This window comes from Natator depressus, chromosome 6, assembly GCF_965152275.1.
Source record: "Natator depressus isolate rNatDep1 chromosome 6, rNatDep2.hap1, whole genome shotgun sequence".
NCBI classification, from domain to species: Eukaryota; Metazoa; Chordata; order Testudines; family Cheloniidae; genus Natator; species Natator depressus.
This window is the reverse complement of record NC_134239.1, coordinates 17,958,102-18,030,190: the sequence shown is the minus strand read 5'-3', so window position 1 is coordinate 18,030,190 and position 72,089 is coordinate 17,958,102. Positions and strand designations below refer to the sequence as shown.

Genomic DNA, 72,089 nt, shown 5'->3' with positions numbered 1-72,089 from the left:
GATCCCTCTGCCCAGCAGCCCTTCTTATAGGACCTACCCTAGCTCTAATTGGCTGCCTTCAGCCTTCTTCTGATTGGCTCTTGGAGCAGCCCTCTCCCAGGGCTGTTTTTAACCCCTTTTATTCCAGTGCAGGGCAACCGCTCCATCACACTTTGCTTTGCTTAACATCTATACATTTTTCTCTCAAAGGAGTCACATGTTCCAGAACCATGCCCTGTGGGCATTTATTATTATTTTTTACCTAATTAGTGTTTCAGGAGGAGACTTTGGGGTCGTGCCAGACAAGGGTCATTCCAAGTTTACCCATTCATTAATCATTCACTTTGGTTCCTCATGTGATGTTTCTCCAGCAGGGGGCTACAATGCCCCAGGTTAGGTCATGCCAAACTTGATGTTCTACACGTTATTTGCTCTTCAAGTTGGCATATTTGCTAACCCAAAGATCAATATCGATCATCAACACAGAGTAGCCAGTACTTTCCCAAAATTAACTGCTGCTAAGAGAAATCCTGTCCCATCTGCTTCGGCAGTTCAGTCATGTCAAGCCAAGACAAGCCATGTTCACAACACTTATTCAGTACAGCCACACCAATTTTGCCCCATTGCAACAGAAGCCAGCTGTGCCCATGGAGTTTCTTCATATTTTCTTTGTTGTCTAATGAGCAAGAGACACAACACTAATCATAATAAATATTTTTATATTTGTAACAAACAAGTTTTTATAAATTTAGCCATTTTTCCTGTGTTTAATTTGTCTAAGAACAAACCAGGGTTCCTATAGACATAATTTGCAACTGCCCATATAATTTCCATGAAAACATTACAGCTGGATTTGCAACAAATTCACAGAATAATGATTTTACATTAGTATTGTATGTATACTAACAAAGAAAATCCAAAAGAGAAATGGGAGTACAATATCTAGCAGAGCTGAACCCTAAAATGAAACTTCAGTTCTGGGAGTGGCATAGCTTCATGCCTTCATAATGGCATAGCAGATGTAGGGATGTGTCAGTTGCAGTGATCCGAGAAGTGTTTAGTCACTTAGGGACAGTCAAAACCCAGCTCCTTATTCAAGCACCATTTATAAAATGGAAGGTTGGGGGTGTGTGTGACATATGGAGGGCTTATGGTTTTAGGTTTTAACTGATAAACACATACAAAGACACCCCCAGTACAAAAAAATGAAATTGGTGTTTATCCAATGAACATCAGACAAAACACCGGATATGGTTGCTTGTATTTAGGGGTTTGTGTACACAGAGCAGTAATGCGGACTACAGGTGTGCAATTTCTAAAGCGCACCAAGATGTTGTGCATTAATTGGTCTGTGTAGACCCTGCTGGTGGACACTAAAAGTTTGAAACACTACTATGTTAGAATGCACGAGGGAACATAACAAAGAGATTACTCATTACAGTAAATCCGACTGTATAATACTGTATAATGTATATTACTTATTACTGTATATACTAAAAAATACCTGGAACCCACTAATTTTTGAACATCCATGTAAGACTCAAAAATTGCTAAAAAATACCCCCCTACACACTGAAATTAATAAACCCTGAAAAAAGCAGCCCTAGACATAGGTGAGCATATTGGTCAGGAATAAAGCTTTGGACGGGGAAATGACATACCCCAGCTACTTCAGAACCGTCTAATGGTTGTAGAGACATGTTACTTGGGATGACCTGAGAAATATTTTGTCATAACCAGTCAAAACCCAGTTTTTTATTTAAATTATTAATCACCAATATCAATTATTATAAGATTCATTCACATCTATTATGGTGAAATCTCTGAAAAATTAATTTGCCATTGAATATTTAGGAAATTTTGGTCTTTGAATAAGCGAACCACAAATAAGGAGCAGAGAATAAGGAACCAATTTCAGCCTTGTCAAAGACAGCGATAGTGTGGTGAGATTGAAAGACAGAGACTGGGATCAAGAGAGGGGAAAAAGGGAAAAGAAATCCAGCAGGGATAAATTAGGGGATGGATGATTTTGTGACTAATGCACAGGCCTGTGAACCTGGGCTCTGGGGGACTATTCTTGGCTCTGTCATTGGTTCTCTGTGAAATGGAGACAGTAATACAGATCTGCCTCACAGCAAGGGGAAATCATGAAAAAAACCATAAAACAGTAACATTAGTTAGTCGTAGATGGTTTAGGAGCTACCTATCTATGACATACCCCCACCCCTCTCTCTCCCCATGCCATAGCACCTCAGCTGAGATCAGCAGAGATGCTAAAGCCCTGCTAGTATAAACAAGGGGCTGCTAGCAGGGCATTCTCTGTAAGGGCCTCACAACTTTGTAATTTGCACCTCCCTTGGTTCAAAATAACCCAAATTTGACGTCCTTCAGGGTACATAGCAAAGTTTAGCTTTTCCCTAAGGCAGCTGAAAAGGGAAACTGCGAGGGTAGAGAATTACTGGGTCGGGTTTGGGTTTATAATTTGCCTGGCTTGCTAGTGGTGGCTTACATTGAATTGTACTCCTGCACAGTACACGTTGTGTTATATCATTATGTCAAGGCCTGAAAGAGCAAGAGAACCACTGAGGAGGTTTTGTTTGGAAGGTACATGGCTGTGGATGGGAAGAGTCAGGCAATGGGAGGACCTAGAGTGGATTACGTCTGGTCTGTGGGTGAAACCAAGGGAGCCTATTGGTAGATGAGAGAAGAGATATCCTTAATAGAGGCCATAGGCCTGCTATCTTCTAAGGGCACCACAAGACAGTGGGTAGCAAGCAACTTCTCCTGCCCCCGAAATCCCACCACATAATGGGGATAAGCAGGACTTCATGGAGATGGTCACGGGGCCAAGTGAGAGCCTCTGTAGGTTGGGTTAAGTGTTCAGATTCTTAGATGCTAAACCTTTTAAGGTTTCCCAGTTACACATTTTAGATGTCGTTTTGGAAAATGGAGACTGGTATTATATGAATTTACTATGTGCTTCATGCTATATAGGGTATTGAAGGCTGTGTGCTTCTATATAAATTGCTGCAATATTGATTATGGTATTTTGTGCATTTTATTCCTCTTTTAGTATTAGAAGCAGGGCAATATTTTTTTTAAAGGAGAAAAAGAAATTATATTTAGAATTACAGGGAGCAGGGGATATCTGATAAGTATAAAGCCCTCCATCCATATTCCTACTGGCCATAAATCCTAAATTCTTTTGCAAATTTTATAAATTAGAGTTGTGCATAAGTACCACATGGTACTGTCTCTTTAAGCAGAAAACAATGATGGAGCTGTTTAATTGGTTCTACTTTCCCAACTTCTAGGCTAAATTAGAGCCAAGAGAAATGGTGACGGAGTGGATGTTACAGAATATTTTATTCTTCACTAACTGTTCTTCACACATGGATTCCTACCTCAAGGGATGATTTTGCTCCATATCATTCTTGCTATGGAGTCATCCAGGATCTGTGTCAGGGGACACTTCCATTGTTGCTATTAAAACAGTGATGATCACGTATGGTCCCACTCTGAAATTAGTGTGCGGATGGATCTGAATATACCGAATGCTTTATTTTTCTTTGAAGGATCATTAGTGCTGGGCTCTCTACAGTTGCTAATAACACCTGCCTGCCTAGAATCCTCCATCTTGAGTGAGTCACACATTTTCCTTCCATCTCACGCTCTGCATACACAGCAGAATGTCGCACATTAACTCATTTGTAGGACAGCTGCCACCAACCTCCATTTCCCACCCCCAATGCTACTCCGAGGCCCCTGTAGTACTTCCTCTTATGGCTGCCTGCAGCAGCCCCTTCCCCAGCACGTTGCTTCCTCCTCTTCCTGATTTACAAGTACTCCATCTCTTCTCATAACACACACGCTCCAGGCCAGTGCTGTCGGTACTCCAGGCACTAGGCCCTCCAGGCTCAAGCCCTCCATGGGTTCCCATAAACACTCAGGCTTTCTGTCAAGGTTCCTTCCGCACTCTGAACTCTAGGCTACAGATGTGGGGACCTGCATGAAAACCTCCTAAGCTTACTTTTACCAGCTTAGATTAAAACTTCCCCAAGGTACAAATTATTTTACCCTTGGATTTCCACTGCCACCACCAAACTTTATCTGGGTTCCTGAAAAAATGGAGTTTGGACCCATCTTTCCCCCCAAAATCCTCCTAACTCTTGCACCCCACTTCCTGGGGAAGGTTTGGTAAAAATCCTCACCAATTTGCATAGGTGACCACAGACCCAAACCCTTGGATCTTAGAACAATGAAAAAAGCATTCAGTTTCCTTGCAAGAAGACTTTTAATAGAAGTAAAAAGAAAAGAATCACCTCTGTAAAATCAGGATGGTGAATACCTTACAGAGTAATTAGATTCAAAACATAGGGAATCCCTCTAGGCAAAACCTTAAGTTACAAAAAAGACACACAGACAGGAATATTCATTCTATTCAGCACAGCTATTTTCTCAGCCATTTAAAGAAATCATAATCTAACACATACCTAGCTAGATTACTTACTAAGTTCTAAGACTCCATTCCTGTTCTGTTTCCAGCAAAAGCATCATACAGACAGACACAGACCCTCTGTTTTTCTCCCTCCTCCCAGCTTTTGAAAGTATCTTGTCTCCTCATTGGTCATTTTGGTCAGGTGCCAGTGAGGTTACCTTTAGCTTCTTAACCCTTTGCAGGTGAGAGGATTTTTCCTCTGGCCAGGAGGTATTTTAAAGGGGTTTTACCCTTCCCTTTATATTTATGACACTTTCACAGCCCCCTTACGAGAGGGGCAATTCTTCACCACACAACTTCCACAAACCTTAACACTTTCTGTCAGGAGTTCCCCAAGACCTACACACATTGATTGCAGGAGTACCTTGTGCCCTGGCATGAGGGCAAAGTTCTTCAGCCCTCGGTTGCACCTCTAGTTGGTGCCTAAGCCCTTCTTCTGCTTCAAGCTCCAGCTGTGGGACCACAAGTTATGGAGCACCTGCCCATCCTCAGACTCCGGACTGTTATGCTTTACGTGGCCCAGGGCTACTTCAAACTTCTCCCACAGACTTCTCCTGCTGGGCCGCCTCAGACAGCTGCAGCCAATCACAATCCCAGCTTCTCCCTTAGAACAGGGTGTCACTGTGCCTCAGTGGGTCACAACTGAAAATACCAAATTCAGGACAAACTGCTTCGAAATAAGACAGATACACCACAAAACTGGTGGTTATTCTTCCATAAGATATACCAAACCAGCAACAAAAGTAAATTTCTGTTGCACCACACTGGCTAACAAGAAGTCAGAAAAGCAGTCTCCTTTGGGATTCCAGTCCTTGTATCACTGCCAAAATCACTAGACTTAATGGTGAGTGTTTATTTAAAATAAATTTAATCAAACAAAAGGGTTCTTTTCTTTTGATCCCAAAGGACCAGCCACATACCCAGGTTAATATACAACTCAGATCTTACCCACTAATCATGCTGTTGCCAATCATTTAGTATCTAAAGGTTTGTTTATAAAAAGGAAAGAAACATGAGAGTTAAAATTGGTTAAAGGAATCAAATACATACAATAATTGCAAAGTTCTTGGATCAGGCTTGTAGCAGTGATGGGATAAACTGCTGTCTTAAGTCAAGTCTCTGGTTGCTTCCAAATCATTGGAAGGTCATAGAATCATAGAATATCAGGGTTGGAAGGGACCTCAGCAAATGGTACAACAGGGACCATAACAGTTAAGAAAAGCGGTGAGAAAACCAAACCACACATGGATTTGGAGATTTTCAGTCCAGAAAGGACCATTACTTCATCTTGTCTGATCTCCTGTATAGCCCAGGCCATTGAATTTCACCCAGTTTCCGCTGTATTGAGACCAAAGCTTGCATTTGATTAAAGTAGATCTTTCAGAATGGCACTGTGATAGATAGGGATGGGGGTAGCACCCTTATGTAACTCCCCAGCCATTCAGTTAGCTGTAGAATCCTCCTTAGCAGCTGCACCCTAACTACCTTACCTCTAAAGGGTTAAGGGGAAAGTTTAAAATGAGTTGGCACCTGACCAGGAGAACCAATAGGGAAGCTGGACCCTTTCCAATTGGGGAAAAAATTGCTGGGTGTGGGCGTCTTTGTTCTCTGGGCTGGAGAGACAAGGCAGCAACAGGCTGCAAGCTTTGAGCCAGGTATGGAAAATCATCAGCGTCATACCTAGGAACTACTCATTTGGAACCCTAGATATGTAAGTAGCACAGGAAATGTTAGAAAGACACAATAAGGGATTTTTTTCTTTTGTTTTGGTTGGTGGATTCCCCTATGCTAACCCCATGCTTTTGTTTTGTTTTTGTTTGCTTGTAACCATTAAGATGGACCCCAAGAAAGTTATTTTTGGTGTTTAATCCCTAACAGTCTGAGTTTTCAGATGTGTTTTCTTTCTTTTGCCAATAAAATTTACCTTTTTTAAGAACCTGATTGGATTTCTGTGTCTTAAGAGGTTTGTGCATATGTTTTTAGTTAGCAGGTGGCAACAGCTGATTTCTTTTTTTTTTTCCTTTCTCAGCTCTTCCCTAGGGCGGGGGGTGAATGGGCTTGAGGGTACCCAACAGGAAGGAATTTCCCAAGTGGGCCTTCCTGGGCTCTTGAAGGGGTTCTACACTTAGGTGGTGGCAACATTTACCAATACAAGGTCAGAGAAAAGCTGTAACCTTGGAAGTTTAATACAAGCCTGGAGTGACAAGTACTAATTTTGAAAGTTCTTGCTGGCCCCCACATTCTGCACTCTAAGGGTATGTCTACACTACGAAATTAGGTCGAATTTATAGAAGTCGGTTTTTTAGAAATCATTTTTAGATAGTCGATTTGTGTGTGTCCCCACACAAAATGCTCTAAGTGCATTAAGTGCATCAACTCGGCGGAGTGCTTCCACAGTACCGAGGCAAGCGTCGACTTCTGGAGTGTTGCACTGTGGGTAGCTATCCCACAGTTCCCGCAGTCTCCGCTGTCCATTGGAATTCTGGGTTGAGATCCCAATGCCTGATGGGACTAAAACATTGTCGCGGGTGGTTCTGGGTACATATCGTCAGGCCCCCGTTCCCTCCCTCCCTCCGGGAAAGCAACAGCAGACAATCGTTTCGCGCCTTTTTCCTTGAGTTACCTGTGCAGACGCCATACCATGGCAAGCATGGAGCCTGCTCAGCTAACCGTCACCATATGTCTCCTGGGTGCTGGCAGATGCGGTAGTGCATTGCTACACAGCAGCAGTTTATTGCCTTTTGGCAGCAGACAGTGCAGTATGACTGGTAGCCGTCGTCAACGTAGTCCTGGATGCTCTTTTAACCGGGCTCCTGGGCAAACATGAGAGTGACTCAGTCAGGTCATTTCCCTTGTTTCATTTCATGGCGATTGAGTCCTACCGGCAGTGCACTGTCTTTTAATCTGAAGCTAGCAGAAGACGATGGCCAGTAGTCATACTCCACCATCTTCTGCCGAGCACCCAGGAAATGACGATGGCTAGTGGTCGTACTGCACAGTCTGCTGCCAGCAAGATGTATAAAGATAGATGAAGTGGCTCAAAACAAGAAATAGACCAGATTTGTTTTGTATTCATTTTCTCCTCCCTCCCTTCCTCTGTGAAATCAACGGCCTGCTAAACGCAGTTTTGAGTTCTATCCTTGAGGTTTTGAGTTCTATCCTTGAGGGGATCATTCAGTTTCTCACAAAGCCACCCCCTTTGTTGATTTTAATTCCCTGTAAGCCAACCCTGTAAGCCATGTCGTCAGTCGCCCCTCCCTCCATCAGAACAACGGCAGACAATCGTTCCGCGCCTTTTTTCTGTGCGGACGCCATACCATGGCAAGCATGGAGCCTGCTCAGATCACTTTGGCAATTAGGAGCACATTAAACACCACACGCATTATCCAGCAATATATGCAGCACCAGAACCTGGCAAAGCGATACCGGGCGAGTAGGCGACGTCAACACGGTGACGAGAGTGATGAGGACATGGACACAGACTTCTCTCAAAGCATGGGCCCTGCCAATGCATGCATCATGGTGCTAATGGGGCAGGTTCATGCGGTGGAATGCTGATTCTGGGCCCGGGAAACAAGCACAGACTGGTGGGACCGCATAGTGTTGCAGGTCTGGGACGATTCCAAGTGGCTGCGAAACTTTCGCATGCGTAAGGGCACTTTCATGGAACTTTGTGACTTGCTTTCCCCTGCCCTGAAGCGCATGAATACCAAGATGAGAGCAGCCCTCACAGTCGAGAAGCGAGTGGCAATGGCCCTGTGGAAGCTTGCAACGCCAGACAGCTACCGGTCAGTCGGGAATCAATTTGGAGTGGGCAAATCTACTGTGGGGGCTGCTGTGATGCAAGTAGCCAACGCAATCAAAGATCTGCTGATATCAAGGGTAGTGACCCTGGGAAATGTGCAGATCATAGTGGATGGCTTTGCTGCAATGGGATTCCCTAACTGTGGTGGGGCCATAGACAGAACCCGTATCCCTATCTTGGCACCAGAGCACCAAGCCGCCGAGTACATAAACCACAAGGGGTACTTTTCAATAGTGCTGCAAGCTCTGGTGGATCACAAGGGACATTTCACCAAAATCAATGTGGGATGGCCGGGAAAGGTACATGACGCTCTCATCTTCAGGAACTCTGGTCTGTTTCAAAAGCTGCAGGAAGGGACTTTATTCCCAGACCAGAAAATAACCGTTGGGGATGTTGAAATGCCTATAGTTACCCTTGGGGACCCAGCCTACCCCTTAATGCCATGGCTCATGAAGCCATACACAGGCAGCCTGGACAGTAGTCAGGAGCTGTTCAACTACAGGCTGAGCAAGTGCAGAATGGTGGTAGAATGTGCATTTGGACATTTAAAAGCGTGCTGGCGCAGTTTACTGACTCGGTTAGACCTCGGCGAAACCAATATTCCCACTGTTATTACTGCTTGCTGTGTGCTCCACAATATCTGTGAGAGTAAGGGGGAGACGTTTATGGTCGGGTGGGAGTTTGAGGCAAATCTCCTGGCTGCTGGTTATGCACAGCCAGACACCAGGGCGGTTAGAAGAGCACAGGAGGGCGCGGTGCGCATCAGAGAAGCTTTGAAAATCAGTTTCATGACTGGCCGGGCTACAGTGTGAAAGTTCTGTTTGTTTCTCCTTGATGAAACCCCCCGCCCCTTGGTTCACTCTACTTCCCTGTAAGCTAACCACCGTCCCCACCTCCCTTCGATCACCACTTGCAGAGGCAATAAAGTCATTGTTGCTTCACATTCATGCATTCTTTATTCATTCATCACACAAATAGGGGGATAACTACCAAGGTAGCCCAGGAGGGGTGGTGGAGGAGGGAAGGACAAGGCCACACAGCACTTTAAAAGTTTACAACTTTAAAACTTATTGAATGCCAGCCTTCTGTTGCTTGGGCAATCCTCTGTTGTGGAGTGGCTGGGTGGCCGGAGGCCCCCCCACCGCGTTCTTGGGCGTCTGGGTGAGGAGGCTATGAAACTTGGGGAGGAGGGCGGTTGATTACACAGGGGCTGTAGCGGCAGTCTGTGCTCCTGCTGCCTTTCCTGCAGCTCAACCATACACTGGAGAGCATTAGTTTGATCCTCCAGCAGCCTCAGCATTGAATTCTGCCTCCTCTCATCACGCTGCCACCACCTTTCAGCTTCAGCCCTCTCTTCAGCCCACCACTTAGTCTCTTCAGCCGGCCATCTTTCCTCCTGGTCATATTGTGCTTTCCTGCACTCTGACATTGTCTGCCTCCATGCATTCGTCTGTGCTCTGTCAGTGTGGGAGGACAGCATGACCTCAGAGAACATTTCATCACGAGTGCGTTTTTTTCACCTTCTAATCTTCGCTAGCCTCTGGGAAGGAGAAGATCCTGTGATCACTGAAACACATGCAGCTGGTGGAGAAAAAAAAAGGGACAGTGGTATTTAAAAAGACACATTTTATAGAACAATGGGTACACTCTTTCACAGTAAACCTTGCTGTTAACATTACATACATAGCACATGTGCTTTCGTTAAAAGGTCGCATTTTGCCTCCCCACAGCGTGTGGCTAGCCCCTCCCCCATCCCCCCTCCCCGTGGCTAACAGCGGGGAACATTTCTGTTCAGCCACAGGCAAACAGCCCAGCAGAAACGGGCACCTCTGAGTGTCCCCTTAAGAAAAGCACCCTATTTCAACCAGGTGACCATGAATGATATCACTCTCCTGAGGATAACACAGAGAGATAAAGAACGGATGTTGTTTGAACGCCAGCAAACATACAATGCAATGCTTTGTTGTACAATGATTCCCAAGGATGTGCTACTGGCCTGGAGTGGTAAAGTGTTCTACCATGGAGGACGCAATAAGGCTGCCCTCCCCAGAAACCTTTTGCAAAGGTTTCTGGGGAGGGCAGCCTTATGAGCCACGAATGCCAGGGCAAATTAATCATTAAACATGCTTGCTTTTAAACCATGTATAGTATTTTGAAAGGTACACTCACCAGAGGTCCCTTCTCCGCCTGGCGGGTCCAGGAGGCAGCCTTGGGTGGGTTCGGGGGGTACTGGCTCCAGGTCCAGGGTGAGAAACAGATCCTGGCTGTTGGGAAAACCAGTTTCTCCGCTTGCTTGCTGTGAGCTATCTAAAACATCATCATCATCATCATCTTCCTCGTCCCCAAAACCTGCTTCCGTGTTGCCTCCATCTCCATTGAAGGAGTCAAACAACACGGCTGGGGTAGTGGTGGCTGAACCCCCTAAAATGGCATGCAGCTCATCATAGAAGCGGCATGTTTGGGGCTCTGACCCGGAGCGGCCGTTCGCCTCTCTGGTTTTCTGGTAGGCTTGCCTCAGCTCCTTAAGTTTCACGCGGCACTGCTTCGGGTCCCTGTTATGGCCTCTGTCCTTCATGCCCTGGGAGATTTTGACAAATGTTTTGGCATTTCAAAAACTGGAACGGAGTTCTGATAGCACGGATTCCTCTCCCCATACAGCGATCAGATCCCGTACCTCCCGTTCGGTCCATGCTGGAGCTCTTTTGCGATTCTGGGACTCCATCATGGTCACCTCTGCTGATGAGCTCTGCATGGCCACCTCTGCTGATGAGCTCTGCATGGTCACCTGCAGCTTGCCACGGTGGCCAAACAGGAAATTGAAATTCAAAAGTTCACAGGCCTTTTCCTGTGTACCTGGCCAGTGCATCTGAGTTGAGAGCGCTGTCCAGATCGGTCACAATGGAGCAGTCTGGGATAGCTCCCAGAGGCCAATACCGTCTAAGTGTGTCCACAGTACCCCAGATTCGACCCGGCAAGGACAATTTAAGCGCTAATCCTCTTGTCGGGGGTGGAGTACAGAAATCAATTTTAAGAGCCCTTTAAGTTGAAAAAAAGGGCTTCGTCGTGTGGATGGGTGCAGGGTTAAATTGATTTAAGGCTGCTAAATTCGACCTCAACGCCTAGTGTAGACCAGGGCTAAGTGCCAGAGTGGGAAATCAGCCTATGACAAGCACAGAGTCTTGAAGACTGTAAGAGATGGAGAATCCATCATTTCCCTGTAAAGCAGGCATAGATGGCCATCTCAGGATTGCCCTGGCCAGGTGGGTTTCCCAGAATAGGGCTCTAGACCACCCCCTCCCCTGCCCCGATATAGGACATGTGGCCAGGAAAAGAAGGCACAGCTGGAGCGTTGTTGTGCTCCGATAATCCCCTGGTTAGAAGTTGGACATACACATGGCATACAGCTGTCTTTCACACCCCTTTGAGTACTATGACAAGTGGAACTCAGATGGACACAAGAATATGGGTCAGCTGTAGAGCATGACTAAACCAAACATAACCATTCTCTAAAAATAACCTAAGAATATAAGAGCGGCCATACTGGGTCAGACCAAAGGCCCATCTAGCCCAATATCCTGTCTTCCAACAGGTTTCAGAGTAGTAGGTGCCCTGGAGGGAATGAACAGAACAGGTCATCATCTAGTGATCCACCCCTATCACCCATTCCCAGCTTCTGGCAAACAGAAAAGAACACTCCAAAGGAGAGGGTTTGTTTAGGCTGGTCTAGGAGAACACAACTAGGAGTAATGGACTGAAATTAAGTAGGAAAATATAGGCTGCCATAGTTCCCTCTAAAGTGTGTGCATCTGCATGGCTGAACCTGGGCATAAGGGAATGAAAGGCTGCCAACCTAATTAGTGGAGTCGAACAACCGTGCCTCCACTAATTAGGTGCTTCCTTGACGCTGGAGAGAGGATGTGGAAGGTGAGGTGGTGGGGGGAATAGAAGGTGGGTGGGGAAACTAAGTTTGGGCTCTCCCAGGACTCCCAGCCCCAGCTGGGCTGCGTGCAGCAGCTGGGGAGAGATGTGACTTTCTCAAGCAGCCACCTGTCTGCAGCCCTAGATGGGCTGCCTTGGAGGGGAGAGTGATTCTCTGTCTCTCCAAGCTCCAGCTGTGCTGTGGGGGCTGTGAACACCCTTTCCTGCTAGTCCTGGCCCCTGCCCTGCTGAAAGTGGCTGGCAGCTGAGCTCACTAACTCATGGCTTCTAGATCACTCAGGTGCTCTTCATTAGCCTGAGCAGTACCTGCCATCCAGGCTCCTGTTGGTGCAGCTGGGATGGGGTTGGGAAAGCAAATCCAATTCCTGCAGGCAGAAGGTAGCTGTGAGAGGGGGGCTGGGCTCCCTCAGACGTCATTCTGTTAGCTAGAAATGGAGCTGCCTCTGCCTACTGAGTACCCCTTGCACAATCATAGAATATCAGGGTTGGAAGGGTTGGAATAGAATAGAATATCAGGGTTGGAATATCAGTCGACCTCAAGAGGTCATCTAGTCCAACCCCCTGCTCAAAGCAGGACCAATCCCCAACTAAATCATCCCAGCCAGGGCTTTGCCAAGCCTGACCTTAAAAACTTCTAAGGAAGGAGATTCCACCACCTCCCTAGGTAACGCACTCCAGTGCTTCACCACCCTCCTAGTGAAAAAGTTTTTCCTAATATCCAACCTAAACCTCCCCCACTGCCACTTGAGACCATTACTCGTCGTTCTGTCATCTGCTACCACTGAGAACAGTCTAGAGCCATCCTCTTTGGAACCCCCTTTCAGGTAGTTGAATGCTGAGGAATGAGCTGACTTGGGGGAGGAACTGGGGGCAGAGGCCCAGTCATAAGGGCTGGCAGTCACAGGCTGGTTGCAGCCTCTTTCCTGTGCCCGCGGTGTGGGCAGGGCCATCCTTAGGCAAATGTAGCATGCGCAGCTGCATAGGGCAACACCAAATTTGGCGCACCAGTTAGTGGCAGTACCCTATGCTGCGTATGCTTAAGGCCACCACCGGCTGCGGGCAGCTCTGGCAGCCCCATTCCCTGGCCCCCCACCCCTGTCTCCACCTCCTGGCCCCGGCATCCCCAATTCCCCGGCCCCCAACCCCCTGCTCCGCCTCCCGGCCTGCAGTTCTGACAGGCTGCACTGCTCCCCCTTCCACCTGCTCCTCCTCCCGGCCCACAGCTCCAGCCAGCTGCGCCATTCTCCCTTCTGCCTGCTCCACCACCCCCCAGCCTCCCTGCCCTCCACAGCTCCTGCCACTGTACCCCTGAGGGCAGCCCGGGGTTGTGGGTGCGGGTGGTCGGACTGTGTAGGGCACCGAAAATCATGAGGACAGCCCTGGGTGCGGGGCTTACTTTGGGTCTAAGTGTTTGTACTTTCATTTTTATTTGGAGATGCTGGGCAGGAGGGAAAATAATTAAATGTCCCAGTGTCTGTCTCCCTCTGAGCTGTAATGAGGGACAGTTCTGGGCACCAAGGTACTGACAGAGGAGGGGGCGCTTGTAGAACAGTGACAGAAGCCATCCAGGGGCTGTAGTACGAGGGAAAAGCTAAATCCATATCACTTAGCTGAATGATGCCTAGGGAAAGCGTATGACAGTCCAAGTCACACCACTGAGTGGGATGGCTGTATATAGCAAAGCACTGGGGGAGAGTAACTGGATGAACGTAGAAAGGGAGGGGAGCATTTAGGCAGAGCAGGAAAAGGTTTATGAGCATGAAAAAGGGCGAGTGAAAGATTATTCCACATTGACTGATCTCCTGGTGGGTGGTGGCCTGGGAAAGAGGAGAGTTCGACTCTGTCTCTCCCAGTCCTAGCTGGGCTGTGGGGGTTGGGAGAGACTCTGCTGGAGAAAAAAAACCACAGTTACTGCTTACTGGAGTTAGTTTTTTAAAAAGAATCCAAATAAATCATCTCTTCTCCTCCCCAAATCTGTCATTAAAAATCACATTTAATAACTTTTTATAACCACAAAAATGGCAGTGTATTATTTATGCCTAGCTTTTGAATTGGGTGGCATTTCAGAATTGCTTAATTGGTACATAGATTAATTAGTTTAGTTCCTAAAATGAAGGCTACCTCCAACAGCTGCTTAAAATGTTTGGATTTAGCTTTGTCTGGGAACATGTATTATAGCTTTAAAGTTTGATTTTGAAGGGCCAAAATCCATTAACGTGTATGTAAAAACGTAGCCATAGTCTCTGTCTAAGAACTTTTCACACAGGCCCAAATTCCACAGCTTGGTCTGAGGCCTGGGGCCTAGCTAACAATGAACAATATATGGCTAAGAAAAACAGGAGACAACCTCACTTTTCAGAGTAACAGCCGTGTTAGTCTGTATTCGCAAAAAGAAAGGAAGACTTGTGGCACCTTAGAGACTAACCAATTTATTTGAGCATGAGCTTTCGTGAGCTACAGCTCACTTCATCGGATGCATACTGTGGAAATTACCACTATACATACAGACACCATAAACAATAGCTCCTCCCACCCCACTCTCCTGCTGGTAATAGTTTATCTAAAGTGATCATCAAGATGGGCCATTTCCAGCACAAATCCAGGTTTTCTCACTCTCTGCCCCCCCTCAGACAAACTTACTCTCTTGCTGGTAATAGCCCATCCAAAGTGACCACTCGCATCACAACGTGTATTATAATCAAGGTGGGCCATTTCCTGCAGGAATCCAGGTTCTCTCACCCCCTCACCCCCCTCCAAAAACCACACACACAAACTCACTCTCCTGCTGGTAATAGCCTATCCAAAATGACCACGCACCTTACAACATGCATGAAAATCAAGGTGGGCCATTTCCAGCACAAATACAGGTTTTCTCACCTCCCCACCCCCATACACACAAAGACTCACTCTCCTGCTGGTGATCACTCTCCTTACAACGTGCATGAAAATCAAGGTGGGCCATTTCCAGCACAAATCCACTAGATAAGCAAAGTCAGCAAAACTCCAGATGGGGAGTAGTAATTGGGTGTTATTATCATGAGTTACAGACACACAAAGCACTAAGAAGAGCCTCAAAGTCTACTCCCGGTGCAGGAAGGAGATAGTGAACACCATCCCCAAATGCCTACCACGGTTCAGGGAGAGGCCCAACATGTCCGTATGAGATATGACATCCTCCCCCTTCACAGCTGTATCCTCCTTCGCAGATGTAAACTCTAGTTCTCAGAAACACAATGGTGAACCCTAAAACAATTACTATTCGTTGTGTACTTTTCACTGTCTTTTTGCTTTAAACCCCCAGGAATGTACCTGTTGGACAACCGGAAGAGCTACCTCATTCCTATGGACACCAAAATCCAGGATTTAACCTACACATTGCAACAGGAATAGTTTGAGGGAAAACACCTGTGTATTAGCAATATGTTAACCTGAGCCATGGGCGGGGCCATTATGTAATCTTTTAGACTACTGGTTTATTGTGCTAATCTTGTCTTGCTGCTAGAACCTATCCAGGGGCTTGGGACCTCCCACCCCATCACTTCTGTCCACCCATGAGCACCCTATATAATCTATTGTAATCAATCGTTTAGCAGTGTCTCTGAGCCTAATAAGCAAAGTGACACTCCGCCAGAGCTGTGTGCAATAAACCCTCGTGTTTGACTCTACAGGGTGTCCATTTCTGTTCCTTCAGATTTGCAGTATCACTCTTCTGTTTTCTAACCTGCCGTTTGTCCCAGTCCCAGCTCCAGGGTTGCAGTACCCAGGAAAGATGCTTTTCTTAATGGAAATCACTTGGATTCCAGACATGTGATTTCCATTAAGGTTTCAAATTTGTTTGGGGAGAGGTATTGGAAACCATTAAGGCCAGATCTTTGCTATCTGCTATAGTTCTGGCTCTTCAGAATACTCCCATTGACTCATAAATAGTAAGCACTAGGGGTTTGATGTTAGGTGCTTTGTAGGATGATTTTTTGCAAGCTCTTTGGGGTCTGCCTGCAAATCAGGGGTCTGTCTGTGAACTCCGGTGCCATGTGTTAATGTGCTCTGTTTGCTTAAGGGGCTTGTAAAAACTTAATGAGCCAGTCATAAATATAAAGGGAAGGGTAAACACCTTTAAAATTCCTCCTGGCCAGAGGAAAAACCCTTTCACCTGTAAAGGGTTAAGAAGCTAGGATAACCTCGCTGACACCTGACCAAAATGACCGATGAGGAGACAAGATACTTTCAAAGCTGGGGGGGGGGGAGAAACAAAGGTTCTCTCTGTCTGTGTGATGCTTTTGCCGGGAAAAGAACAGGAATGGAGTCTTAGAACTTAGTAAGTAATCTAGCTAGATATGCGCTAGATTCTGTTTTGTTTAAATGGCTGAGAAAATAAGCTGTGCTGAATAGAATGTAGATTCCTGTTTTTGTGTCTTTTTGTAACTTAAGGTTTTGCCTAGAGGGATTCTCTATGTTTTGAATCTGATTACCCTATAAGGTATTTACCATCCTGATTTTACAGAGGTAATTCTTTTACTTTTTCTTCAGTTAAAATTCTTCTTTTAAGAACCTGATTGCTTTTTCATTGTTCTTAAGATCCAAGGGTTTGGGTCTGTGTTCACCTATGCAAATTGGTGAGGATTTTTATCAAGCCTTCCCCAGGAAAGGGGGTGTAAAGGTAAGGGAGGATTTGGGGGGGAAAGACATTTCCAAACGGGCTCTTTCCCAGTAATATACCAGTTAGACGTTTGGTGGTGGCAGCGATAAAGTCCAAGGGCAAAGGGTAAAATAGTTTCTCCCCGGGGGAAGTTTTAACCTAAGCTGGTAAAAGTAAGTTTAGGAGGTTTTCATGCAGGTCCCCACATCTGTCCCTAGAGTTCAGAGTGGGGAAGGAACCTTGACACCTTCCTTAGAAGTTTTTAAGGTCAGGCTTGACAAAGCCCTGGCTGGGATGATTTAGTTGGGGATTGGTCCTGCTTTGAGCAGGGGGTTGGACTAGATGACCTCCTGAGGTCTCTTCCAACCCTGATATTCTATGATTCTATGACGTTGTCAAACTGCCATTGCGGGTAGTATGGCTGAGGGCAAGATCATGGAGGGAGCTGATATTTTCCTGATCTCTGTTTTGGCTGTGGTGTATATATACACCAAGGGATTTTAGAGTGGCTCGGGAGTCTTTCATTGAGTGTAAGGAGTTGTCTGTGTGCTCAGAAAAGAGTTTTTGTCCCTTGAACGGGAGATCCTTGACCGTATTTTGCACCTCCTTAGGGAATCCTGAAAGGCTCAACCATCATGCACGTCACATTACTACTATGGCCGCAATGGATCAGGCAGCTGTGTCAGCTAAGGTTTCAGAGTAGCAGCCGTGTTAGTCTGTATTCGCAAAAAGAAAAGAAGTACTTGTGGCACCTTAGACACTAACCAATTTATTTGAGCATAAGCTTTCGTGAGCTACAGCTCACTTCATCGGATGCATTCCAGGGAGGCCTGCGGGGCCATGCGAGCTATTAAGTGACCTTCCCAAATGAGGGGCAGGAATTGTTCCATTTTTGCCTCTGGCAGATAGTGGCAAAGTCCCTCCAGCTTAGAATAATTTCTGTAATTGTATTTGGCCATAAGGACCTCATAGTTGGAAATTCAAAATTGGAGGGTAGCAGACTAATAGGATTTTCTGCCCGGGAGATCTAAACATTTCCAATCTCGGTCACAATGGCAAGTTTGGGATTGATATTGATGGCCCTTCACCTGCACTGCATTCACCACGAGAGAATTCAGGGCAGGATGCAAAAATAAAAACTCTGCATATTTTGCAGGTACATAATATTTCCTATCGGCCCTTTTGCATGTAGGGTGAATAGAGGCTGGAGTCTGTCAAAGAAGGTTTGCAGGTTCAAGGGACAAAAACTCTTTTCTGAGCACAGAGACAACTCCTTACACTCAATGAAAGACTCCAATCTACTCTAAAATCTCTTGGTATATACACACCACAGCCAAACCAGAGATTGGGAAAATACTGTTAATAGGTAGGGCAATTTTTGTTCTTGAGGAGGTATGAAGAATGTCAATCAGTTTGTGTTGTTGTTCCTTGACCTCATGGAGTGGGATGTTTAGGGAGTCAGACACTCTACAAAACAACTCCTGAAAGTGACAAAAATCATCAACCGCTGTGGGAGGTGGTGGCATGATGGCTTCATCAGGTGAAGATGAAGACAAATGGAGGACCAGAGCTATCTCCTCATCCTGCTCTTCTTCCACTTCCTCCTCCAGTGCTGGTATTTGCACTGTCTGTGGCTCTAGAGGTCGAGAGATTGTTGAGGAGGGGATGGATGGAAGCTGGTGTGTTTGCAGCGGTGGGGAATAACCGAATTGTGCCCTATACGTGGCCCAGGAGTCCCAATATGGCCAATTAGGGGGAAAAGGGAATAAATGGTTGCATCCATGGGGGCCCCTGAAAAGACTGGGTGCCCTGAACTGCAGCAGGTAAGGCTGTAAGTTGATGTCAATTGCCCTGATGTTGATGGGGCAAGAGATTCTTGATATTCATCCTTGACATCACTAGGGAAAGGAGGTGCCGTCCCTGTGGGACAGTGTGAAGAGTGTCTTGATTGTTATGTGGGTAAGACTTAGGAAACCTCCTGTCTAAGGAGTGGAGCATCCGGTGTGCCAGATATAGGGAGGTCTGACAAATGTGTGAATCCATGTGGGGAAGCTCTCCTCAGTTCTGATGTGGAGTGTGGCGCTGAGGTGTGATATGGAAAAGGATCAGCAGATGGCACCAGAGAGCTTTTTGGAGCTACAGATTTATTCGGAGTTTGCAAAGGTGCGGGTGGCTTTTTCTGTGCCAAGGATTCGTGTGAATAGGGCTTCGGTGCCGTGTGCAGCATCAGGGCCGAGGGCTTCACTGGAGCCGGCTGTTTTGCTGGTGCCAGTGTCAGTGCCGATGGCTTCCTCGGTGCCAGGAACAGTCCTGGAGCTGTAATGAAATAGGGGGCCCGCTTCAGTCGCCAACAGCAGAAGGTGATGCCGATACTGTTTCACCCCATTTCCTTCCTTAGACTGACTCTGAGGAACAGAGGGTGTCAGTCTGGAGCAGATCTGTGCCCCTTGTCAGATGCCGTTGAAGCCACGGACCGAGTCGGGGATGGCACTCTTGTTGTTTGTGCTTCAGAAACTGAGGAAGGGGCCGGTCTCTTCTTACCCTCAGTCCTGTCAGAGGATGTTTTGCTCTTGCTGGGGTGAGAGGAGTGAGGGTCAGTAGACAACCTCACCGAGCGTGAGGAATTCTCTGGTGAGGAAAAGGAACCGGGGTCCGACGCAGGTTGCAGGGACTTATCCATGAGAATGAATTTGAGTTTAAGATCCTTGTCCCTTCTGTCTCTCGGCTTTAACCCCAGGCAATGGGAACACTTCTGAGGAATGAGTCCCTCTCCTAGGCAGTGGATACACTTTGAGCTGCCGTCCGTTACAGAGAAGGCAGCTCCGTAGGAGACACACTGCTTAAACCTGGGTGAACCAGACATAAGGGTGAGGGAGTCGTTTCCCTGAGGGGAAGTAGCGAAAAATGGGAGAATGAAATTTTTTTTTTCTTTTCTTTTCTGAGGAAGAAAGAGAAAAGGGAAACTAACAACGATGAGAGGAAAACAGGAAAGCTACTATCTAAAGAGCAACTTGGGCTCTGCTAAGTGTTCGATTCCAGACCGCAGGCAGGAGAGAAGGAACTGAGGCTGGTTGGACCGCACAGCACTATATATACGACCTGCGCACAGGGCGGGGGAGGGGAGGTGCGCATGTGAGGTCCCACGGGCACTGCTGTTGAGATCTCCAACTCAAGAAGCAAAGCCGCTACAGTGGAGCACCCCTGGGAACATCACTCGAAGAAGAACCTAGGGGAAGAGTGGGTAGGCCAAGACCCCCCAGACTCATAGTGGAAACAGTGACTATTTTGATGTCCTTATTCTGTAAAAATAGGGTACCTTCCTGCCCACTGTCAAGGAGTCTCAAGTTTCTAAACACCCAGGTTTCATGCATTTTATCCATACATGTGTTAATGAATCACCCTTGATGGTCCTCCAAAGCTTGTAACACTAGGGAATATCTCTTTCTGCTAATGAACCTGTTTGCATTTCTTTTGGACAGATTATGCTCACATGGGTACCATCTATGGCTTCTGCACAGTTTGGGAATCCCAGCTGTTGAAACCTCCTAGGATATGTGTGTTCTGTGATTAGATTTCGCCAACCCTGTAACAAATATGAACTTCTGAAGTACTATAGTTGACTTGTCATGAAGTCACAGTCTCCTTGGTCCCCTGATGACAAGCTGAGCTGACCAGCTTGGCAAGATAATGGTTGCTTTACTCCAGAAAAATCACAAAATACTCAAGTTGCTCCAGTCCCTAGGGACCAGTCACTTATCTCAGGGCAAGTCATACCTTAGACCTCACACCAAAGACAACACTGGCAGCCCATTCTATAGTAAACTAACTACAGATTTAATAACTAAGAAAAGAAATGGGGCAAGCAGGCATATACACACAGATGAGCTACCAGCTATGTTTTAAGATTAGCAAAGTTGTAGAGATTTGTTAATTCAAAATGCCCTTCAGGGCAAACCCGGAGATAACTCTAGGGGAGTCTACTTCAGTCTTAATATCTCTGGCCCTGTCAGAGTCCAAAAAGCAAAGAGACACCTTGATTTTTCTGTTTGAGGCATTTTATACCTTCGCTCCTCAGAAATCAAGCTTATAGCAACAGTTCACAGGCAGGTCTCTTCTTTCTGGTGGGGGAGGGGAAGGAGGAATGCACTCTAAAGTCTTTGATCTCACACAATGGCCCATTCGTTGCATTATACAAGGCCTTTTCCTTGTCTGATGAGTTACGTAGTCACAGAGGTTTCCGTTGCAAATGTTTGCTAAGGCTTTATGACATGGGGTAGGTATAGCTGAGTGAGAACAATCCATGCAACATCCTACTAGCTTTTCAGGTAGTATAAACGCTGAACACATTCATACAATCTTCAGATCTATTTTTACAATACTAACACGCATGAGAGCTGGACTGGTTTCCAGCTATGAATTTGTCAGTGCTCGGGTCATGCTTTCAGCCTTAGGATGAACTGGCATTTGGTCTACCAGCATCACACCACAATCTTAGCCAAACAGAGAGCTGGTGTTTCTTTATGGAATTTTGGAATTAAAAAAGAAAGAAAGTGGAGATATTCCAGCCACAGATGAAGAGCTCTCTCAATTCCTTGAAAAGGAAAGTTTACCACGCCACATTGCTGCTGTAGGAGACTCACGGCAACACTAAAGACTGTTTCAACTAATTGTAGTACATAGGAATAGAGTAATACCCCTTTAAGTAGCTTGTGAGCTGTCTAGTGGTGATCACTGTTCTGTTCTAGAAGCCACTAGAAACTAGTCAGAGGAGCAGTGTGTATTAAAGTAGGCCTTGTATGTCTGTATATAGTTAATAAACATGGTTCTTTGGGAACCAGCTGAGCCCATGGAGTTTCTTCATAGTATGTTTTTTGTGTAATGAGCAAAAGACACAATACTAATCATAACACATTTTTTATTTGTAACAAACAAGTTTTGATAAATTTAGCCATTTTTCCTGTTTTTAATTTGTCTAAGACCAAACCAGGGTTCTTACAGACTTCATAATTTGCAACTGTCCATATAATTTCTGTGAAAACATTACAGCTGGATTTGCAATGAATTGGTAGAATACTGCTTTTGTTTGATTTTTAAATGCAAATTCTATGTTTACTAACAAAGAAAACCCAAAATAGAAATGGGGGTAAAATATTTGGCAGAGCTCAGCCTTAAAATGAAACGTCAGCTCTGGGAGTGGCAGAGCTTCATGCCTTCATAATGGCACAGCAGATGCAGGGATGTGTCACTTGGGGTGATCCGAGAAGTGTTTTGTCACTTAGGGGCAGTCAAAACCCAGTTTCTTATTCAAGCACCATTCACAAAATGGAAGGTTGTGGGGGGGGTGACAAATGTAGGGCTTCTGATTTGAGGTTTTTACTGATTAACATGGACAAAAACACCCCAATACAAAAAATGAAACTGGTGTTTATCCAATAAACACTAGACAAAACAACGGAAATGTTTGCTTGTATTTAGGGGCTTCTTGTACACAGAGCAGTAATACGGACTACAGGCGTGCAATTTTTAAGCACACCAAGATGTTGTGCATCAGCAGGGTCTGTGTAGACCCAGCTGGTGGACGCAATAGGTTTGAAACAGTGCTATGTTAAATTGCACAAGGGAACATTATAAGGAGATTACTCACTACAGTAATAGCTGACTGTATAATACTATATAATGTACATGACTCATTACCGTATGTACTAAAAAAACCCTGGAACCCTCTGATTTTTTGACATCTACATAAGACTCAAAAATAGATAAAAAATAACACACACACCCCCAAATGAAACTAATAAACCCTGAAAAAAAGAAGCCCTAGACATAAGTCAGCATATTGGTCAGGAATAAAGCTTCAGGCTGGGAAATGACGTATCCCAGCTACTTCAGAGCCATCTAATGGTTGTAGCGACATGTCACTTGCGGTGACCTGAGAAATACTTTGTCAAAACCCAGTTTTTTATTTAAATTATTAATTTATTAATCACCATTATCAACTATTATAAGATTCATTCACATCTATTATGGTGAAGTCTCTGAAAATTAAATTTTACATTGAATATTTAGGAAATTTTGGTCTTTGAATAAGGGAACCACAAATAAGGAACAAGGAACCAACTTCAGCCTTGTCAAAGACAGTGAGAGTGTGATGAGATTGAAAGACAGAGACTGGGATCAAGAGAGGGAAAAAGAAGCAAAAGAAATCCAGCAGGGATAAATTAGGGGATGGATGATCTTGTGACTAATGCACAGGCCTGTGAGCCCAGACTTCAGGGTTCTATTCTTGGCTCTGTCACTGGCTCACTGTGAAATGGAGACAATAATACTGATCTGCCTCACAGCAAGGTGAAATTATGAAAGAACCATAAAACAGTGGGATGGGAATTTTAACATTAGTCCTAGATGGTTGAGGAGCTACCTATCTATGAGACACTTCCACCCCCATCTCTCCTCATGACACAGCACCTCAGCTGAGATCAGCAGAGATGCTAAAGCCCTGCTGGTATAAACAAGGGGCTGCTAGCAGGGCATTCTCTGTGAGGGCCTCACAACTTTATAATTTTCTCCCCGTCCCTTCGTTCAAAATAACCCAAATTTGATGTTCTTCAAGGTACATAGCAAAGCTTAGCTTTTCCCTGGGGCATCTGAAGAGGGGAACTGCGAGAGTAGGAAATTACTGGGTGGGATTTGAGTTTATAATTTGCCTGGTTTGCTAGTGGTGGGTTACACTGAATTGTACTCCTGCACAGTATACGTTGTGTTATATTGTTATGTCAAGGCCTGAAAGAGCAAGAGAACCACTGAGGAGGTTTTGTTTGGAAGGTACATGGCTGTGGATGGGAAGAGAAGACCCTGTGGGCTAGGGCAATGGAAGGACCTAGAGTGGATTATGTCTGGTCTGTGGGTGAGACCAAGGGAGCCTATTAGTAGATGAGAGAAGAGATGCCCTTAATAGAGGCTGTATGTCCGCTATCTTCTAAGGGCACCAGAAGAAAGTGTAGCAAGCAACTTCTCCTGCCCCCAAAATCCCACCAGGCAATGTGGATAAGCAGGACGTCATGGAGATGCAGGTGGGAGCCTCCGAAGGTTGGGTTAAGTGTCCAGATTCTTAGATGCTAAACCTTTTAAAGTTTCCCAGTTACACATTCTATGTGTCGTTTTGGAAAGTGGAGACTGGTTTATGGCCTGCTAGTATATGAATTTACTATGTGCTTCATGCTATATAGGGTATTGCAGGCTGTGTGCTTCTATATACGTTGCTGCAATATTAATTATGGTATTTTCTGCATTTTATTCCCCTTTTAGCATTAGAAGCAGGACAATAATTTTTTGAAGGAGGAAAAGAAAATATTATGTTTAGAGTTACAGGGAGCAGGGGATATTTGGTACATTTAAAGCCCCCCATCCATATTCCTACTGGCCACAAACCCTAAGTTCTTCTGCAAAATTTATAAATGAGAGTTGTGCATTAGCACCACATGGTACCATCTGTTTAACCAAAAATCAATGATGGCGTTGTGTAATTAGTTCTACTTCCCCACCTTCTAGGCTAAATTAGAACCAAGAGAAATAGTGACGGAGTGGATGTTACAGAAGATTTTATTCTCCACTAACTGTTCTTCACACATGGATTTCTACCTCAGGGGATGATTTTGCAGCAGATCATTCTTGCTATGGAGTCATCAAGGATTGGTGTCAGGTGACGCTTCCATTGCTGTTAATAAAACAGTGACGATCACATACAGTCCCACTCTAAAATTAGTGTTTGGATGGATCTGAATATACTGAATGCTTTATTTTTCTTTGAAGGATCATTAGTGCTGGGCTCTCTGCAATTACTAATTACACCTGCTGGCCTAAAATCATTCATCTTGAGTGAAACACACATTTTCCTTCCATCTCACACTCTGCCATACACAGCAGAATGTTGCACATTAACTCATTTGCAGGACAGCTGCCACCAACCTCCCCTTTCCCCTTCTCATCGCTGCTCCGAGACCCCTGTAGTACTTCCTCCTATGGCTGCCCACAGCAGCCCCTTCCCCAGCACATTGCTTCCTCCTCTTCCTGATTTAAAAGTGCTCCATCTCCTCTCATAACACACACGCTCCAGGCCAGTCCTGTCAGTGCTCCAGACACTAGGACCTCTGGGCTCAAGCCCTCCATGGGGTTCCCATAAACACTCAAGCTTTCACAACCCCCTTACAAGAGGGGCAATTGTTCACCACACAACTTCCACAAACATTAACACTTTCTGTCCGGGGTTCCTCAAGACCTACACACATTGATTGCAGGGGTACCATGAGCCCTGGCATAAGGGCAAAGTTCTTCAGCCCTCGGTTACCACTCTAGTTGGTGCCTAAGCCCTCCCTCTGCTTCAGGCTCCAGCTGTGGGACCACATGTTATGGAGCAGCTGCCCAACCTCAAACTCCGACCTGTTCTGCTTTATGGGACCTGGGGTACTTCAAACTTCTCGCACAGACTTCTCCTGCAAGGCCTCCTCAGACAGCTTCAACCAATCACAATCCCAGCTTCTCCCTTAGAACACGGTGTCACTGTGCCTCAGTGGGTCAAAACTGAGAATACCAAATTTAGGACAAACTGCTGAGAAATAAGACAGCTACACCCCAAAACTGGTGGTTATTCTTCCATAAGATATACCAAACCAGCAGCAAAAGTAAACTTCTGTTTCACCACATTGGCTAACAAGAAGTCAGAAAAGCAGCCTCCTTAGGGATTCCAGTCCTTGTATCACTGCCAAAATCACTAGACTTAATGGTGAGTGGTTATTTAAAACCAACTTAATCAAACAAAAGGGTTCTTCTGATCCCTAAGGACCAGCCACATACCCAGGTCAATATACATACAATAATTGCAATGTTTTTGGATTAGGCTTGTAGCAGTGATGGAATAAACTTCTAGCTTAAATTAAGTCTCTGGTTGCTTCCAAATCATTGGAAGGCCCTTAGTCCCTTGGTTAGAATGATCCCATTAGTATAAGTTCAAAGTCCAGAGGTTTGAGCAGGAAAGAGGAAAAATGGAGATGTTTCCAGCGCCTTTTATAGCCCCTGCCAAGTGAAGGGAATCCAATTGTTCTCACTGTAGAAAATTTCAGGGAACAAGATGGTGTTTGGGGTCACATGGGCAAGTCACATGTCCATGCATGATTTTGCTCAGTCACAGCAGAAGCATAAGTGTAGATAGTCCACTGTGAGTTAAGTGTTCCTTAATTAGCCATTTAACTTGAATAGTCCGTTTGAGATTTGCAGGCTAAATAACTTACGGGTGCTACCCAGAAGCAAACATGTTAGAAATACAGGTATAGAGCCAATACTCTTAACTTCAGATACAAACATGACACACGCATACAAACAGCCTAATCATATGGAGCAAATCATAACCTTCCCGACAACACCTTGCTTGACACACGTCGTACAAGCTTTGTTGCAATTCTATAACAGTGGTAGCAACAATGACGTGGTCATATTTTAACCAGATAACATCACACAGGGCCAAACCAGCCCCCCTTGCTGGTTTCTGGCTTTGCCTGGCTTCCCCCTGCACCCACTGAACTGTTTTACATCCTGCTTCCCCCGAGTCACAAACTCCCTCTGGCAACACAGCCCTGAGAATGCCCGGCCCGACAGGGGCTGAGACCTCACAACAGGAGCGCGGCCCCGAGCAGCCAGCGGCAGCTCAGGCGTTTCTGTCCTTAGATAGGATTCTGGACAGAGCGACCAGCCAATCCCCATCTCCACTCCCCGGACAACGAAGCCAGGATCCACTTGAGAAAGAAGGAAATGACACAACAGGGACAGTAACAGCTAAGAAAAGTGGTGAGAAAACTGAACCTCACACAGATTTGGAGATTTTCAGTCCAGAAAGGACCATTACTTCATCTTGTCTGACCTCCTGTATAACAGAGGCCACTGAATTTCACACAGTCTCCCCTGTACTGAGACCAAAGCTTACATTTGATTCAAGTAGATCTTCCAGAATGGCACACAGTCTTGAAGACGGTAAGAGATGGTGAATCCATCATTTCCACGGGCACTGTAAAACCAGCCTAGGTGGCCATCTCAGGATTGCCCTGGCCAGGTGGGTTTTTCAGGACAGGGCTCTATACCACCATCGCCCCAGCCCCAATGTAGGACACATGGCCAGGAAAAGAAGACACATCTGGAGCACTGTTGTGCTCCAATAATCCCTGGTTAGAAGTGGGACAGAAACACGGCAAACATCTGTCTTTGGCACCCCTTTAAGTACTATGACAACTGGAACTCAGCCGGACACAAGAATATGGCTCAGCTGTAGAGCATGACTAAACCTGAACTAAACGAGAACATGATCACTCTCTGGAAACACTGCATCAGAAAGGAACGCTCCAAAGAGAGGGTTTGTTTAGGCTGGCCCAGAAGAATACAACTAGGAGTAGTGAGCTGAAATTGAGTAGGAAAATATAGGCTGAACCCAGGAAAACCTTCCTGAAGGGGAGAACTACCATATTATATTGTGGAAAAGTCTTCAGAGAGAAGTGGTTTTATGATTTAATGAACACAGATAAATGTTGGAAATGGAATGGAGCTCATTCATCCACAGTAAACTGATGGCCCACTTACGGGGCAATATGAACTTCCACAAATTTTAGTTTCTTCCAAAGTCTTAGATTTGTAGTAATTTATGCATGTTCGTGGTTTTTATTTTTCTTAAATATTATACAAATGCCTTAAAATATGTCCTGGGAAAACTGGCAGTGTAACTGTACAAAACAAGGGAAGTGGTAAGACCAGAATAATCTGACATTATGAACACTCATCAGTGTTTGGCATAGTACCCGCTGCACTCACAAAGAACATGCAGGAAAGAGCTGTTATGGGAACGTTCAGAATGTTCCGCTTCTAGTAAAAATAAAATAGACACATTCTTTTCTTTTCTTTTTGGTAACTTTTCTTGATGAGGAAGTTAAAATTGTAGGAAGAATGTTTGCTTCTTTTCTCTCAATATACCGAAGCAAAATCTGACAGGGTTTATTTTGTGACATAACAGCAGCCATCTTGTAAGCATTATAGGAACCGTTTTACTAACCCTACCAATTCTCAAATACACAATGTTTAATGCAGTGGAATGTGGAGACAGGCCTATCACAGATGCTAAGAGAAAACTGTAGAGATAATCTTGCAAATCAGGCCACCCTAAACATAAACTACTCCATCTACAAAACACAAAGCTAAAAGAACAAACTGGGGACCCAATCCTGCAGTCCTTACTAAGGCAAAATGTATGTGTCCATTCCATTGCCGCTCCCAGTTCTCACAAACATTCTTTCAAAAGGGAGGAGTCACAAGCTGCCTGGTAGGTTTGGAGAATATCAGAGAGATGGGCTATTTCTCTCGTCAGCCATGCGGCTCCCACTCCAGCTCATTGGAGCCAGACCTGCACAGAAGGGCTTTCACGGAAAGGAAGAGGAAGATGAAATAAGCAAGCACTCCTCCTTTTTTCACTCCTAGGGCTGGGGTGTCTGGTTCAATTGTCCCTCCACTTGGGGATACAGAGAGGAACATTTCACCCTTCATACCGTTACAGCTCCTACCACCACTGCTCCACCCCAGTTACTTTCTTTTACTTCTTCTAACGCAGCTCCAGAGATCTTTCAAGACATTTTGGAACCAGAGCAAATGGAATCCATATTTCTCCCTTCTGGCTGCAATATAAATGTATAAACAAACTATACAAATATGTGAACCTGCAAACATACACCCTCCATTTCCAAGAGGAAGCAGAGAACTTGCCACACCCATATCTTCCTTTGTCTGTTTGCACTGAAGATTCTGGCTTACTCCATAGAATTTGATTGACTGTAATATGATTTTAGCTCACTGAAAGTATCATGCATTGTGGACTCACCTTGAGGCACTGGAGAGAGCTTGTTTAGACTGAGTTTCAGATGTTTTTTTATCCAGAAATGGAGGACAGCTGTTCTCTGCGATCTGCTATGATCAGAGCAGCTGCACGTTTGCATGTGATCCCTGCATTTCCTGTTTTTCAAAAGTAGTTTTAGAACTAGCCCCACCCTGCCCCAGAAGTGGAAAAACACTCTTAAATTGAATCTAAGGTTAATTATGCAGCGTCAGCAGGTGTCCAGAATAACTGGTGGGCCTACAGGTAGCCAGGTACCATCCCTGGTGCGCACACAGCCTTCTCTTCTCATTCATCTTATTTTTAAAAGTGAAAACCTGAGAGGCCATTTGTCAGGGGTATCATAGGGAAGACTTTTGTTGGGGGAAGTGGTAAGAAAAATAGGAACCCTCTCCCCACCATGGCCTCTTTCAGACTGAAAAACTAGCACTTTACAGTAAAGGGCCGGAAGGCAGAAAACAACTAGAGTTGCTAACTCATTAATTTATTGTGAGTAGTGTGATTTTGGCCCCAGCTTTAGTCCATTATTGTGATGTGAAAAGCTGCAGCCTTCTCACAGTTTGGGGAAGCAAAATGAGAGACCCTTTTCCCATCCAATGTTCTGTAGCGTCATGGAAAGTCCACTGAACTGCAAGACCAAATCCTTGACTTCCAATCCCAGCTCTTTGACTTACTGCTAATATTTCTGCACCCTCAATACAAAGATCGCTTAGATACTCCGCCACCGTAGCAAAACTTTAGTGTGCTGCCCCCATCCTACACCCCAGAACAGAGTTTCTCAACTGGGGAAGGGGGCATGGTGAGCCTTCTGATGGCTCAGTGGTTATGGTAGACGGCAGGATGGGAGACAAACACCAGGTCACAGCACCACTTGCTCATGTGTGGCCATGATAGAGGGTGGCCTGGCCACGTTTGAGTGAGCAGCCCTGCCACCTGCCGCACAGGGTTGCAGAGTCACTCAGGTTTGGCGCAGCCACCCCAGGCAGAATTTGCCATAGGAGGCAGCTGCCTCATTTATCTATAGCTAGAGTGGTCCCTGCCTTTATAACCCTTATTCTAAGCCAGAGGTGGGCAAACTGCGGCCTGCAGGACCATCCTGCTCGGCCCTTGAGCTCCCGGCTGGGGAGGCTAGTCCCCGGCCCCTCCCCTGCTGTCCCCCCTACCCTGCAGCCTCAGTGCACCACGCTGCCGGTGCTCTGGCCTGCCGCTCCTGCTGGGCAGCGCAGCGACGTGGCTGCGAGCTCCTGCTGCTCTGAGCAGCATGGTAAGGGGGCGGAGAGTGGGGGCGGGGGGGTTGGATAAGGGGCAGGAGGTCCCAGGGAGCAGGGGGCAATTGGATGGGGCGGAGGTTCGGGAGGGACGGTCAGGAGACAGGGGGCGGTTGGATGGAGCAGAGGTTCTGTGCGGGGGGCAGAGGACGGGGAACGGGGGGGTGGATAGGCGTGGGAGTCCTGGGGGGCCTGTTAGGGGGCAAGGGTTTTTGGATAGGGGTCAGGAGGGGCAGTCAGTGGACAGGGAGCTGGGGGGTTGGATAGGGGGTGGGGTCCCGGGGGGATGGTTTGGGGCCCTGGGGTCCTGGGAGGGGAAGGACAGGGGACAAGGAGCAAGGGAGGTTGGATGGGTCAGGAGTTCTGAGGGGGGCATTCTGAGGGGGAAGGAAGTGGGAGGGTGTGGAGACGGGGTGGGGGCCAGGCTGTTTGGGGAGGCACAGCCTTCCCTACCCGGCCCTCCATACAGTTTTGCACCCCAATGTGGCCCTCGGGCCAAAAAGTTTGCCCACCCCTGTTCTAAGCCAAGCTCTCATACCTTGGAGGTCACGATCATTTGTCGGTTAGGGAATGTCTGCGCTGCACAGTTCACCCAGGCTCTTACCCAGGTTTGAGCCTTAACATCGCCCACTCCACCCCACCATCCACCCAGTAAAACCTTTGACCTTGGTTTGGAGGTGCTCTAAGGCCAGGCGAGCTCACCCGGCTTTGGGGATGGAACCCAGGCTCTGCTTTAAGTCAGGCTGGAACCCACCCATTTTATCGTGAGGATGCTGGCAAAAATCACTGGAGTGCTGATAGTCCTCCAACGCTCTTCCCACAAATCCTCTGGAGGACAAATAAGTTCTCCCACAATTGACTAGGAAAGAATCTTAGTGTGTCTCTGCACAGAGAGCCCTGGGATATCTCCCCAGTAGGGTTGTCAATTCTCCCGGACTGGACTCCATTTTGCAGCGATGGCGTTCTCATTTGTGTCAATGGCGTCCAGTCCGGTCTGGGAGAGTTGGCAACCCTACCCCCCAGCCACACACAGGTGAGTGCAGAAACAGTGAGAGCACAGTAACACAGGTACGGCTTTACTGTGGGGACACTCACACCCAGGCTGGGCTAACCCAAGCGCTCAGACGCGGGTGCCAATCACCTGGGTTAACTGTGCAGTTAGACATAGACTTTGATAAGGGAGACCTTCACAAGGCCACTTCAGAGAGACCTGGGAATAGCACCCAGGTCACTAAGGGTACATCTACCCTGCAATTCAAAACCCATGGCTGGGCCATGCCAGCTGATCCAGGCTCATGCGGCCTTGTTTAATTGCAATTAATAGAGGTTCAGGCTCAGACTGTGGCCAAAGCTCTGGGACCTCCCACCTTGCAGGGTCCTACACCCAGGCTCCCTATATCTGGCACACTGGATTCTCCACTCCTTAGACAAGATTCTTCTTTACTGCAGCCAGACATTTGTGATGACAAAGGCCAGGCAGGACGAGCTAGTTCCCCTCTGCTCTGACCCATACAAAGCTGTACTGAGTTGAGTCACAGGAACGTAGAGCAAGATGCACTTACTGTGAGAGAGGGAGAGTCCAGACGGAACTTGGTATCCAGCTTCCTTCCTTTGCCTCCGTTTTCTCACTATTCAGACCCACAAATAGAGAGACAAGAAGAGCCCAGGACCCAGAATGAGCAGCACTGACTCCCTCTCGCCCCACCCTACAGAGTCTGCACTGAGTGAGGAAACTCACGTGTGTAAGTGAAACTCAGAGCAACCCACTCAGAAAGTTAACCCTTCACTCACCCTCAGTGCTGCCCTGTCCTCCGGGGGCTCAGTTGAGCCTGGCTGTTACACAGGAGCACAGAGGGGGAAGGGCACAACTTGCACAACCTGTTGTGTGTTTGGGGGCTTTCTTTTTGCGGGGCGGGGGTGGCTTCTTCTTTGTTGTTGTTTGGGGGCTTTTTTTAACACCCCCCCACAATGTGATTGGTTCTTAGTTTCACAATCCTGCGCTGCCAGGAAAATCATGGGTCTTGTCCATGTGTAGCCGATGAAGTGAGCTGTAGCTCACGAAAGCTTATGCTCAAATAAATTGGTTAGTCTCTAAGGTGCCACAAGTCCTCCTGTTCTTTTTGCGAATACAGACTAACACGGCTGCTACTCTGAAACCTTTCTATGGTTCAGTGGAGCCGCACAGATCTAACTGTGGCCCAGCAATCTATTAGCTCTATCGTAGTTCTTGAAGAGAGGAATTATCATATAAACCAACCAAGGTTTAGCAGGACAAACTACTGCATGACCTGCTCCAATTGCTATAAACACACACAGTGAAAAATCCAATTCATGGCTCCTGAGTAAAGTTGTCCTCGGTGTGGAAAGGAGCAAATGTATGTTCCGTCAGAGAACAGAAACATTTTTAACCCAGAAGGAAGATGCACTTCTCATCCCCCTGAGAGCAAGGAGAGATGAGGAGCATTTGGAAAAAGACAGGTGACTCCTTCTCTGCACTCTCCTTACTAGTTACTCCTCAGCCAGTCATTACTAATCACTCCAAGCACATGGCAGCAGACAGGGCCTGCCAGAATCCACCTCCAGAGGCCTGGGAAGGACCCCCACCGCCGAAGACCCCAGATCCCCTGAATCCTCCGGGCAGCCCTGCCTCTGAGGCCCAGCGCACTGCACCCCACTGGGTTTAGTATTATTACTCCTTGTATTGTGGTGTTATCTAGGAGTCCCCTTCATGGCCAGGACCTCAACGTGCTGGGTGCTGCACAAACACAGAACACAAAGACGGTCCCTGCCCAAACTGCTCACAGTCCCAGCTGCCTGCCAGAGCCCACAGGATCTGTGTCACTGTCACTGCCTGGCCTGCTGAGCTCACTGCCAGCAGGTGCCTCCCACTTGGGGGAGGGGAGGAGAAGCGCTGGTGCAGTCTGTAGCCTGGTCTGCACCACCACACACTCACCCTGTGAGCTCTGGGCAGGGACAGCAATGTCCTTTCTGCACGTAAAGGGCTGGATTGCGCAGCCCTTGCTCAGGGCGGGGAGCACTGACTGACACGGACAGTCCCATTGATCACTGTGGGGCTACTCAGTGCGCAAAGGGAGCAGGGGCTGCAAAATCCAGCTCACAGAATCGCTCCATTGCTGCACAGGCTCCTCATGCCCCCTCCCCACAAGGCTCTGGGAACACAGCTCTAGAAGGGGGTGACGTTTCAGCAGCTGTTGTGGGGCTGCAGACTTGGTTTAACTCTGGCATTAGCTAAGAACCGACAAACTCATAGCTGGAAACCAAACCAGCTCACCTGTATGTTAGTTTTGTTCAAAATAGGTATTAGTCTTATAAGAATGTGTTTAGTGTTTAGACTGTGTGAAACGCTTGTCAGTTGCTGCAGGTATTGATTCCCTTGCAATGTCTGTATTCCATGCTATAAACAAATATGTAAGCTTTGCTTTATAACTCAGGGACACCAGAACAGGAGGGGAGTGCCAGGGAGCCATGGCCCCATCACTTTTAAAAGTGGGAGAACTATGCTGTCCAACTTTTTACCAGGCTTAAGGGCAAGCGATGGGGAGGAGGGGGCAGAGAGGAGCGAGCAGGGGGTAGGGCCTTGGGGGGAAGAGGAGGCACAAGGACAGAGCCTAAAGGGGAAAGGGTGGCATGGGGCGGGGCCACAGTTCAGGTGCTGGTGACCCCACACACGCACACACACACACACTTCTAGGGAGCTTCCAGCATTTCTGTTATAACTTTGAAAATGTTTGCTCTGAACTTGTGGACCCAGGCATGGGAATCGACCCCCTCTCTTCCCCATTCAGGAGGCCTATCAAGATTAAATGAGCCATTGAGGAACATCACAATACAAAGGATTGGTGAATGGCCTTATCACATCTTGGAAATGCTACCTGCAAGGGAGCTCCTCTCATGGACTGGAAGGCCAAATGTAAAAGATAAAACAGGGTCAACAAGAAAATACTTAAGCTAATACTCTTCTTTGTGTCCTTCACTCTTCCTTTCTTTTTCTCTTTCTGTTTGTCTCTCTTTTAGTCTTTATCCCAGAATTTATTGTGGTAATAGTGGTAAATTAGCTGAGTGAAGGAAGGTTCCTTAAAGTTCTCAGTCCTCCTTACTGAATAAAATAACTTCACGTTCTAACACAACAATACCCTGCTTTAGAGTGCACTAAAATACACCATATTATCCAAATTTAAATAAGTAAACAACATCAATATAGCAGTGGGAGAAGAATGAGAGCTATTTCTTGGCTTGAGGTATGATGCTGTATGATTAAAGATGACCATTTATATCATTGATATTACCACTGTTATAAAATTGAAACAAATATTATAGGAAGTGTTTTCATGTAAGGTGTTATGTAAGGAAAAAATTACAATCTATCCAGTATGATTATCCTGGTTAAACCCAAACTTTGTATGTAAAGTTATGAATATTGGCTATGATTTGTCTCTCAAACATGTGTTTTGTTCCTGAGTAACACCCCCTAGATAAATTTACATCACAGCTGGACAGCTATGTGTTGACGGCGAATTAAGGACACTCCACTCTCACAATGGGCCATTGAAGAAATGTATCCCGCCCAGACAGCTCTTCCTGGAGATGCCTAAGACAGCAAGGTGCCAATGCCTGCCCCTATGATTCAGCAAACCAGGTAAGGATAGGTGATGAGGACATGTGACCTAAGATGTCATCTTTTACCAGTAACTTCCCATGCTCATGGCAGAGGTTATAAAAGGCACTTGAGACATCTCCATGTTGCTTCTTTCCTACTGCAATTCTGTGGACTATGGACTGAGGACCTTCCAATCTTTTGGAAGCTACCGGGGAGGCTTTTGCAAGCCAGCAATCTATTCCATCACTGCTACAAACCTGATACAAGGACTTTGCGATCATTTGTGTGTATGTGATCTATTAACCATTTTAACTCGACTCTCTTTTTTTATTAATAAATCTTTAGTTCGTTTACTAAGGATTGGCTGACAGCAGGATATTTGGGTAAGATCTGAGATCCAGATTGACCTGGGGGTATGAGTCAGAGCCTTTGGAATCAGTAAGAACCTCACATATGGTGAATTAGGTTTTCAATAACCCCTCACTATATTAGACCTGTTTGTCTGGATGGGAGCCAAGGGCTGGAATGCCTAAAGGGGACTGTCTTTGGCTTCTGGTTAACCAGTGTGGTCTTGCATAAGCTTTTTTATTATTGTCTTGATGAATCTAATTCTAGAATAGTTTTGGGGGATTGTCTGCCCTTGCAACCTGCCCTGAGTGTGGCGTTCTCACACAGTGTGGTCCACCCCAGGCACTCGGTCACAGGGGGCATGGACAGTAACACTGTGATTCTAGTCAAAAGAACTCAATCATGGCACTATGTTAACAAACACAAATTAAAGGGACCCAGCTGTATCTTACCACAATTTCTGCAGTTTACATTTTGGGTGTTTCAGTCCCTCACACAGCATCTGCACTCCTGAATCTTCCAGCTTTTCCTCCCTCAGGTCCAGCTCAGTTAGGGTCTGGCTGGTGCTGAGAGCAGAGGAGAGCTCCCCACAACACGCAGCTGTGAAATTGCCACCCCGCAATCTGTGGGAGTCAGAGATATAGAGAAAAGGAGTACTTGTGGCACCTTAGAGACTACCAATTTATTTGAGCATAAGCTTTCGTGAGCTACAGCTCACTTCATCGGATGCATTACTAGCTCACGAAAGCTTATGCTCAAATAAATTGGTTAGTCTCTAAGGTGCCACAAGTACTCCTTTTCTTTTTGCGAATACAGACTAACACGGCTGCTACTCTGAAACCAGAGATACAGAGAGGAAGCAGTGCTTATCTTTGCTCCCTTCACTGATGTCAGTGTTATCTACAAGGAGTTTCTTTACTCTGGACATGCACAGATACATCACAGTGCTCCCATTGGCATGACAGCCCCTGAGGGTATTCCTTTCCACGGGCACTTCTTCCCCCAGAAACTAGGACTTCTCTCTCCCCACCCTTCCCCTGCAGATACTAGGACCTCTCCCCACTCCCCTCCCTGTCTATGGCCAAGGGGGGCTACCCCCCACTCATTGCACCACGACCCTCCACCCCCAAAATGGGAGAAAGGGAAGATTGGTGCTAGGAAAGCTGCCCTCCTATGCCACCTAGGGCCCTTAATTGCCTTGGCCAGTTCTGAGCCTGGGCCCATCCTGGGATGATCCTCTTCCTCTTCCTCTTCTCTCTCCTCTGTCCTGTTCCCTTTCTCCTCCTCCACCACTGCCTCCTCCTGCCCTCCAGTTTCTCCCCCCTACATGGTGCAGTTAGGGTGGGACAGGAGGCAAGCTGCAGCTATCGTCAGGGGGTCTGGTGTTCTGGATTCAACACCGAAGCCACATGCTGCGTGTGGCGCTCTTACGTCCCATGTGGACCCTGCTGCCCACATGATCGAGGTACCTAGAGTGTATTTACATGGTCCAGCAGGGTCCCCATAGGGTAGTTACAGCACAACACACAGCCGGTGGTTTGGGCAGTGACTCCAGCAGTGCCCTGAACTTCATTCAACATTGCCACAGCTTGCGTCCCATCAGACTCTCAGACCGCGCAGTCTGGGCACTGCCACAGGGGCAACGGAGAAGAATGTCCCCCATGGCTGCAGCACTGTTTGGTGCGCTGGTGAGACCCAAGTGAGTCTCTCTCTCTCTCTCTCACACCCGCCCACCCACACACAGAGTTAAGTCTGAATTAGTAGCTACATGTAAAAATTGGGAGGAGTATTAAAAATTAGGGGGAGTTGGCATCTCTGCTTCCACCAAGAGTTAGAATCATAGACAGCAGGGTTGGAAGGGACCTCAGGTCGTCATCTAGCCCAACACCTTGCTCAAAGCAGGACCAATCCCCAACTAAATCATCCCAGCCAGGGCTTTGTCAAGCCTGACCTTAAAAAGCTGGGGTGCCACAAGCAGGGGCCAGAAGGTGCCAGAAGCAGGGGCGGACACCTACGAACAGGGCCTCAGTGTCTCCTCTGCTCAGTTATGCTCGGCCACACCAGGCTCTCAGGCTACATCTGCTCTTTCAGCAGGGAGAGAAGGGGGCAGTTCCCAGTGGTAGGTTGTTAGTACCTGGAAGGACACTGCAGATTTGGCCTGAAACTACTTGTAATGAGCAGTGTGTGTGTGGGGAGGGGGGGTCCCAGCCCCTTTGTGGAAAACACATTAATATTTATTGTTTACAGCCAGTTTGGGAGAAGAGTGCAGTGTTTTAGTAACATCGTCACATGGTGCATTTAGGCCATAGAAGGCACTGGACTCTGTTCTCAGATGTACCAAATTCACTCAGCACTGCTGAGGAGACTTGAAGGTGAAGAAATTGGCTCTAAGCCACCTTTGTGCTCCCCTGATCCAGGGCCAGATGGGGGTCAAAATGGCCTCTGGTCTAACTTAGAGCAGCCCTGAGGTTCCTGTAAGTTACCCCAGTTGCTTTGATCTGGTGGAGCGCCAGGCACTCTGCCCTGCCCCTGACAGACATCTTCATGCTCCTCCACATCCCCTAGGCTGAGACAGGGGAGATGGTGGGGAAGGATACCATTGAGTTGACTTTACCTGCTTTGCACCACCCAAGGACGACCCCGTGTCAGGGTCCCTTTAGGGCAGTTGCCCAGTCGCTCTGCACTGCTGAACAGGGGCCGAGGGTTGAGCCCACTACTTTATTCAATTGTTTAACTAGTAAAACGTAACTGATTTAAACATCACTGGTCTGTGTTCTTTGCCATCAGTGGGGCTGGTCCATAGCTGGGTTCCACACACAGTAGGATTGTGAATCTGGAAAGAAAAGTGTAACTCACAACACCACAATGTTAACTGGCACCAACTAATGGAAACCAGCTGTTACTTACTGCAGTTTCTGCAGTTTGCAGTGTGGACGTTTCAGTCCCTCACACAGCAGCTGTGGCAGGCTAGTATGGGGAGAGGTTATCCCTCAGACAGGCCAGTGCCTGGCCATTTCGGGTGCTATAGGTCACAACCAACACCTCAAACTCCATCTGGAGACCAATGGGCTGATGATGCAGACCTCGGAGCACTTGAGTCATGTGCTCCCAGTGAGATGCTCTGCTCAGTAAGCGACCCCCTGTGTTTGAACCAGCTTCACTCTCTGAATGGTTTAAGGGGTAATCCCCTGCTACCTATAAAGCTTTGGTAGTGAGTGGTGGCACTGTAAGGGCTTCTCTTCAATTTTTATCTATTAAAATTTGTGGTAAATTGGGCGGGGTAGACAATAGGGAGGTCAGATTATTGTCATCATTATTTCATGACAGTCAGTGTGGAGATTCAAAATGTTAAAACTTTATAACCATTAAAACAAATTGTCAACAACACATGTCAAGATATACAAAGCAAATATCTTTAACTCAAATTCTAATAAGTTCTCAAGCAGAATTTTTCTTACTCTGTCCATCATCGATGGAAATATGTGTTCATCGGTTTGTGTATGTACAATGAAAGTGATGCTTACTGACATTTACCAATAAAAATCTATTCCTTCCAAGCCTAACTTTAAGAGATCAGCTCAGGCTCCCTTGCACAATCGGGGAAAGGTAGAAAATAGGCCTAAAGGAATCTAAATTAGCCTAAGGAATTCTGGGTGTGAGAGACTGACTGAGGGCAGCAGAGCCACACAGGGCCAGGGACTTTCCTAGTGGGACTGTTGCAATGGCCTCTCTATGTTTCTGGCCTGAAATAGCACTTAACCTAATATTCTGGGATTTGCAGAATGAACTGGACCTGCAGAGGCATCTAAGGCCAAAAGGGGAAGAGGAAAGGAGACTCAATAAGGAGAAAGAGAGAAACACACAGCAGAATAAATCAAAGAATATAATGAGTGATCACGGAAAATAGGAGATGACGTATTACGTATAAACAAAGAGGTTTTAGATTATTGAAGTAATAAACTGCACGTAAGAGATGGGGGGAAAACACAGAGAAAATGAAAATTATAGGTGAAGCAGCAGAAAAGTACCTATATGTCAGCAACTTAACAGAACGACTCCATACTTTAAGTGAAGGAAATCCTGAAGGATAAATAGAATGGTATTATTTACTCTTTGAATGCACTAGCCTAATAGTACATGGACAGGAATTTAAGAAAACTATCCTTGATAAGGATACTAAACTTGATATCATTTGCATACAAGAAACATGGTTAATAGGAAAACTAGATTTCAGAATCCCAAGATATGGCATCTATAGGCAAGACAGAGAAGTAGGAAGGGGAGGGAGAGTTTGTACGTTCATTAGGGACAACATAAATGATCTTGAATTGAACTAAAGAATCTAAATATAGAATTTAATGCTATTAAGATTCCTCTGCAAAATAAATCTGCATCTTTGAGAATATATAATATATACAACTCCTGTGGAAAACTGGAGATTACAAATTTGACAAAGATAGCTGAAGATGCAATGGGCCGATATATTATATGTGGAGACCTAAACAGCCATAACAGATTGTGGGAAAGTGGGAAAAATGGTAAGAATGGCAAATTTGTTGGTGAAAAGAGTTTAGTAATAACTGAATGAGGGTACACCCATTAGGTTTAATGAAGCTATTGGAAATCTCTCCTGTCTAGACCTGGGAATTGTCAAGTAGTAGAGCAAGCAAATGTAGCTGGGAAGTCAATGCAGAGGGAATGGGAAGTAGGGTGACCAGACAGCAAATGTGAAAAATCGGGACATGGGGTGGGGGGTAATAGGAGCCTATATAAGAAAAAGACCCAAAAATCGGGACTGTGCCTATAAAATCGGGACATCTGATCACTTCCCGGTACTCAGGGCCGGTTCCAGGCACCAGCTTTCCAAGCAGGTGCTTGGGGCGGCATTTAGAATGGGGCGGCAGTCCGTGTCCCGTGGCGGCAATTCGGTGGCAGCTCCGCCGCTCTTCCTGCCGCCATGGCTTTTGGGAGGCAGCTCTGCCGCTCTTCCGGGCACAGCGGCAATTTGGTGGCAGCTCCGCCGCTCTTGCGGCGGTGGCAATTTGGCAGCGACTGCTTGGGGCAGCAAGCTTGGTAGAGCCGCCCCTGCCTGTACTTATAGCAGGGGAGGGCAAACTTTTTGGCCTGAGGGCCGCATCAGGTTTCGGAAATTGTATGGAGGGCTGGTTAGGGGAGGCTAACAGCCCGGTGTGGCGTGGCCTGGCCCCTGCCCCCTATCCGCCCCCCCCGCCCTGCTTCTCACCCCCTGACGGCTCCCCCGGGACCCCTGCCCCATCCATCCCCCCACTCCCTGTCCCCTGACCACCCCTGGAACCCCTGCCCCGACTACCCCTCGCCGCCCCATCCAATCCCCCCCTCCTTCCTGACTGCCCCCCCGCAACCCCTGCCCCTGACTGCCCCCCCTGCTCCCTTACCACGCTGCCTGGAGCACCGGTGGCTGGCGGCGCTACAGCCACGCCATTCGGCTGGAGCCAGCCACGCCACCACACAGCACCGAGCACTGGGTCAGGCCAGGCTCTGCAGCTGCGCTGCCCCAGGAGCTCGCAGCCCCGCCGCCCAGAGCATTGCACCGGTGGTGCAGTGACCTGGGGCTGTGAGGGAGGGGGAACAGCAGGGGAAGGGGGCTAGCCTCCCGGGGCAGGAGCTCAGGGGCCGGGCAGGAGGGTCGCATGGGCCAGATGTGGCCTGCGGCCCATAGTTTGCCCATCTCTGACTCATAGTATATCAAGGTACAGACAATGTTGAGGATGGAGGAAGGCTCCCTATTTGGAATATTAAAAAATGGGGAACTATTTAGAAGCAAATGTAATGAAAGTATTAATGAACAGTGTATAAGGACTTTAGTAGCAATATAACAAGGAAATCATGATGGCAGCAAAGTTAGCTATACCTAAGATACCAAGTCACTCTAAAGGTAGAAGCAATGTACCATGGTGGAATGAGGAGAGTAAAAAGGCACTTAAGGAAAGGAACAAGGCCTATGAGAAAGCAAAAAACACAATGAGGAGTGAGGACTTAATGAAATATAAAAGAAATGAGGTAATTGAGCAAAGGGGTATTAAAGGCAAAAAAAGAGAGCTGGAGAAAGTACTGTGGGAAAATAAATAATAATACTAAAACATCAGAGAGATGTAGGCAGATGAGGACGACGAATGGAATATGCAGTAAGAACAATTCTATACCAGGCTTCACTGTAGAAAGCCAAGGGATTAACAAGCTCTAATGAAAAAAAAGAAGAAGCCCCAACAGAAATATTCCACCCTATTAGTAATAGTGAAAATCAGAGTGTAAAAATCTGCATGAGGAAAAAATTCAGTAAAGAGAATCATGAGAAATGGAAGAGATCGGAGGAAGATGAGGATACAAGATTAAATGAAAACTTCTGCAGGAGGAAACGTCAAATAGCTATAGATAAAAGGAAAAACTCTGCACCAGGCAAGGATGGCGTATGTAAGGGAATGCTAAAACTCCCCTGGATGAAGGGAGTCTGAAAATACTGCTAAAATTGTACAACAGTATATGGGGAAAAGGCAAGCTACCAACGGAGTGGAAACATGTGTTTGTAATTCTAGTGTGGAAACCAGTCAAGCTGCAAACAAAACCTGATGCATACAGGCCAGTTGCCCTTACATCATGCATGGGTAAAGCCATGGAAAGACTGGGGACTGAAAGATTACCAATATATCTGGAGAGAAATGGACTTACAGACAATGAGCAAAGTGGGTTCAGGAGGGAAGGGAGTAGAGCTGATCATATAGTAAGAGTAGAGACGGAAGCACAAAAAAGTATGAGAAAAAGAATGAGAGCAGCTTTCTTAGACATTGAAAAACCATATGCTATGTTATAGAGAGAGGACGTACTGCATAAAATAGCAGCCATGGGCAATTATTCCATACAACTCTCCAGCATTTAGTTTAGCATCATAAATGAACCTAAGAAAATTAGACTTGATCCAAGCCCAGGCATGTCACACTGCATCTGGTGCCTTCGTCATGACCCCTTTGCATGGAATACAGATAGCGGCTGGCAAACGGCCTGTAGCATTAAGAATGAATGATTAGACCTAACCTTCTGGGCAAAAGTCATAGGAAACAGGGAAAATGGAAACGCTCAACAAATATAGGAAGAAAGCTGCGAACTCAGTGGACAACAAGGAGGGAAAAACCCAAAATGCCTCATGTTAATAGGATTAAAGTATGGACAAAAACTAAGAGAAAAAGACTTAAAAGAAACACGCATATATAGCTCTGGGGAAATGCATTATAGGTAGAAAATCACACATGGACCCTTCCTAATATAAATGTGGAACTACACACTGAAATTAAAACGGAAAAGGAGAGTTAAATGTATTGCATTTGGCAGATCAATATGTGACAACATTTACACTAAAATAGCTAGTCAGAGCCTCAGGAAAATGGGGCACCATTAAGAAAACAATATTACTATTTTTTTAAAAATACTGGGAAAAGAGAGATTAGAACTATATCATAGAATCCAGCACCTGGCGGTTATAGATGCAGAATGTGAGCCTGCTACACACACAATGCAAGAAGAAGAGGCGGGAGCAGACAGCAGACAGCAGGAGATGAGAGGTGCCAGAGAGAGAAGGTGTTTCCTGGGAGAAGGCTGAAGGCAGGAAAGCAGGAAGAGGGGTTTGCTGGCTGGCAGCCCTAAGCCAGACAGCCAGGGCCAAGGGTAGGAGGAGCAGCAGAGGGAGATGGCTTCTGGCTCTAAGCCAGAGCCAAGGGCCAGAGAAGGCTGAAGGAAGGGGGAGCAGCAGAGAGCTGCCGGTGTCTCCTTGCTGGAGAGCTGGACCCCAGAAGAACAGTGAGAGGTCCAAGGGGAGTGAGGGTTGCCCCCCCCCCGCAGAGAGGCTGTGGCAGTTCCCAGTGGGAAGAGCAGGGATGTGCACCAGAAGGAATGGCTGAGGTGGCTGTCCCTGGCAGAATCATAGAATAGAATCATAGAATATCAGGGTTGGAAGGGACCTCAGGAGGTCATCTAGTCCAACCCCCTGCTCAAAGCAGGACAAATCCCCAACTAAATCATCCCAGCCACAGGGACAGAGCAGGATGGATGAAGAGTGCAGTGTGGCAGAAGACGCCGTGATAGTGAGAAAGAACGCAGGTTTTAAAGACTACTTGTGTGGGAGTGATGTGGACTATGTTGCGGGACTTCTGGTTATGGACTATTTGCACTATGTTTTGGTTACTAAACTATGTTCATGGACTCAAAGATAAGCTTGTATGGAGTTAATGGGGATCCAGAGGGAAACTGAGGATAGGGACCACTTGCACCCGGGAGGAGGCCATCCTTTCACAGGGTCTCTTTCCCACACTTTAGGAAGCTGTGGGTGCTTTTCAAGGATATGGATTCATAGCAGGGCTGTTGATTAATTGCAGTTAAATCACGCAATTAACCCAAAACATTGTGATTAAAACAATTAATTGCGATTAATCTCAGTTTTAATCGCACTGTTAAACAATAGACCACCAATTGAAATTTATTAAATATTTTGGGATGTTTTTCTACATTTTCAAATATATTGATTTCAATTACAACACAGAATACAAAGTGTACACTGCTCACTTTATATTATTATTTTTATTACAAATATATGCACTGTAAAAACGATAAACAAAAGAAATAGTATTTTCAATTCACCTCATACAAGTACTATACTGCAATCTCTTTATCGTGAAAGTGCAACTTACAAATGTAGATTTGTTACATAACTGCACTCAAAAATAAAACAGTGTAAAACTTTAGAGCCTACAAGTCCACTCAGTACTACTTCTTGTTCAACTAGTCACTAAGACAAACAAATGTGTTTACATTTATGTGAGATAATGCTGCCCGCTTCTTATTTACAATGTCACTAGAAAGAGAGAACAGGCGTTCATATGGGACCTTTGTAGCTGGCATTGCAAGGTATCTACATGCCAGATATGCTAAACATTCATATGCCCCTTCATGCTTGGGCCTCCATTCCAAAGGACATGCTTCCATGCTGATTACATTTGTTAAAAAAATAATGCGTTAATTAAATTTGTGACTGAACTCCTTGGGGGAGAATTGTATGTCTCCAGCTCTGTTTTACCCGCATTCTGCCATATATTTCATGTTATAGCAGTCTCGGATGATGACTCAGCATGTTGTTCATTTTAAACACTTTCACTGCAGATTTGACAAAACACAAAGAAGGTGCCAAGGTGAGACTTCTAAAGATAGCTACAGCACTCGACCCAAGGTTTAAGAATCTGAAGTGCCTTCCAAAATCTGAGAGGGAAGAGGTGTGAAGCATGCTTTCAGAAGTCTTAAAAGAGCAAAAAGAAAAGGAGTACTTGTGGCACCTTAGAGTCTAAAAAATTTATTTGAGCATAAGCTTTTGTGAGCTATAGCTCACTTCATCAGATGCATTCAGTGGAAAAGAGCAACACTCCGATATGGAAAATAAAGAACCCGAACCACCAAAAAAGAAAATCAACTTTCTGCTGGTGGCATCTGACTCAGAGGATGAAAATGAACATGTGTCGGTCCACACTGCTTTGGATTGTTATCGAGCAGAACCTGTCATCAACATGGATGCATGTCCTCTGGAATGGTGGTTGAAGCATGAAGGGGCATATGAATCTTTAGCACATTTGGCATGTAAATATCTTGTGATGCCAGTTACAACAGTGCTGTGTGAATGCCTGGTCTCACTTTCAGGTGACATTGTGAACAAGAAGTGGGCAGAATTATCTCCTGCAAATGTAAACAAACTTGTTTGTCTGAGCAATTGGCTGAACAAGAACTGGACTTGTAGGCTCTGAAGTTTTACACTGTTTTATTTTTGAATGAAGTTTTTTTCAGACATAATTCTACATTTGTAAGTTCAACTTTCAGGATAAAGAGATTGCACTACAGTATTTGTATAAGGTGAATTGAAAAATACTATTTCTTTTGCTTTTTACAGTACAAATATTTGTAATCAGGAATAAATATAAAGTGAGCATTTTGTGTTCTGTGTTGTAATTGAAATCAATATATCTGAAAATGTACAAAACATCCAGAAATATTTAATACATTTAAATTGGTAATCGATTGTTTAACAATGCGATTAATCGCATGATTAATTGCAATTTTTTTAATCTCATGACAGCTCTAATTCATAGTAGTGCTGTGATCCTAGTAGAAAGAGCTGAAGTCACTATAGTACAATGTTAGCAGGCACAGACTGAAGGAAACAAGCTGTTACTTACCCTAGTTTCTCTAGTTTGCAGGTTGAATATTTCAGTGCCTCACACAGCAGCTGCACTCTGGAATCTCCCAGTTCATTATACCCCAGGTCCAGCTCTGTCAGGGTCTGGTTGATAAAGAGAACAGAAGAGAGATCCCTACAACCAGCAGCTGAGAAACCACAATCCCACATCCTACAGGAGACAGAAACAGAGAGAGGGAAATGATCACTCGTTTCTTCCCTGTTTGTGGCAATTCTCTCGCTGATGTCAGCATCTGTGTGGAAGGGGATAGTTCATTCAGAAGAGATCAGTCACAGGGCTCTAGCAGGAGGCTGCGGGATGTCGGCACCAAAGGCCCCTGTGTGAATTCCTGCCCCTACTCTGTCAGTCGCCCCGTGTTCCACGGGGAATGTTCAGAGGAGCTGAAGGGAGGGAAGCAGAATGTGTGTGTGCGGGGGGGAGGGAGAGTTTGTAATGAACTGGAGAATCCTAATATCAGGCACTGAGGAACAGTGCAAACCCTTTCCCAGTGCTGGTACTCTGGTTCCTTTTTGCTTATGCAAATGAAATCTAAAGTGTCTGTAAAAACTCCCCTGCCTTCCCCAAACCATTCCCCGGTGTTGAGAACTATTAGTTATTCCTGTGGAAGCTTAAACCTTTCCGAACTGAAAGACAGGTTACACTATGTTTCTCACAGTCTGCAAATGACAGAATAAACACGCCCACAGCCCATCTGTTCAGCAGAACTAGGTTCCCTACTCCCAGAGAGACTTTCCAGATGTGTGAGAAATGATCTTCCTCCTCCCCTCCCTGTATTAGACCCATTAACAATGTCTAAGGTGCGGTTTACAATGTTTGTAAATGAAGGGATTCACACTGAGTCCCGCCGAGCGCTCCTTTGTAATAACAACGTGTTTTGTACCTGGGACATGTGATCTCAGCCTTCTCAGGGACCCCGTTCTCCCCAGATAAACTGCCTGCTGTTGTACAGGCCCCACAACAGCAACCGCCTCTGTTTATAAAGCTGCTACACAGGAAGGAAGCCTGGGTGTGGACCACAGAATGTGTTACTGTGACATCTTGGGGCCACTCAAAATCCGAGTCTCAACTTCCCTCACCTGTAAAATGGGGTAACAACACTGACCTACTCTGGCTAACATGGAGAACCCTTTAATAGTTTATTAATACTGCATGTTGGCCTGGATAATGTTTTCTGTATTTTGCTCTAAGTGTTTCTCAGTAGGGATCTGACAGGCAGGAAACAGTTAATGGCTCAAGATGGTCAGCTCTGGAACTCTGGCTTGTCTCCTGCCAGCCGACCAAACTGCCTTGACCGAGAGGGGCAGAAGCCCATCCACACTGCTGACAAAGACTCCTGGCAGCTTTTAAAAGCACTCCCCCTTGAGGAGAGAGGGTGGAAACCACAGGAACCCACTGATGGTGGTGGAGACACTAGGCCTGCCTAGGTCACCATTACAGCCTGGTTGGACATGAAGCAAGATAGACATGGTGGTTTGTTGTTTCAAAGTTCTTTTACTCTAATGTTTTGTTCCTATTGCTAAAGAAACATATGTCGCTTTACGAAGGCTGTTGGTTACCATCGCTGGCCAGAGGCAGCTGCAGGGAAGCAAAGGAAGTGCCTGAACCCATTTGGGCCTGCGGAATGAAAAGCGTTTGGTACGCACAGGGCAGCGTCACCACTGTTCCAGGGGTAGACGGAGACGCTCGCTCTCCTTGAGCTCGCGTGCTAAAAACAGCAATGAGGCCATGGTGGTACAGGCAGCAGCATTGGCTAGATGCCAAAATACGACCCTGCCCGACCCCCTGAGCGTTGTGCTCAGGCAGCTCATCCAAGCTGCTGCCCGTGCCGCTGCGGCCACGCTGCTATGTTAGCGGGCTCGCTCCGGGAGCGCGAGCCTGTGTCTGTCTACCTGCCGTGGCAAGCACTTCCCCAGCACCTGCGTAGACATACCCGGAGCCATCACTCTGCACCACAACCCCTACCTCAAAGGGGAGGTGTGGGGATTACACTGAATTATCTTTGCAAAGTGCCACCTAAGGGCAAAGCATTGTGAAGGGTACTGGTAGTTGCCCCAATCACACGAAACAAATGGTTCCTACAGGCACTATATAAAGATGTAGACTTGGGATGCACAGCAAAATAATGAATCATTGCCCACTATCAAATGTGATTCTGCAGCCAGTATTCAGAACCTCACAGTTGATTATCTTGCTTGAAGAGCTTGGGCAGATCAGACAAGATGCCCATTTGTAACTGTAAACACACAACCCCATTCTCAGTGGGCTGGACCCCAAAAAGTATTTCCTCATACTTGTGATATCTCTCAGCTAAGATCAGCTTCAGCCCCAAACCTGGAAACATCTCAGACAGGAGCCACTTTGGGTGGGGCTGAAGCTGTAACCCAAATTGAGTATTTCAGCTCAGATGGGGAGGTTTAGAAACTTTGGGGTCCTGGGGCCTCTTTTGTTCTTATTAGTTTTAAATAAATACATATAAATTAATAAACTAATCAATAAATTAAACAGTGTCAAAAGTCACTGCAGTGATCTATAGCTGAAGGCCAAGGGTGAATTATCTTTAATAAATGCATTTTATTTTTTTTAAAGAAAAGATATATTCCATTTTCCAAACAGGGCCAGCTTACTGTGAGCCATTGACACAGCTGTTGGAGAGACACTGAACTCTCAGCTTCTCTATACGGCCACAGGGAGCAGACATGAGCCACCAGCCACATGCCCTATCAAGCACGTTACATAGAGGACACCTGTAAATAGCCAAATGTTACTTACCCCAGTCTCTGTAATGTGCAGGTTGGATGTTTCAGCCCCTCACACAGCAGCCGCACTCCAGCATCTCGCAGAGAATAATTAGCCCCCAGCTCCAGCTCCAGCTCCAGCTCTGTCAGGCTCAGGCTGCTTCTGAGAACGGCGGCGAGATCCTCGCAGCTCCCATGGGTGACATCACGACACTCCAACCTGCAAGAGAGAGAAACACAGAGAAGATCAATCACAGTGTGAACAGGCTCATCACAGCTGTTCTGCTGGGGGGTTCCTGCCCACCAGCTCCTCTCCCTGACCAATCAGCATCGAGAATGGAACAAAAGTCCTGCCCTAGTCCATGTCAAGACCCACCCCTCAGCCAGTGAGAAACCAGTGCTGGGGGGTTAAATCCCCTGTTTAAACCCCACTATTTTCACTTCACCCAGTGCCACTGACCAATGAGGAACAAGGTTTGGGCTAATACTTTCTAAGCACCGCCCCCAGCCCCATTCACTGACCAGTCAGAATTCAGGATGGGCAGAAAGATGCTGCACCTAAGCTCCACCTACTCAGCACTCAGCCAATCAGGTTGGACTTTGTACTATTCAGCCCTGGAATGGTGCGACCCAATCGGAGCAGCCCCATCGCTCCAGGGAGGCTGTAGGGGGAGCCCCCTCCCCAGGCAGCTGGGCCAGGCTCAGAGCCGGCGGAGCTGGAAGATCCTGACCCTCCGCGCCCCCGGCACTAGCTCTGCTGCTGCCCTGCAGGACACAGACGTCTCCTGTCTCTGCCCCCAGCTCTGAGCCTCAGGCCTGGGGAGGGGAGGCAGCTACGAGGCCCGGCACTGGCAGCATCACACCCACCTTCCTCTGAGACCAGATTCAGATGCGAGGGAGAGACAGAGGGGCGAAGAGCCCCATGGTGATGGGGATCCCCAAGGTGTGGGGAGAGAAGAGCCCCTGAGAGAACAGTGAGTCAATGATCTCTCCTTGCAGTTGTTTTTCGGGGGCTGAGGTACAGTCTTTTCCCAGTGATATCCTTGCAGGGTTCACTGTATTTTTTAAATCTGTGACTGACTATTCACAGCAGTTTGCAGTCCCCTTAGTGCTCTCACTGGGATGAGTTGCAAACTTCCAATCCCACTTGTAGCCGTGAGCTGAAAACCAGTAACCAATACTGATGTGACTGCCCCATTCTGAGACGAATTGGTCCCAAACTCACATGAAGATATCTTGATAAATGGCAGTGCCACCCAGAGCACCAATGCAAACTGATTGCCCATCAGTAGGCTCCCATCCCTATACAAGAAAATAAAGCCCTCCCTTCTTGGTCACAGCAGCAGATCAGCCTCCAGTGCCCAGACCAGACCTGTCTATTCCTGGGGAGAGCATGTCAGAGGCACCTCTAAACCTTGCTTGTAAGTTTTGGGAAAAAACAGATGTGAAGCTGCAGCTCATCCTCGCCCAGCTGTAGGTCAGTGAGCAAGAGGAGTCTGGGAAAAGATAGTCCTGGTCTTGCTGCTGGGTCCCCAACTATGAAGGCACCAAGTAAAGTCACCATGAAACAATGTCTGAAACAATAGACACTCAATACCAGATGCAGTGACTTTCCTCATGCATCCAACAAGCTCAGACCAGTTCTATAGTAACAGTACAAAGATCGTCTTTAGGGGAAGTGCAGGGTCAAGCCCACCCACTGTCTTTTTGGCATTTCATACCCATTGCAGGGGTCTAGATACCCAAACAACAAAGGACACTCAAGACAAATGAGATGCTGCTATCTAATGGGAAAGCCCTTGAGCCCGTAGGTGGGGGTTTGGGGAAGGGGGGGAAATAACAATCTTAACATGGTCTGTAGAAAAGGACAAGACTATAGTAAGGCCTAGAGATGCCATATTTGATTTGCCTGTGAAAATCTGCCCAAATCTGCCTGATATAAAGGCCAGCCCCTGCCACTCCCTGCTCCAAAGCATGTGGGAATTACAGCTTGTCAAAGACAAACATGACCAGTTTTGTTTGTTTAACGTGGGCAAAACAATGTGTTCTCCCCTTCATGTGTTCTGCATTTCATGTGTTCAAAGCACAGCTCCTGTGGACTTCAGCTGCAGCTGTGAGTGCTCAGCACTTCTGCAAATCAGACTCCATGGTCTCAAGTTGGGCACCCAGAAAATGAGGACGATATAATTAGTGACCACCTGTGAAAAGCTTGGTTTTGGTGACTTCCTTATGGTCACAGGAATTCTTTAGCAGAGACAGAGAGAGAATCCAAATCTCCAGGGCAGTGTTCAGTTACCTTAACAACTAGATCATCCTTTCTCTTCCTTCAATCCCCTGCCTCATTCCCTATCTACCTTCCAACTTCTCCAACACATGAAGCAGGGATCCTGCAGACTACAGCTGGTCAGAAGTTTTCTGATAAGCCAGAATTTCATCAGAAAATGCTGGTTTGTCCAACCGGAAATTCCTCGTGAAAGTGAGTTGGGTTTGACAAACTTTTGCCAAATCATAGCCAAGGTTCCAACAGAAAAGTGATTACCAGGCAGGTCTCTGACAGAATTTCAGCCCAAAAAGTTTGACAAAGTGAAAAAGCAATTGAAAACAGAGACTTATAATGGGAAGTGTTAGGCAACCTTAATAATAGGCACTGCTACGAGCTTCACAAATATAAATTTATTCCTCAAATTCAGGGGGTTTGGAATGACTGCTCCCACTTGGGTCCATCTTTAGATATAACTTCCATTCTCCAAACATGCCAAGCTATTGGGATGTTGGGAGCCACTAACACATCAGGTGCTGGAGGTACACTCAGCTTTCAGCCTGTCCACCCACCTGCAGGGAACTGACATATTACCTCACCTTCAGACTCTGGTGAGTTCTTTACAGAAAGGAAATGTGTAAATGCTTACCACAGTTTCTGCAGTTTGGATGGTTCAGCTGCTCACACAGCAGCCTCATTCCTGAATTTCCCAGCTTGTTCCACCCCAGGTCCAGTTCAGTCATCGAGAACAGAGGAGAGATCCCTACAACAAGCGGCTGTGAGATCACAACCGGAAAGACTGTAGGAGACAGATAAATCGAGAGGGAAATGAGCACTGGTCTGTACAGTTCCCTCAGGGATTTTCTAGAAAGATTCCTTTAATCTGAGAATAAAATCACAGAGGTGTAGAATGACAGGTTTCAGAGTAGCAGCCGTGTTAGTCTATATCCGCAAAAAAAAAGAAGGGAGTACTTGTGGCACCTTAGAGACTAACAAATTTGCTCATGAAAGCTTATGCTCAAATAAATTTATTAGTCTCTAAGGTGCCACAAGTCCTCCTTTTCTTTTAGTGCTATAGAAGTGGATGCTGAGGACCACACGACCACATGTGACTTTCAATCCATGTGGACCTGTAGCTTTCATTTATGCTGAGTTCCATATATGTTATCCTGAGGCAAAGTTCCCAAACACCATCTCCTGCACAGAAACGCTTGTCAGAGGGGACCAAACTGAGCTCTGGGCTGGCCATGTTCAGAGAAAAATGCAAGATCACTTCGTTGCTAAAGCCTTTCCCAGTAACACCAGGGTCAGCCTGAGATGGAGATGGTGAGAGATGAGAGGAAAGAGAGAAAGAGAAAAGAAGATTCAGGTGGCAGCAGGGACGGGATACAAAGAGAGGGGACAAAACAATCCCTTCCCCCATCCAGCTGCATTACCCCTCCTCCCCACACACACCTTTGAATTGGGGAGAAATCGGATGAAGTGAGGATACTTGAATGTTAAATAGACAGTCAGTATAGGGCTTAGACACCATGGTGATGGGCACTTCAGAAATACCTAAGATGTTCTCTCTAGCCTTCTTAGTAATTCCTAACATCAAACAATTTCCCCTAGCCACAATGCTCACCTCTGTCTCTCCTGTTCATCTGTTAGATGATAATTGGGTTAAGTGTCATGGAAACACTAGGCAGACATGGAGCCAACCGCACACACATTCTAGCCAATGGTGTAAATTGTCACAGCTCAATCAAAGTAAATTCAATGGCACAGTGACAATTTACACCAGCTGAGAATGTGCCCAATGACTGGAAATTTCAACACATTGCTAGAGAGTTAGGCAACTTTAGATGGTCATTACATCAGCTATGGCAAGGATGCTATTCGATGCTGCAGAGTTTCTGGGATCACAGCGGTGATAAGGGGATTTAAAAAGGAAAGAAGAGTTACTCACTCTAGTTTCTTTAATTTGCAGTTTGGATCCTTCAGTGCTTGACAGAGCAAGTAAATAGATGAATGCTTTGGCTTATCCTGACAGTCTTCCCTGAAAAAGAGAGAATAAAAAGTTTGTGTCCTATTTCCTGGACATTAAAATAGCCTCTTGGATGCTGCCATTGTGGGCTACGTATGAGGTATTCTACAGTTTCAGTTATTTGTAACTCCTCTAAAACAAAAAATATATTCAGTACCGCTAGATGTACTTTAAATACACAGAGCCAAATAAAGTAGGTGCTACAAGTACAACCCATTCATTTTTTGAACTTGCAGTACTCTGGGGCTTTGAGCATTCGCGTGCAGCTCTAAGCACTCATACAAATGGGAAGGTCTCCAGTGGTTTTGTGCTTTGTTGTTGGTCAACAATTGTTTGATCATTTCTGAAGATAATAGAAATCAGCATGAGTGTTGACTTTAATTTATCCACAAAGATAAAAGCCAAAAAGTTAGAATTTGCTTAAAATATGTAAGTTTGACGACTATGACTCGCATTGTGTAATTGGTGTTTATGCTTTCTGAAATTACATCCCTATAAATAATCAGAAGAGAATAATCTATGGTGCAAGGAGTGTGACAGGCCAAGTTCATTTTAAGGCACCATCTGTACAAGACAGTGGTTTTCAAGCTTTTTTCATTTGTGGACCCCTACAAAATTTCAAATGGAAGTATGGACCCTTTGGAAATCTTAGACTTAGGCTATGTTTACACTACTCAGCTTTTAGCAACAAGGCTGTGTCAACACAGCCCTGTCCCTAAAAGTCGGTGCGTGTAAATGCTGTTTGTCGGCATTTTTGCCGACAAAATACATCTAGCCCGCAACGAGCGGCTTTTGCTTTGTCGGCAGGAGAGCGCTGCTGCCAACAAAGCAGCATTTACACTTGCACTTGCCGTGGCAAAACTTTTCTCATTCGGGGGAGGGGTTTTTAAGCACCTGTGAATGACAAAATTTTTGTCATTCAATTGCAAGTGTAGACAAAGCCACAGTCTGTGGATCTCAAGGGGTCCCCAGTCCACAGGTTGAAAGCCACTGGTATAAGAAATAGTGCTGGATGAATGCCGAAAAAAAAAAAAAAAAACCTTCCCTGACCCCCAAGAATATTCTGATGAATTTTAAAGTGAATTTACTTTCACTGTGTTCACACACCTCTACTGTTCACTTTTCACAAATATTCTAGCAAATATGTTTACAAACATCAATGCTGTTGAAACAGTGAGGTAAGAGAATGTTTTGGAATATTAATGAGAAAGCAAAAATTGACTTTGTAATCCTGAGTATTCATACAGGGAATCTGGTTCCAGTGTTCATGCTCATCCATTCATAGAACAGAAACACATCATATGTCCTGTGTGTCAATCAAAATTAATAATTTTGTTGCCAGCACCTAGTGCCAGAGGCGAACAACAGCAAGGTTCGTTGCCCGGTGTGCGCCACCCAATAATCACAACAGGGTGGAGAAGCAGAAAAGTTTATTTGCAAGGTACAGGGAGAATAGAATCTCAAATCCTGCACACAGAGCAGGAAGTTACACAGGCTTTTATACATCCTTTCTTCAGCATACTTATCCAATAGCAAGCTGCCCTAAATATCCATATAGCCAGCCAATCCAGTTACCAGCTAGTTCCCTTGTTCTCTGTACCATCTGTTAAACCATACATAAAGCTGCTTTATTCAGCATTTTTCTTCCATATCTGCCCTGTTTGGCCTTGTTTAGTTTCAGGCAGTCTGACTTTGCAACATATTGTAGCAGATCCTCAGCATAACTGCTGCGAGTGCCTCCGGGCGGGGGGGCCAAGGACACTTGGGCCTAGTACGCATAACTGCTGCGAGTGCCTCCAGGCGGGAGGGGGGGCCAAGGACACTTGGGCCTAGTGCGAGGGGGCTTCATCGACACTCGTGGTCTTCCATCCCCTCGAGTTACCTAGTGGCCATGCCCCAGTGTCCCCAACAGCTCCCTCCTCTGAGAACACTCAACAGCCTTGGCTCTGAGTTTTCTCACTTGGGCTACTTATTTCTTTACAATAGGACTTTGCATAAGCACTTTGTGATAGCCCTGAAGTGAATGACTTATTAACTTTTGCAAAAGGGCCCTAACACATGATACTGCACAGCATAATACCATTAATACAAGCAATACAGGAAAAAGAAGTTTCAATAACAGGCTAAATAAACCACCAAGCCAAAATGACAAACCCCAGCCTGAAAACAAGGTTTACAACCAATCGCTCTCTGGGGCAGTATAGGCAACCTGTGCTCCGGCTCGGGCATGGGCCTCAGCCTGTACCACCTTTTCATAGATCTCATAACTGCTATCATTTACATATACACAACATCGGGGCCCGACGAGGGCACAAACCCCTCCTTGGGATGCCAAGAGATAGTCCAAAGCCAGCCTGTTTTGGAGGGGAAACGTCCTGAGCTGCTGTACCTCTTTATTTAATGTTTTTACTGCTAACCCTAAATCACTAACCAAGTCCTCTAACTCTAAGGCAACTTTCTCAAGTACCATTTGCAGCCTTACAGTATAGCAGCCTATGCATGCCATGGCTGGCCCGGTAAACAGTGGCGCTATTCCCAGTACAGAGCACCCTACAAGCTTCTCGGTTGTGAGGGAATTCTTCATATTGCCCTCCAATACCGTAGTCAGTCGCCACAGGGTCTTTTCTCGTGACTCAACAGAGGTATCTCGGGCATTTCTAATCTTTCCTTTGGGCAGTGTGGCAGTTATGGAAAGATGAGGAACTCCATGAGCTATATAACAGCTACCTGTTTACGGGCGGTCGCAGCTACTGCCCTAGTGCTTGAGGAAGCCGAGAAGCTAACATTGGGAGGGGTTATGCAAATCCATACTCCCCATATGGTCCGAGCCTTATTGGATACAAAGGGAGGGCTTTGGCTCACCCAGGCGCGGATTGCTCGGTATCAGGTTAAGCTGTTAGAGAACTCTGAAGTCACCTTACAGCCTTGCCCCTCCCTGAACCCAGCCACCCTCTTGCCAGAAACAGAGGAACAGAAACATGACTATTTAGAGATCATAGATGCCCAGTACTCCAGCCGTCCGGATTTAAAGGATGTACCACTCCCAAATGCAGATTATGAGTGGTACACTGATGGTAGCAGTACTGTAATAGATGGGCAAAGGAGGGCGGGTTATGCTGTTGTGACCCTCCATGACACTGTGGAAGCTGAAGGTTTGCCTGCTGGGACCTCTGCGCAGCTTGCCGAACTAATAGCCCTGACCCGTGCACTTGAACTGTCAAAAGGAAAGCGGGTCAACATTTTTACCGATTCAAAGTATGCTTTTGGTGTGCTACATGCTCATGCTGGCCTATGGAGGCAAAGGGGAATGCTGACAGCCCAAGGCTCCCCAGTCAAGTATGGGCCCCAAATCCTCCGACTCCTAGAAGCCATACAACTTCCCTCAGAAGTGGCGGTGGTACACTGTAAAGCCCATCAAAGGGAAGATCAAGATGTGGCCAGAGGTAACGCCCGGGCAGATAGAGAGGCTAAGCATGCTGCAACCCTGCCATCCCCTCAGACTGAGAACGCCCATATGCATGCCCTTATCCCATCAGTAGGGGAGCTCCCAACTCCTCCGTACTCTGGGGAGGAGAGACAGCTAACTGACAAACTCGGTCTCCGGGAAAAGGAGGGATGGCTCCATTCCCCGGAAGGGAAGGTCCTTCTACCAAAGGGCCTGATCCAGCTGGTGCTGCAGAAACTACATCAAACCACTCATGCTGGCAGGGAAGCACTTATCCAGCTAATGGGAAAATACTTTATCACTTCCGGACTCCGACCCCTGGCTGCCCAGGTACAAGCGGACTGCTTAGTCTGCCAAAAGAATAACCCCCGACCGGGACATCCTGTGCCACCAGCTGCCCTAGAACCCACTCCGGGCCCCGGACAAGTGTGGCAAATAGACTTTACTGAGTTTCCCCGGACCCAAGGGTTCAAATATCTCCTTGTCATAGTGGATCGGTTCAGCGGATGGCCAGAAGGCTTCCCATGCTGTAATTGCACTGCCAGAACAGTGGCCCTTAAGTTTGTTAAGGAGATCATTCCTCGCTTTGGACTCCCTCTGTGGATGGAATCTGACTGCGGGACACATTTCACATCAAAAATCATTCAAAGCATCTCACATGCCTTACAGATCCCCTGGAAACTCCATACGCCCTGGAGACCGCAAGCCAGTGGTGTAGTGGAGCGTACCAATCAGACCCTTAAACGGCATCTCTCAAAAGTGTGCCAAGAAGCCTCACTGCGATGGCCTGATGCTTTGCCCCTCGTCCTACTCCGTATCCGCGTTCTCCCAAAGGGTAGATTAGGGCTCAGTCCCTTTGAAATTATGTTTGGAAGGGCATGGCCTATGAATGGCACCCCGGTTCTGTCAGGGGAATGGGAGCTGGGGAATGGTTTTTTGTCACAGTATATGTGTTCCCTGTCGGCTGTTCTCTTGTCTCTTCACAGATACTATGAGAGTTTTTTCAAATATACACACAGTGTGAAGCTGCTGGTGTCATTGAGGGTAATGTGAGAAAGCTCAGGACAGGTCTACAGTACCGTGGGGATCGACGCTCTGAGATCGATCCACCGGCGGTCGATTTAGCGGGTCTAGTAAAGACCCGCCAGATCGACTGCAGATCGCTCTCCAGTTGACCCCTGTACTCTACGCCCAATGAGAAGAGTAAGGTAAGTCGACAGGAGAGTTTCTCCCGTCGAGCCCCCACAGTGTAGACCCCGCGGCACGTCGACTCCAGCTATGTTATTCACGTAGCTGGAGTTGCGTAGCGTAGGTCGACTTACCACAGTAGTGTAGACATAGCCTCAGTCAATGAAGTGGGGTTTGTATTTAGTTCTGAAGGCGGTGGGTGTCTGTGGGAGGGGCAGATCATTCTTATTCCATCTGGCAGTGAGTTCCACAGTGCTGAGCCCGCTTCCGTGACGCTTTGGTCCCCTGTAGCTATTCGTCTTCCCCTCTTTGCTGACAGCTTTCTTTTGCATGTGAGGCCATTGATGTGGAAGGACAGGCGATCTCTCTCTTAGCTGGGGTCAACCCCATGCAGTGCTTTGAAAAGAGTCAGTTCAACAACCTTGAACTGGACTCTGTTCAACAGGGAGCAGCGTTTTGGGCTGAGGTGTTCCTGGTAACCTGGCTCCCCTTCTCCACTGAATCAAACACAAGCCACCTGTCTTTGCCATTTGGCCCTTCGTGGCTTAGCCTCACTCTGCCTATCAGCTCCAGTACACTATCATGCCATCAACCTCTGCCTCTACTCTGCCAACAGTGCCAGCCTATCTTACTCATTAGTCCGTAATATGTTCATGTTTTCTCCCCTGCTGCCTCTTATACCTGGGAGAAACACTTCAAAAACCATAAATCCACTGCATTAACCTGCTTCTAATCCCTCCTTAACACTCACCTCTGCTACGAATCCTGCCTGGACAATGGCACGCCTGACCCTGCTTATTACTGCTGCTCATTATACTGAATGTGATCATTTGCCAATCAGTGCAACACATGGTGATGAGTTTGAGATGTGGGAGCCGCCAAACTCATTGGGCCAGGGAAAGAAAGTAAGAATGACACTATGGCCAAGTGGTTAGGAAACTCACGTGGGAGATCAAAGTTCAAGTTCCTGCTCCAATTGTTATTTAATTAGATTACATGATAGGACAGCTTGAAGAGGAGAGACTCAGAAAGACCCACATCAGAATAGCCCAGTGGGTAGGACAGTCTTCCAATGTGGGAGAGCCAACTTCAAATCCCTGCTCCATATTATGTAGAAGGGGGAATTGAACCCAGGTCTTCCACATCTCAAGCCCATGCCCTAATCACAAGGCTAAAAGTTAGAAGGAGGGCACCACTTCCCAAAGGGGCTCAGTAACCTCCCTGCAAAAAAATATTTTGTCCAAAACTATTCAGCAAATATCTGTCAAATTTGCAACTAGTATTGGTGCCTGTAAACTTTTTTTGAGAATTTACTATTAATCAAAAACAAATTACCCAGATGTATCTGAAATACTTTTTAGCTCATATATAGCACTATTTTTAGAGTTTACTAGTGAGAACACTTCCTCTTTGTCATTTTAAAATGCTGCATTATTATGCGGTGGTCCAGACACCCTGCTTCAGGTACCTGCAGAGTTTTCATTTTAACAGGAGAGTGAAAATTTTCTTTTTAAGAACTGTCTTTAAAATGGCAGGAAGCAAGAGCTATAAGTTTCCTTGGTCCATGATGAAGGACTTTGCAAAGTCACTGAAAGTTTCAGTGAGCAGCGCTCTACTTTTCTTGTACAGTTGACACAAGCACACTCCTCTACCCCACCTCTTTGGTCTCAGCTGCACGCTTGTCCATATCTCATACACATAGAATCACAGAAATGTAGGGCTGGAAGAGACCCGAAGAGGTCATCTAGTCCAGCCCCTCGTTGTGAGGCAGGACCAACTATACCTACAATATCCCTGACCATCTAAGCTGTTCTTAAAAACCACCAAGGATGGGGATTACGCAACCTCCCTTGAAAGCCTATTCCAGAGCTTTACTACTAACTATAGTTAGAAAGGTTTTTTCTAATATCTAACCTAAATTTCCCTTGCAGCAGATTAAGCCCATTACTTCTTGTCCTACCTTCAGAGGACTTGGAGAACAATTGATCACCATCCTCTTTATAACAGCCCTTAATATATTTGAAGACTGTTATCAGGTCTCCCCCCTCATCTTTTGTCAAGCCCAAGTAAATCCAGTTTTTCTTACTTAACTTTTTTTAACTTTAAGTGTAGTACTTTGCACTTGTCTTTACTGAATTTCATCATGTTGATTTCAGACCAATTCTCCAATTTATCAAGGCCATTTTTAATTCTAATCCTGTTCTCCAAAGTGCTTGCAACCCCTCCCAGTTTGGTGTCATCTGCAAAATGTATATGCGTACTCTCCACTTCATTATCCAAGTCATTAATGAAAATATTGACAAGTACTGGACCCAGGACAGACCTACGCAGGACCCCACTAGATATGCCCTTCCAATTTGACAGTGAACCACTGATAATAGCTCTTTGAGTAAAGTCTTTCAACCAGTTATACACCCACCTTACAGTAGTTTAATCTAGACCACAGTTCTCTATTTTATGATAATTTCTTGTGGGACAGTGTTGAAAGCCTTACTAAAAAATCAAGATATATCATGTCTACAGCTCCCCATTCATTGAGCCAGTCACCCTGTCAAAGAAGGAAATTAGATTGGTTTGGCATGATTTGTTCTTGATAAATCCATGCTGGCTGTTCCTTATAACCCTATTGTCCACTAACTACTTACAAATTTATTCTTTAATCATTTGTTCCAGGATCTTTCCAGGTATCGAAGTTAGGCTGCCTGGTCTATAATTGCCCAGATCTTCTTTGTTTCCCTTTTTAAAGATAGGTGCTATGTCTGCCCTTCTCTGGTCCTGTCAGACCTTACCTGTCCTCCATGAAATCTCAGAGATAATCACTGATGGTTCCAAAATTCCTTCAGCTAGTTCCTTAAGTACCCTAGGATGAATTTCACTGGGCCCTGCCAACTTGAATACATCTAACTTGCTGAAAAATTCTGGAACCTGTTCTATCACTGTTTTGTTTGTTCCTTCCCTCTGGATGTAAATATTAATTGTGTTGAGTATCTGGTCACAATTAACCCTTTTAGCAAAGGCTGAAGCAAAATAGGCATTAAACACCTCAGTCTTCTTGATGTCATCCCCTATTAGCTCCCCTTCCCTGCTAAGTAGAGGACCTACACCTTCTTTCGTCTTTCTCTTGCTACTTTTGTATTTATAGAACCTCCTTTTATTGCCTTTTATGTTCTTTGCTAGGTATAACTCTTTTTGTGCCTTAGCCTTTCTGATTTTGTCCCTAAATGGCCGTGCTATTCCTTTGTACTACTTCTGAGCAATTTGTTCATCTTTTCTCTTTTTGTAGGACTCCTTTTTGATTTTCAGGTCATTAAAGAGCTCCTGATGGAGGCATAGTGGCCTCTTAGTATTCTTCCTATTTTTCCTTGGCGTCAGGATAGTTTGCCATTGTGCCTTTAATGTTGTCTCTTTGCCAGCTCTCCTGAACTCCTTTATCCCCTAGATTTTCTTCCCAGAGGAGCTTACAAACCAGTTCATTACGTGTGTTAAAGTCGGCTTTTCTGAAGTCCAATGTCTTTATTCTGCTGCTCTTACTCCTTCCTTTCCTTAGAATCATGAAATCAATCATTCCATGATCCCTTTCACTCAAACTGCCTTTAACCTTCAGATTCAGAACTGATTCCTCCCTGTTAGTCAGAATCAAGTCTAAAATGGCTGTCCTGGTTACTTTTTTCTTTAAAAACAACAACAACAACAACAACAAAAACTGGATGAAAGAACCACAATATCCATTTGGATAAATAGCTTTCCACATAACTCTATTGTAGTGAACGAGGCAGTACAGTTTTCACCAAGTGTTCTTCTTGGGTCTTGTACAAACAGTGGAACACCTCAAGCTCAATGCACAGGGAAAAAGTCTTTCGTCTATGCAGAATAACATATTTCAGCTGTTAGAAAACTGATTGTTTTAGTTCAGGTAATACTTACTGATATAGCCACTTTGTTGATCTTGGGAGCTCTTCTTCTGCATGGTCTTCAAATATAAACGAACATTCAGATATAAGAAATGACTCCAGTCTATGACAATGCTTTACACAGAATGAAAGAACCATTTGATCCATTTGGGTAAGTTCATTTTGACTTATGTGTAGTTCTGTGAGATGTTCCAATGCACTTGTCACAAAATTTTCTTCTTGGATCTCAGACAAGCGGTGAAACTCTTCAAGTTCAGACGTCAGCTCATCATACACAGAAGGAAAAGATGAATTGGTTTGTTTTTTTGTTGGAACTGACTTCAGTAAATCTGGCTTAATTTTAGGTGAAATTTTACTGCTGAATATTTTCTCTAGGTCTTTCATTCTTTCTTCATTTAAGAGCCCAAACAGAAATCGCACTGTTAACATTAAATAATTTCTAGAGTTTCCATAGTTTTCTAATAATGTTTTTACATCTTTCTTAGGAGTCCCTGAATCTTTTGTTGTTCCCTCATCTTCCTGTAGCACATAGGACATAGCTGCAAAAAACTCTTGGAAACTCAAGTAAATGAAGTTGTAAAGACATTCACAGTCAATGTCTTTTTAAAAAATGTTCTCATTCAAAAAGAGGGGGAGAGAGTCTGCCTGATCTAAGCCCAACATCTTGATTTCTTCTTCCTCAAACAGTATCTTTCACTTCCAGATTCCATCAGCAGCCAAGGAGTAAAGTCCCCTCAGGTTAGCTTGTAGATGTTGCTTCATATTGCTGCTGAGGGGCTTGACTAAACTGGAAAGGTAGAGCATGTACTCTCCAGTGACTGTTTTTGAAGTTTGTGCAAGATCCTCACCTTTTTCAAGCTGTTGTTTGACAACAGTGCAGATGATCCAACATACTATGGGGACAAAGCACATGGTGAAGAGAATTTCATTTTCTCTCACAAATCATAAAGCTTGTCTTGCTTGCCTCTCATTTCCAAAGAACTTGTGGAAATATTCCTCCCTCTCAGCTTCAGAAAACCCCAGGATCTCTGCATAACGTGAACACTCTAAACACTGCCCGAGTTTCTCCAAAGCAGTTGGTCTCATAGTGATCAGAAAGTGGGATGTGGGAAGAACTGTTTTCGTAAATAAACTGCTCAATATGATTTCCACTGGTTTCATCTCCCAGGGATCAGAGCACAGGTTATCTTCTGACTGATCAAGGGAAAATCTCAGTTCATCAAACCCATCAATGATGAACAGGAGTTTTTCTGGTTTCACCAAAATCTCACTAACTGGTGTATTAGAATTAGGACAATTTTTACAAATCAGGTCAGCTACACTTCCCTGCTTAGTAAGACAGTTCATTTCCCTACAATTTATGTAGAAAACATAATCAGACTTTTCATTATAGAGTTCTCCAGCTGCCCAGTCACACATGATCTTTCTTGCTGTCATTGTTTTTCCAATCCCCGCAGCTCCCAGCAGCACAACAACATGTGGCGTTGGTCCATCCTCATCGGGTTTAAATAGGGTGTCCGTGGTGATCACAAACGAGCTTGTTTGGTCATGATTTCTGCATGTCTCCGCCCCATGGCCATTATTGCATGTTCTCTCTCTTTTGAATGACGAGGTTTGTCTACAATAGTGAGCTTTGTGTATCTTGTGTTCAGTATCACATTCTCTCCAAAACGACTGTTCGTCTTTTATTACTCTGTATTTCTTTTGAATATCTTCTTTATACTTCTTCCTGTAATCTGAATCAGCAACAGCAGGGAGGAGGGATAGCTCAGTGGTTTGAGCATTGGCCTGCTAAACCCAGGGTTATGAGTTCAATCCTTGAGGGGGCCGTTTAGGGATCTGGGGGCAAAAATTGGGGATTGGTCCTGCTTTGAGCAGGGGGTTGGACTAGATGACCTCCTGAGGTCCCTTCCAGTCCTGATATTCTATGATTCTAACATGGGACAATATAAACACTGAACTAGAAGTTTAGGGGGAAAACAGATTTATCGTTAATCAGCTACAAAAAAAAATCTGTTTTAATCTTAATGGTACCTCAAGTTGAATTGCATCTTTCCTCATAGAAAATTCTGATCTCACTTAACTATGGGCCTGCTCCTGCAGCCCTTACTCTTGTAAGTCGCCTTATTGAAATTATTCCTGTGAGCAAAGACTGTAGGCATCACTTCATCCCTCACTGAAATGCAGCCACCTCTTGGGTGAAACCTGGCAATTGTTTCACAGTGCACAGCAATGGTACATACAAGTTAAGGCACAAAGAGGAGGAGGCTCTCATATGCAACTGAAACTGTTTTGTGAAGTTACATTCTTCCCACCCAAATAAGTTTGGCCAGGACACACGCATTTGAAAAAGGGTGTGTGATAGGATCCTTAATTACCACAACTTGGTACCTCCAGTTACCTTCCTCACTTATGAGATGTGCCCCTAGCAGCAGAGTGTCCCCCAGCACCAGGCTGGTGCATTGGCTCAGCACTGACCCAGAGGGACTTTATGCACAGGTCTGTATTGTAAGTTGTCCATGATAACAAGAGTCCAGCCCAGCCCATGACATACAATTGTTTGTAAAAGTCAATAAGAGTTAACTAAAGTGACGGGTACAAACTACATTGTTTAAGCTAGAAGAGCTGTGCTAAGAGGTCTGCAAGGCTTCTCCTGACCCCATGAGTTGCCATGACAATGAGCTGAGAGATTCTAGAAGTCGGAGGAAATGTTTGTAATTGAAATGGCTAAAGTTATAGCTAATTTGGTTGGAATGAGGTTGCCACCTGTTTTGGACATGGTTTGTCTGGAGGTCACTAAATGGGTCATGTGGATTGGAAGGGGGGGTGAGCTTTGCCATCATGGCTGCAGTTCTTGCACTGCTGGGCCTTCAACATCCAGACCCTGAAAGATGTCCCAACCAGACCAAGCCAGAGAGAGGGAACCAAATGACATCACCATCTCCACTGGTTTTAGCTAAATGCTGGACAGCACCTGGGAGGTTTCTGATGTCCTTTTCCTTCCATCATGTTTCTATCTATCCCTTCCTCCACCTTTCACAATGCTGCTGTGAGCCTGAGACCCCAGAGGGACTTAAAGGAAACGCCTCAAACAGCCCGACTCTGGAAAAAGTTTGGCAGGTCCCAGGGGATGTCTACAGCTGACTCAGGCTTGTGGGGCTCGGGTTTCAGGGCTATAAAGCTGCAGTGTAGATGTCAGAGCCCAGGTTTCAGCCCAAACCCAGAGACCCCATGAGACGGGGAGAGTCTTAGAGGCCAGGCTCTAGCCTGAGCCCAAACATCTCTGCTGCAGTTTTATAGCCCTGCAGCCCGAGCCCCATGAGCCCAAGTCAGCTGACCCAGACCCACCACGGGTCATTTCTTGCAGTGTAGATGTACCCAGCACGGCTGATCCGACCATGTGCTGGGCCTGTGATTCTCCAAGAGGGAGGCTGCCAGTCAGCACCAGACACAGAGGCTGCATTTTCTCTCTTTGCAGCGCTTTACTCTCCCCTTCCTGAGAGTTTGTCTTGTTCTGTATTAAAGAAAACAAGGCAGCGACAAGAGCAACAGCAACACAAGGATACTTTGAGGATTGATGCCAGCTGCTACCGATTAAACCCTAGGGAATGCTCTTCACCTCCAGTGCTATTACCTTAGTCACCATAAAATCTTTACAGTGTTGCCTTTGGGAGCTGTAGTCATGATAATGCCTAGTCTGAGGAATAGATGGGAAGCCCTGTACTAATGGTATCATCTGGAAAGGCATTGAGATTTTGTTAGCGTATAACTTTGGATGTCCTGGGGATAGCTCCAGGAAAGCATGCAATTGAATAGGTAGCCAACCACGGTTCTGGGGTAACTTCCCACGTAGGCACCGCATACCTTTTGCAGACAACTCTGATGGTTTTTCTTTTGAATGCAAATCTGAAAGGGAAGATACATATAAATAACATTGAAATAATTTTAGTACAAGTGCATTTATATTCTGTATAGAGCCATCTAGTGATGGAATGATGCATTTGCATCTTGCACTAAACGGTAATCCCTGACGACAGCACTGCTACCGGCAGACATTTAATGAAGTGCTGTTTGTGAAATACTGTAACGGGAGTTCTGTCTGTGTGACCTCTCTGCCTGATTCTACTCATGATTCATCCACACTTAGCACTTCACACAAGGAGCAGTCTACATCTTCAGGGAAACACAGAACAAAGAGTCAATTCAGGAGAGGCAATAGAGGGCTTCCCCTTCGCCCTCTCCCCTGGTTCTTGTCACACAGACCGAAAGAAGCAAAAGACCAGAAGTCCTAAGCGCAGACAATGCCATGTTTATTGGGGTTAGTTTCCAAGCAAGCATATTCTGAAGCCCTTCACACCAGTCGGGCTTATCTCTATACATGGATAGAGTCTGTTCCCCAGTGTTCTGTTCCCAGCTCTGACGCCGCAGAGCCTTTAGCCCGCGTCCCCCTTCCCAGCTGTGACACCGCAGAGCATTTACCCCGTGTTCCCTTCCCAACTCTGATGCCGCAGAGCATTTACACCACATCCCCCCTCCCCGGCTCTGACGCCCCAGAGCTTTTACCCCATGTCCCCTTCCCCAGCTCTGACACTGCAGAGCCTTTACCCCATGTTCCCCTTTCCCAGCTCCCATTCCCCTATTCCCACCTCCCCCTCCTCCTTCTTAGCAGGCCTAAATATACTGCTGAACATGCCCCTCGTCCCACCCCTTACACCTCATGGTCATGTTCTGTTTTAGGGGGTTGTGAGTCTGGGGGCTTCATCCCACCCCTTCTGTATCTCATGGGAGGGGTAAGGAGTGAGGTTTTGTTCTGGCCAAGGCCAGGCTTTCCTTTGGCTTTTAGTGTTTCTTATGCCTGCCCCCACGCCCCCATCTCCCCTGGACCCTCCTAACCAGTTGCTTGACCTTCGCTTGAGAGAGAAGCCAGGCAGCCTTCCACTGTATGCTCATATATTACACTCCCACCATAGCCTGTAACACTTTAGCTCTGTCCCTTATCTCTTCCCATTATCCTAACAAATCCAGCTGGTTGTGGAAAATGCAGCTCATGGTTTCTTTGTCCTTCACACATATTAGTAAGGATGTAAGAGTATCAAAAGTCAAATCCAGAATTCTATCTCAGGCTAAGAAACAGGTTTATATGCTACCAAGAGGGAATCCCCTTAGAAACAGTCATTTCCAAAGCAGATTAGATTAAACAATTAAAAGGTCCATCTAGAGGACAACTCTTCCCTAGCGCAGGGGATGGGCGAGATGGCTCAGGAGATCCTTTCCAACTCTAGGGATCTAAGACAGACGCTGAGGGTTGGCAGAGGGAAATTTTTATTTGGGACAATTATAATGAAGATGGAGGCACTGGGGTGGATTAAGGGGGCCTTTCCCCAATCCCAAACTAGTTACTATATTAAGTGTTTATATTATGCTCTTTGCCCAGCTCAATTAGATGCTGCTTTACAAAAAATATAGCTGTATAGACCACAAGAATAGTCTGTACAGCGTTTTCATTACTTTTGCAAGCATCTGTTAATAACTCAGGGAATAAAGTACCCTCTGCCCACATCTCAAAAATAAAGACCTACATTATTCATTGTTTGTGTGCTGGTAGGAGATAGAGCCCCAGTCAGTGATCAGGGCCCCGTACTAGTCCCTGTACATGTGTATAAAAGAAAGATTATCTGCTTGAAAGAGCTCACAGCTTAAAACAAATGAATCATCCCCTGCCTTGAGCTCTGGAGGCTGCTAAACTCTCCCCCTGGGGGACTGTCCAGGGGAGTGAATGCCAAAGGCCTCTAGGGAGAGCCCCGCTGCCAGCCCTAGAGCGTTCCATCCCAGGGACCCCGGGCAGAACCAACCCAGCCGAGCTGCTCTGTCACCATGGGGAACAGGGGAGAGGAACAGGAATGACTGTAACAGGATTTGAGTTTAGTTCCATCACAGAGCACATGGATTCTAACACTGCCTCACCTGCGTGGCTGCCCATAGACACTGGCTATTACACTTTGAGACACTGAAAAGCAGCCTGGGGCCTTAGGAACTGCAGATCTCCAGATTTGCTGGCTCCTTGGCTGTTTGTATTGCACTGAACTTGTTTCTTTATCTCCAAGGCTATTTTTAATTAAAGTTCCTGCCTGGAACCCCAGAAAGGTCTCATGGCGCCAGTCGGCTATTTGGGGGATAACATACTGGGCCAGCCTCTCTGCTGTGATCAGCTTTTAGTTACAGATCCTTGATTCTCTGTCCCAGCCCTAGCACAGGCTAGAGCAGCCTGGGGGCTGTTCTAACTTGTGCCCAGCTGCTGCTGGTCCCCAAAGAATGGTGCTGCAGCTGGGGATGCACTCCAGTCACCACTCCTCCCCACCTCTCTCTGTCCATGGCACTCCCTCTGCACCAGTGTGTTGGCTCTACACCCACTGGGGACACCCCCACACTGGGGATTTCCTCAGATGGAGAGTTACAGGCCGTCTCTGCTCCCCTTGAGCCAGCTGAGTGGTGAAAAGGGAGTGGAGCAGGTGAGAGAATCTGGCCCACTCGGGGCATCGCTGCTCTGAGTCCTCCAGGCTTCCTGCTGGGATTCAGAATTTGTCATTCCTGCCATCACCCTCTTTCTCCTTCTGCTCCTGCTGCTGCTGCTGCCCTGGGGGAGACTCTCGGGTTTTACAGTAACTTTAGGTTTCCTACCTTTTTCTCTTCCTTCTCTGAGTTTAGCAGCAGAATCTGTGAGATTGATCTGAGTGAAAATGTCTATGGTTACATGTACTGCAGTGTCTCCACCACAGAATTTCATCAGAAGGTTCTTAATATCTATCCTGTCGGCATTCTCCAGCAGACCTCGGGGGATATTACGTTTCCCTTCAAAGTCAGAGTGTGATAGTTTGTCTTGAAATATTTTCAAGTCTTCCTGAGAAAGGTCGTCGAGGGCTTGTAAGAGCAGGTCACTGATTCTGCTGCTTCGATTCCCATCCCTGAGTATCAGGAAAGAAAACTAAAATCCAAATAAATTGCTGTAAATAATTAATATGGAATAATCACAATATTTCCCATGCAGAAGAAAGCAGCTTAACCTTGGGGCTCATAACTCCTCGGTGCTTTGCCTCACAAAGGACTCACTGGACATTGTCTCTCTGTGCCTCAGTTTCCCCCTTTGTAAAGGGGGGATAATCACACAGCTCTAGCACACAGGGGCGGGGTGCAGCTCAGTTAATATCTGTAAAGGCTGTTGAGGATCGAGGATGAAAGGTGCTATAATAATAGTATTTATCATCCAAATGGATTTCAGAGCACAGAGTTGGGACCCCCCGCCAATTTAAAATATTTCAGAAAACAACCCAAGGCAGTCTGGGGTCTGTACATCACGGTCCTGGAATATCAGGACCTGTGTACTGAGACCCACTGTTACCTTTCCATGGCCTCAGGATGGTGTTGGATATCAGAGCAGCAAGGTGAAGGGTAGCAATGGTAACTTCTGACATACTGACTCGGGCCCATTCTGACAGGTCCCACAACTGTATAAACTGTAACGTGTTCAAATTAGAAGTAGCCTATCCCCAGAGAATGATGTATTTACCGTTAGCCAGACAGCTATTGGAAACAACAGCTGGTAACCCTCAGCTGATTTGTTCTCTCAGTCTTCGCAATGCTCAAACACAGGCACCCAGAGAATCTAGAAAGAGGAAGAGGAAACAATTTGCTCAAAGTTTATTACTGCAGTAAAGGAAAAGTAACACATTTCCAGTGAAAGCTGACCTTCAGAGCTCCCTGAATTTCTATAGCAGCCCTCTTCCCCCTCCCGGAACCTTCCTAGTACTAATTACACACACACACACACGCGCGCGCGCGCGCACACACACCCCCCCACTCCCCTCTTTTCTTCTGTTTTTTATTTTTCCTGGAACTTCGCCTTTTGGACATGCCCCTTTGGCTTCAGCAGTTTGCACAACTGTTTCCTGTGAATAGTGACACCACAAACACATCCATCTCTTCCTCTCCCACACGCTCTGTATTGGGAGACAATAAAATACCCAGATTCAAAGGCGTGTAAAAGTTAAACCAAGACAAACAAACAATGTATAAAGTAAAGCGTGAGGCAGAGAGTGGAGAATGCTCCCTGCGTCTGCTCAATATGCAAATAGCAGTGATATCAGCAGGGGGTGGGGCTTCAGTCCCTCTCACTCTGTTTTTTCTCTGAGGGGGGTGGAGTCGCTGTTTTAAATTAAAAGTAATGAAAACAGGCTTTTTTAAAAAAAAACATTAAGGAAGCAGAAGTGGATCTTCATGGACCAGGAATTTCATAAGGTTGCAAAGTGACCACGAAACAGCTTTACAAGTCTCTTTTACAGTTACTCAGGAGGAAGTTGCTGCTTGATAAGTCACGGAAGGGAGGAGGCGTTTCTGACACACTCCTGTGAGATTCTTTATTGCCATTGTCTTTCTGGGGCAAGCTCCTTTATTCCCTTGAAGATTTGCTCCTCTTTGGGTGCAAGGCCCCCAGTGCTGGCTCACACACCGGCACCATTTGGGGCTTTGTGTTCTCATTGTGGTTTCAGTTACAGTAAAAATGTATCACGTTTGCTGTCTGCGTTTGCAGCTCCCAGAAACTCCTGTCCCCGCTGAGAAGTGGAAACAGGACGTTCACCATTCATTTCAGCTGAGAAATGAGAAGAATGGTGACAAGGAATCCATGGGTCCCACTCCGCTTAGGATGGCCAGAGAATGGGGGGCTTCTGCCTGGTTTGACAGCAGGGCTCTGAGCCTCAGCTGCGGTAAGTCAGCACAGCTCTGCTGACATCAATGGAGCCACCCACATTTACGCCAGCTGAGGATCTGGCCAAGGACTGTTTGTATCCTGAAAGGGACAGAGGGGGTGGGAAGAACGCCAGGAGGTCACCAGTACATGGGTCCCTACATGAGGGGCCTGGATTTGCTCGTATCAAACCTCCACATAGAGTGACTAAGGTAACAGATGATGTCTCTGCAGCAGTGGTTGAGATTGGTGATGTGGGTACGATGGCTCCTCTCTCTGCTTGGTCTCCTATTGTGTCCATGAGCCTGTGCTCGCACCTCCAGCCCAGACACACTCCCCAGGACACCTCCTTCAGGAACGGCTCTTATACACATGCCGTGTTCTCCCTTTTATCCAAAACCCTGTCATCTGAACCGCTGCATGATCCCAATCCCTGCCTTTTCCCCCAGCCTGAGACACGCCCCCTCGGAAGCATGTATCTCAGGCTAGGGGACAAGGAAGGGAGTCAGATAATGCAGAGGTAACAGAGCAGAGACCTTGCGCCTGCAGGGATCAGGTGTCACCGGCCCTGTGGCAGCTCAGGGAATGGAGGGAACTATCACAAGAGTGAGTGAGCAGGGCCACGACGGCCTAGGCCTGCAGAGAGCTCCCTGCGCTGCTACAGGGCCACTGACACCTGATCCCTCCAGGTGCAGGGTGTAGAAGGGAGGCTACAGTCCATGGGGAGCAGCGCAGAGACACCTGGCCAGGACTCTGCTCTGCCCCGCCAGGACTGCAGCCTTCCCTGCACCTTGTGCCTGCAGGGATCAGATGTCACTGGGCCTGCCACAGAGCAGGGAGCCCTCTGCAGTCCCGCTGTCCTGGAATTGAGTGAGAAGGGCCATGCCCCTGCCTCTCAGTTATCCAAACTCCTGGGGATTCGAATAATATCTGTGTTATCGCCATTTGAGGCATGGAAATTAAGGCTGAAATTTTCAGGTGTCCACTCATTTTGGGAGCTCAACTTGGGTTACCTGGGGCCTGAATTTCCAGAGTATTTACCATTTTAAAGCACATTATATGTTCAAACCATGGCTCCAATAGACGGCAGTTGCAGGTATAACACCAACAGACGTCGGTGGGCAGGATCGAACCTGGGACCCCTGGTGTTTAGTGTATGAGCTACTGCATGAGCTAAAAGCCACATGGCTGTTAGCTAAGGCTGTAGCAGACTCATTAATCTCTAAGTGGTCTTGAGGGGACAAAGCATCACACCCATGAGGTGTGTGGGTTACACACTTCCCCTAGCTGAGGAAGCATGCACCGAGCTTCAGAGACTTCCCAGTTGAAATCCCGGACGAGCCCTGCCCCCCCCTCCTTGTAACGCTGACAGACCCCAGTTGTTGGCAGACAGGATTGAACCTGGGACCTTATTGAGTGAGCCTCCACTGCATGAGCTAAAAGCCACATGGCCCTTAGGTAAGGCTGTAGCAGACTCATTAATTTCTAAGTGGTCTTGGTGCCACTTGAGGGGACAGAACACCACACCCAGAAGGTGTGCGGGTTACACAGTCATGAGCGCTCAGCACTTCTGCAAATCTGGCCCCACGTATCTCACATGTTAGGCACCCAGAAAATGAGAAACACACAATTAGTGGCCAGTTGTGAACACTTTGGTTTAAGTGACTTGTCCAGCATCACATGGACATTCTGTGGCAGAGGCAGGGATAGAATCCAGTTCTCTGGGGCAACATTCACCTGCCTTTAATATGAAACCATCCTTTTCTCTTCCTGCAGTCCCCTGCCTCGTCCACTACACACCTTTCAATTTCTGCAACAAATGAGGCAGGGGTCCTATAGGCAACAGCCTCCTTCACGACACAGCCCTGATTTGTTCCCAGAGCAGGTCCAAGCTATGCACTGAATGAGGTATGGTCTTGTGGAAAAACGCAGGATTTAATCATGTAATTAACTGCAGCATAATAATGCAGATACACAAGGAGCTTGATTCAAGATTGCACAGACAACCTTAATTTTGGCATTTAACTTTTGAGTGCTTGATTTTACAACTTTAATGTTCTTTTTAAATCATTTTTTTGGGATGAATTATATTTATAGGTGTGACAGTTCGGGACACCTGGGATGTCACCTGAGGTGTTTAAGATACAACTGAGCCTGGCTTCTCTGCCAGCCTGGGCCCCCTTTTACCTGGTCTTGCTGATCCAGGCTCTCAAGCCTCCTCTGGCAAAGCTCACAGGCAGGGCCACAACCAGCTGCCGATACAGACACTAAGAAGAGCTCTGGGAAGACTCAGCTTAAGGGATTTGCCACAACACACAGAAGATCACCCACCACCCCTTCGGGTACAAACCCAAAGTTATATGAAGTTTGCCTCCTTCCTCAATGTGAAGGAAGGTATGCACAGCCTCTTCCCCCGCTCCCCCGAGTTAGAAATTACGTAAACTGGGTTATATTATAAACCAGAAATAAGTTTATTAACTATGAAAAGTTGTATTTTAAGTGGTCAAA

General features: G+C 46.3%; 1 pseudogene; it reads right to left on the bottom strand.

Annotated features, from left to right (window-relative positions):
* Nucleotides 1-46,809: 46,809 nt before the first annotated feature.
* On the bottom strand, nucleotides 46,810-70,625 carry LOC141989732 (NACHT, LRR and PYD domains-containing protein 3-like; annotated as a pseudogene).
* Between the last annotated feature and the right edge of the window lie 1,464 nt (nucleotides 70,626-72,089).